This window comes from Haematobia irritans, chromosome 1 (genome assembly GCF_050003625.1).
Source record: "Haematobia irritans isolate KBUSLIRL chromosome 1, ASM5000362v1, whole genome shotgun sequence".
Classification (NCBI taxonomy): Eukaryota; Metazoa; Arthropoda; class Insecta; order Diptera; family Muscidae; genus Haematobia; species Haematobia irritans.
The window spans coordinates 201,765,907-201,837,995 of NC_134397.1; the positions used below are offsets into that span (position 1 = coordinate 201,765,907).

At 36.4% G+C, this 72,089-nt stretch overlaps 1 protein-coding gene across 1 annotated transcript; it reads right to left on the minus strand.

Annotated features, from left to right (window-relative positions):
• Window positions 1-31,548: 31,548 nt before the first annotated feature.
• LOC142234429 (neprilysin-1-like) lies at window positions 31,549-59,216 on the minus strand. The gene is made up of 2 exons (XM_075305564.1): window positions 59,087-59,216; window positions 31,549-33,260 (listed from the first exon to the last, which is right to left on the minus strand). The coding sequence occupies exons 1-2, from the start codon at window positions 59,214-59,216 to the stop codon at window positions 31,549-31,551; spliced, it is 1,842 nt and encodes a 613-aa protein (XP_075161679.1).
• Between the last annotated feature and the right edge of the window lie 12,873 nt (window positions 59,217-72,089).

Genomic DNA, 72,089 nt, shown 5'->3' on the forward strand with positions numbered 1-72,089 from the left:
TTTCTTTGCCTGGCTATAGCTGATGAAGATTGGATGTTGGTTGTGCAGTGGAGTGGGTTTACACTTACTTCTGGTTTACTCTGGAAAATGATTTAGTGCTTACCACTGAGCTATCCCCTCTCGATGATGATGATGAAGGCAGGCGGCATGAGCTTTAAAATTCACCAACGTCTCCATTCCTAATCAATGACGGCCATAGTTCATTTCACTGCAAGTTTGTTTCATACTTCATTTGAAATTTGGATTTGTTCACATGTCTTCGTTGATTTTGACAAATGTTTTTCCATTTGATTTAGCGCTTTTCTACACCCTCACAAAAAATCGCTTCTGTAACATATACTCCCAAACATATTTTGCTTCAAGCATATACATTTTTGGGTATTGCCCAAACATTTATATGTTTGATCTCTTCCAATATATAATATGTTTGAAAGCATATTGGTCTAAACAATATATGTTTGGGTAGTCTAAGTTCCAAACATTTTGTATTTTTGCAACCAAATTCAATAATGTTGTCTTCCAAAAAACAATATGTTATTATGTGAACATATAATATGTTTGGAAGCATTTTGCACCAAAAAATATTATATGCTTAAAAAAATTCTCCCAAACAATATTGTGCTCAAAATTTTATTTATTTATTTATATATTTACAATCATAATGGATTATGAAAATAAACAGGTAATATAGGTGCTAACAACATAGGTTTTCGACCTGAATGCTCAAAATTTTGTTTCTGCCTAATTGTATATTCCCTCACATCTTTCTCACTTCCACGAGATTTTTTAGTTCTTAGCACCTTTTTCTGTAATACAAACATTGTAGAAGAAATTATTCAATTTTATGATTTTTTTTTAATTTTACCTTTTGCCGGACGGGGATTCGAACAGCGGACCACACAGTTTGTAAGGATCAAAGAAGTAGCTGATCAATTGCCCAAGGGAAAATAAAATGTTAATTTTGTAATAACAAGCAACCACCACCAACTTAATTCAATATCGCTCCCTGTTAAATAGCGCTCCAAGCTACTAAACACATATATGTTTATAGGCTATTTCTAAATTAATATATGTTTGCATCCAAGCATATTATATTTACAAACATTTTATGTCCCAAACATAATATGTTCTAACATATTAACATATATGTCCCAAACATGTTATGCTAGTTTATGAACATTATATGCTTGCACTCAAAAATATTGTGTTTAAAAATTTGTGTTCCAAACATATAATGTTTATAGCCAAACATATGAAAAACAGTATTTTTCATCCGTGTATCTCTTCTAATTTTATTTATTGCTCTTGTACTATGAGCAAACATAGAACTGCTTCCCGTTTTTTAGGGAGGTCCTTATATCAATTGGCAATAGCTGAAGGACTTCAAAGCAGTTAATTGCTAAAGACTCATACTCGGAATTTTGGCAATTGAAATGCTGTTGCATGTTATCTGATGGCCCTCACAAAGGCAGAGTTTATTCTAAAGTGACATTTTTTTTCAATAAATCTTGGCTCGACTTTATTATTATTTATTGTCCACAGTAGTCTTGGCCTATAGCGATATAAAATAAATAGGTTCCTTATAATGGAAAATCATACATAAATTAAAAATCTTATTCGCGAACTTAGCCTACGCATTGATCACATGAATGGAGTGCCTTTATTCACATTGAGTTCACGCCAAAATATAATTGGCTTAATAGGCTTTGTCGATGGAGAAAATAAAATTCTTCATTTTTTCAATAAGGGGAAGAGCTTCCAAATGGCAACACGGATGAGGCAATCTCTATAATAATGTTTTTCTCCGAAAAACAAAATACTTTGAAACCGTGAATGGAATAAGCTCAGAAAATCAAATCTGGATATCGGTTTATGTGGGAGCTTTATATAATTATGGACTGATATGGATCATTTTTTGGATTCGATAAAATTTGCTCCTACAAGAGGATCCGCACGGTTTCCGCTCGAGTCACAAATAATCTACCTATTTGGAGAAAATTCTTTCTATAGAAAGTTTTGTTCAAAATTTTATTTCAATGTAAAATTTGGTCAAAATTTTATTTCTATAGAAAATTTTGTGAAAATTTTACTTCTATAGAAAATTTTATCAAATTTTATTTCTATAGACAATTTTGTCAAAATTTTATTTCGATAGAAAGTTTTCTCAAAAGTTCCATAGAACATTTTCTCAAAATTTCCATTGAACATTTTCTCAAAATTTTATTTCTATAGAAAATTTTGTCAAAATCTTAATTCTGTCAAAATTTTATTTCTATCGAAAATTTTTTCAAAATTTTATTTCTATAGACAATTTTGTCAAAATTTTATTTCTATCGAAAGTTTTCTCAAAAGTTCCATAGAACATTTTCTCAAAATTTTATTAGAAAATTTTGTCAACATTTTATTTTTATAGAAAGTTTTGTCAAAATTTTATTTCTATAGAAAAATTTTGTCAAAATTTTATTTCTATTGAAAATTTTGTCAAAATTTTATTTTTAAAGAAAATTTTGTCAAAATTTTATTCCCATAGAAAATTTGTCAATATTTTGTTTCTATAGAAAATTTTGTCAAAATTTTATTTCTATAGACAATTTTGTCAAAATTTTATTTCTATCGAAAGTTTTCTCAAAAGTTCCATAGAAGATTTTCTCAAAATTTTTGTTTCTATAGAAAATTTTGCCAAAATCATAATTGTATAGAAAATTTTGTCAAAATTGCATTTCAATAGAAAATGTTGTCAACATTTTATTTCTATAGAAAATTTTGTCAAAATTTTATTTCTATCAAAAGTTTTGTCAACATTTTTTTCTATAGAATATTTTGTCAAAATTTTATTTCTATCGAAAGTTTTCTCAAAAGTTCCATAGAATATTTTCTCAAAATTTTTGTTTCTATAGAAAATTTTATCAAAATCTTATTTCTATAGAAAATTTTGTCAAAATCTTAATTCTATAGAAATTTTTTTTCAAAATTGCATTTCAATAGAAAGTTTTGTCAAAATTTTATTTCTATAGAAAATTTTGTCAAAATTTTATTTTTAAAGAAAATTTTGTCAAAATTTTATTTCTTTAGAAAAATTTGTCAAAGTTGTATTTATATAGAAAATTTTGTCAAAATTTTATTTCTATAGAAAATGTTGTCAAAATTTCATTTCTATAGCAAATTTTGTCAAAATTTGACTTCTATAGCAAATTTTGTCAAAAATAATTTTTTTTTTATAGAAAATTTTGTCAAAATTTTATTTCTATCGAAAGTTTTCTCAAAAGTTCCATAGAACATTTTCTCAAAATTTTATTTCTATAGAAAATTTTGCCAAAATCTTAATTCTATAAAAATTTTGTCAAAATTGTATTTCAATAGAAAGTTTTGTCAAAATTTTATTTCTATAGAAAATTTTGTCAAAATTTTTTTTCTATAGAAAATTTTGTCAAAATTTTATTTTTAAAGAAAATTTTGTAATTTTTTTTTTTTTTGGAAAATTTTCTCAAAATTTTATTCCTATAGAAAACCTTGTCAAAATTTTTATTCTATAGAAAATTTTGTCAAAATTTTATTCCCATAGAAAGTTTTGTCAATATTTTATTTCTATTGAAAATTTTGTCAACATTTTATTTTTATAGAAAGTTTTGTCAAAATTTTATTTCTGTAGAAAAATTTTGTCAACATTTTATTTTTATAGAAAATTTTGTCACAATTTTATTTTTAAAGAAAATTTTGTCACAATTTTATTTTTAAAGAAAATTTTGTCAAAATTTTATTTTTAAAGAAAATTTTGCCAAAATTGTATTTTTTTAGAAAATTTTGTCAAAATTTTGTTCCCATAGAAAGTTTTGTCAATATTTTATTTCTATAGAAAATTTTGTCAAAATTTTATTTCTATAGAAAATTTTTTCAAAATTTTATTTCTATCGAAAGTTTTGTCAAAATTTTATTTCTATAGACAATTTTGTCAAAATTTTATTTCTATCGAAAGTTTTCTCAAAAGTTCCATACAACCTTTTCTCAAAATTTTTGTTTCTACAGAAAATTTTGTCAAAATTTTATTTCTTTAGAAAAATTTGTCAAAAATTTTATTCCTTTAGAAAACCTTGTCAATATTTTATTTCTATAGAAAATTTTGTAAAAATTTTAATTCTAAAGAAAATTTTGTCAAAATTTTATTTCATTCGTTTTGTTTTGTTATTGTTGGTTTTGTTCTTTAAGCATTGTTGTTTCTACAGAAAATTTTGTCAAAATCTTAATTGTATAGAAAATTTTGTCAAAATTGCATTTCAATAGAAAGTTTTGTCAACATTTTATTTTGTCAAAATTTTATTTCTATAGAAAATTTTGTCAAAATTTTATTTCTATAGGAAATTTTGTCAAAATTCTATGTCTATAGAAAATTTTGTCAACATTTTATTTTTAAAGAAAATGTTGTCAAAATTTTATTTCTTTAGAAAAATTTGTCAAAGTTGTATTTCTATAGAAAACCTTGTCAATATTTTATTTCTATAGAAAATTTTGTAAAAATTTTAATTCTAAAGAAAATTTTGTTAAAATTTTATTTCATTCGTTTTGTTTTGATATTGTTAGTTTTGTTCTTTAAGCATTGTTGTTGTTTTTTGATTTCAGCTTAAAACCATACATTGACTAAACTACAAGTGTAGCTTAACCAACCGAGGAAAAGTATGCTTGTCAAATTTATTTGGGCAAAGCCCTATAGACTGCAAGATGGTTGGATGGACGCACGTTTCGGAATTACCACATTCCTTATCAGCATCATCTACTTGCAGTAAAACTATCAACCAATTATCAGAATAAATTCGGGTAATTCACTCAACCCAAAGTAAACTACACTTGAACCTTCCGAAAAAAGGTTTGATAGTCGGCTACTGCCTAAACAAATTTGCATGCATATCTCTTATCCTTTGCCAAAGTCAAATCATCGATTTGAAATAAAATTTTGACAAATCATCGATTCGAATGTAGTTGGCTGGGTTTGTTTTTGAGCATGCTTCCTCTATCTTTATTCGTTTTGTTTGTTATTATTGGTTTCTCTTCATTGGTGCTATATTTTAAAATTGTCCGGTATCATTCATCTACAAATTTGACAAAATTTTAAGACTGTTTTTCACATCATTGGTAGAGAATGGATTTTTTAATTGACAATGAAAGACTAAAGGATTTTTTTACGGAAAAGGCAAAACGGTAATCTAAAGCACAGGTGAGTAGCATTTGAGATGTCACCCTAATGGATTAGGTATCACGGTTCATAATTCATAAATAGGAAACAATTTTGAACACATTTTCGATAGAAAAAATGTTGACAAAATTTTCTATTGAAATAAAATTTTGACAAAATTTTCGGAAAAATAAAATTTTGACAAAATTTTCGGAAAAATAAAATTTTTGACAAAATTTTCTATTGAAATAAAATTTTGACAAAATTTTCGGAAAAATAAAATTTTGACAAAATTTTCGGAAAAATAAAATTTTTGACAAAATTTTCTGAGAAATAAAATTTTGATAAAATTTTCAATAAAAATAAAATTTTAACAAAATTTTCTCTAAAAATAAAATTTTGACAAAATTTTCTGTAGAAATAAAACTTTTACAAAATTTTCTATAGAAATAAAAATTTGACCAAATTTTCTATAGAAATAAAATTGTGTCAAAATTTTCTATAGAATTAAAATTTTGCTAAAAATTTCTATAGAAATAAAATTTTGATAAAATTTTCTATAAAAATAAAATTTTGACAAAATTTTCTATAGAAATACAGTTTTGACATAATTTTCTATAGAAGTAAAATTTTGACAAAATAAGATTGTTTTCTTCGGTATCTTTTGGTAAAATTTTCTTCAAATTTTGGTAGATTATTTTTGCCTTGAGTGGCAACCGTGTAAGGTATGCTATGGCCATACACGTTTTTTTTTTTTTGTCAGGACAGTGTTGCCATTGAACCGCGCCCCGCAGACTGAGCCAAAAACCGGCCACTCTATTCAATAACCAGCGCACAGCAACTCGGTTCCTCACTCCAGATGGCAGTTGGTTAGGTTAGGTTAGGTGGCAGCCCAATGTATCAGGCTCCCCCGTTAGTAATGCTGGTGACATTTCTGAGTGTTTCAAAGCTTTTCTAAGTGGTTTCACTGCAAAGTGAAACGTAGTTCCGACTCGGCTAGGTTAGGTTAGGTTAGGTGGCAGCCCAATGTATCAGGCTCACTTAGACTATTCAGTCCATTGTGATACCACATTGGTGAATTTCTCTCTTATCACTGAGTGCTGCCCGATTCCTCCTTTTTATAGCCGAGTCCGAACGGCGTTCCACATTGCAGTGAAACCACTTAGAGAAGTTTTGAAACCCTCAGAAATGTCACCAGCATTACTGAGGTGGGATAATCTACCGCTGAAAAAATTTTTGGTGTTCGATTGAAGCAGGAATCGAACCCACGACCTTGTGTATGCAAGGCGGGCATGCTAACCATTGCACAACGATGGCAGTAGCCCCAGGGCTGTTGTTAGTTGCCCCATATAGAGAAAATCTATATATTAGATCCAATGTATTTTATACATGACAGATCTCATGAAAAACTATTGTATGGTAAATGAAACAGTGCGGTAAGTCGTTATTCTCCAGCATACAGTATTGCTAAGGTAAACTGAAACAAGTATATACGGCCGTAAGTTCGGTCAGACCGACGCTTATGTACCCTCCACCATGGATTGCGTAGAAACTAGAGGTCTGCATCGAATAACTTTTCAATACATGTATGCAATTCGCTGTCGAATATAGTACATACACTGTCTTTCTCTCAGAGCGCAAGTAGTGAAGTGAAGAGAACACTTGCTTGTCAAATGCCACCAAGTACTTATCCGAAACAATATGTGTTCCGAAAAAAAGGAACAATAAAAATGTAAGTACTTGAGAAAAAGTACAACATGGATTCTCTTCACTTCACGTGGTACCACAAGTATTGCTCAGTTATGTGCGAAGCAAAACTTTCCATTATTATTAATCATAGATATGTATGTATGTCACATATTTCATATATTTATGTATGTCACACACTTACCTTAACGTTTGCCGTTCTTTATATCAATCCGAAAACATATATTATGGAGAGTAAATGTTTTCTTGTATTTCTGAAACTGCACGTGGTACATGGAGTACTCTATGAAGTTTTGCTCTCGCAACATACTCGACGTGATCACTCTGAGTACACTTCAATAAGAGAGAAAGAGGAATATGTGTTTGTTGGTAGTGAAGACATCAGAGTAGCAACAAGAAGTTACTCGTGGCTTTTGGTGTTCATTAAAATGTGTACCAATTGCTTTGCGACTCTCTCAAATATATGTACTCATTTAGCAAGTACACGTGTACTCTGCATTAACAAATGGAATTGTGCAAACCTCTAGTAGAAACTTCTACTGAAGACCGTCATCCACAATCGAATTACTTGGATTGCGGTGAAACTTGCCGAAGGCAAGGTATCTTAAAACTTCCTGACACCGTCTTCTAAATTGAAAGGTAGTCCATACGTGGTATATATTAAACTCAAAAAGGCCGATTAAATACGTATGTAATTAAGTATGACAAAATTTTCTACAGAAATAAAATTTTGACAAAAGTTTCTATAGAAATAAAATTTTGACAACATTTTCTATAGAAGTAAAATTTGGACACAATTTTCTATAGAAATAAAATTTGGATAAAATTTGCTATAGAAATCAAATTTGGACAAAATTTTCTATAGAAATAAAATTTTGACAAAATTTTCTATAGAAAAAAAATTTTGGTAGATTATTTTTGGCTCGAGTGGCAACCATGATTATGAACCAATATGGACCAATTTTTGTGTGATTGGGGATCGGCTATATATAACTATAGACCGATATGGACCAGTTTTGGGATGGTTATTAACGGCCATATACTAACACCACGTTCCAAATTTCAACCGGATCGGATGAATTTTGCTCTTGGAAGAGGCTCCGAAGATCAAATCTGGGGAACGGTTTATATGGGGGCTATATGTAATTATGGACCGATATGGACCAATTGTTGCACGGTTTTAGATACCATATACTAACACCACGTACCAAATTTCAACCGAATCGGATGAATTTTGCTCCTCCAAGAGGTTCCGGAGGTCAAATCTGGGGATCGATTTATATGGGGGCTATATATAATTATGGACCGATATGGACTAATTCTTGCATGTTTGTTAGAGATCACATACTAGCACCAAGTTACAAATTTCAACCGGATCGGATGAATTTTACTCCTACAAGAGGCTCCGGAGGACAAATCTGGGGTGCTTTTTATATGGGGGCTATATTATTATGGACCGATATGGACCAATTTGCTTCCCTTAGAAGCTCCACAAGCCAAATCTGGGGGTCCGTTTATATGGGGGCTATACGTAAAAGTGGACTGATATGGTCCATTTGCAATATCATCTGACCTACATTAATAACAACTACTTGTGCCAAGTTTGAAGTTAGCGTGATTTCAACAGACAGACGGGCGGACGGACATGCTTAGATCGACTCAGAATTTCACCAAGACCCAGAATATATATACTTTATGGGGTCTTAGAGCAATATGTCGATGTGTTACAAACGGAATGACAAAGTTAATATACCCCGATTCGATTCCTGCTTCGACCGAACACCAAAAATTTTTCAGCGGTGGATTATCCCACCTCAGTAATGCTGGTGACATTTCTAAGGGTTTCAAAGCTTCTCTAAGTGGTTTTACTGCAATGTGGAACGCCGTTCGGATTCGGCTATAAAAAGGAGGTCCCTTGTCATTGAGCTTAACATGGAATCGGGCAGCACTCAGTGATAAGAGAGAAGTTCGCCAATGTGGTATCACAATGGACTGAATAGTCTAAGTGAGCCTGATACATCGGGTTGCCACCTAACCTAACCTAGTTAATTTTTGAAAAAATATATTAATTTTAGAAAATTTTAACGAAACTGTATTAGACAAATGCAAGAAAATTTATTCGACATAATTCATTTTTTTCATTTTCACTTGTTAGTGAAAATTGTCATGTTTGAAGGAAAAAATTGGAGTTTAAAATTGCAAAAATGTCTTTAGTACCATACGAAGTTCATGATGGGTTTGTTATTGGTAAAATTTACATTTATCTTTATGCTTCATTTGTGTATAATGTTTTCCTCAGTTTTAGTTAATTTCATTAAATTACGCACAAAATTATTAAAGTTATGAAAATTTTCTTAAAACTTAATAATTCTATGAACTAAAATATAATTAAATCGGCTTTAGTGAAATATAGGGTTCACTTGTTTTGAGTGTAATAGCACAAATTCTTTTTACAATTTATTTTTCATCTTAACTACTTTCATAGTTTTTGTTGGGCAGCTAAAAAAATATATATATATTTTTTTATAAATTATACACTTTATATTTTTGGATTGAATTTATTAGACTATTTAAATAAATACAAATAAAGATTTATCTTAATCTTAATAGACTTTACACTTATTTTCAGGATTCATTGGACTACCACGACGACAAAGAAACACTTTGGAAAATTCTTCAAGATTTGCTAATGATACAAGGACTCTTAAACGCTCCGGAGGATAATACTCTTTAGCCAATACAAAAGGATAAAAATCCCGATGGATATCAAAACACATGGATTGAGCATAAGAAATAAAAAATAATTTTCGATTTTTATATTTTAAATCAGGTAATTGTTCTTGTAACGTGGTTTTCTTCGTGGGCTGAGGTAGGCCAGTGGCCGTCCAGGGTAGTCTTTCAAGGATCCACAAACCTTAAATAATAACACACTACTTATATACTTTTATGAGGTTTTATTGATAATTCTTGTTTATGTACAATACAATCGTGGGTAAGGGCAATGATTGGCGACGACTGGCGGGGCTTTGACTAGGAATGTTGGGCTGGGTTGATCGGACGATGACGGAGACTCGTGCAGCGCGGGGTGGTGAGTGGACGATATTGCTTGACGGCGAGTTGACTGGATACGATGATGAACAGGGCCGATGAACTGGCTGGTGTGACGATATTGGGCAGACGGTGTTCGTGTACGTTGATGATGGTGGGGTCGGGCCAATGATGTTCGTGTGCGGTAGAGACGATGATTTTGGGCCGACGTTGATCGTGGACGGTGATGACGGTGCGGTCGGGCCGACAGTGTTCGTGTACTGGGATGACGATGGTGTCGGGCCGACGACGGTGACTGATTCGGGTTCGGTGACGACGGTGGAGTCGGGTTGACGGTGTTGTATACTGAGATGACGAGGATGTCGGGTCGATGATGTTCGGGTACGATGACGACGGTGGAGTCGGGTCGATGATGTTCGGGTACGATGACGACGGTGGAGTCGGGTCGACGATGTTCGTGTGGGTTGATGAGGTTGACGTCAGTTGCTGATGTTCGGGCGTGATGACGATGATGGAGTCGGGTCGACGATGGTCGGGGCGTTGATGTTAATGATGGTGTTCGTGCACGAAGGTGACAGTTGAGTCGGGCCGACGGTGCTCGTATACGAGGGTGATGATGGTGACGGCCGATGGAGCTCGCACTGGTTTCTGCAACGAAAAGAGGGGCAGGGGAATACAACTGGTTGAAGCGGACGAACCGCGTAAGCGAACGAATCGCGTAAGCGGACGAACCGCGTAAGCAGCCGAACTGCGTAAGCGAACGAATCGCGTAAGCGGACGAACCGCGTAAGCGGACGAACCGCGTAAGCGAACTAATCGCGTAAGCGAACGAATCGCGTAAGCGGACGAACCGCGTAAGCGGACGAACCGCGTAAGCGAACGAATCGCGTAAGCGGACGAACCGCGTAAGCGGACGAACCGCGTAAGCGAACTAATCGCGTAAGCGAACGAATCGCGTAAGCGGACGAACCGCGTAAGCAGACGAACTGCGTAAGCGAACGAATCGCGTAAGCGGACGAACCGCGTTAGGGGAGGGGTTAGTATAGAGAAGAGGGGAAAGGGAAAGGATAGGAGGAAAGTAGTCGGGGATTCTACTCTACTGTGTTCGGATGCGAACGAATCGCGTAAGCGGACGAACCGCGTTAAGATGAATCGGTTGTTGCTTTCGGAAGTTCGGCAGCGGTCGTTGCCACTCGCTTTACTGTTCGTCAAGCCTCGGTTGATTCATCCCATTGCCGACGAAAACCCACATTCTTAAGTAGGTTGAGTCATCAACCCAATGAGAATTATCAACATGTAACTTTAGTGATGTTGATGATGGAAAACATGTTTCCTTTGTACTACTTGTACTCCATGCCAGTCAATGACCACGGTTGCAATGGTCACCGTGGCCCGCAGCGACTAAATGGGTACAGTAGTACAAAGGGGAAAAATGTGGTATTTATATAAATTGATTAAATTCAAGATAAATAATTATTACGGCTGTAATGAATCAATTAAATAAAAAGTAGGAATAATATGTACGAGCAACTGGCTCGTTACATTCCCCCCCTACTTAATGAAAAGAAAACGTAAGTTTTCTTTTCCGAGTCATACCCGTGGGCGAGTTTTTGGTCCGAAGACCCGCACTACCTCGACGAGGTATATTTTACTCCCTGAAAGAGAGCTCAGCCCAGAAAATAAACCCTGCACCCGATGCCAAATATTGATAAGTGTTCTAAATTCTAATTCTTATGGTAAGCTTATCACTAAAAAAAAACGCAAATTCTTATGGTAAGCTAATAAATCTTACTGCTATATATCCATTTTTTTTTTTTTTTTTTTTTTTTTTTTTTTTTTTTTTTTTTTTTTTTTCAATTTATTCATAACAACAAACAAAAAAAATAATACAGGTTATTTATAACGTAATTGTGCTGTCCTACAGCTTGGCGTTGCATGAGCCTCCACCTAGGTGAGAGGCACCACTACCCGGACGTTGCAACACAGCAACCGTGCCTGCTCCCCGTTCAAGTAAGTTACCTTTATAGGGGGCTTTCCCTGAATTTTTAACAGGGTCTGGTGCATCTTCTTCGATTTAGGACGCCGGACCTTTACGGTCCTTAACCAAGCCTCGATTTCTTCTGCCGACCTTCTAGGCTTGCCGTTGTTGCTGGTCGCTTCCCCCGGCCGTTTGTTCACCAAAGTGGGGATAGGCCTCATGCCAGTAGTCGGTTTTGATACCGGTCTGCTGCTGCTGCTGGTCGGTTCCCCCGGCCGCTTGGTTTCCAAAGTGGGACTAGGCCTTATACCCGTAGTCGGTGTTGCCACCGGCATCTCCCCGCGTTTGCTCTCCCTTGATTTGTTGGTGCCACCGGCGGGCGCGATTGTAACTATTGAAGTAACTACCGGCTTCGGGGGCCTAACCTCGGATACAGCTGGCTCCTTGAAGCGGACCAACGGAGGCAAGGGTGGCATCGTCTTTGCTGTTGCCAGCGGGGTCGATCGGGATGATTTAGTTGTTGGTGAAAGTGAGGGCATGGAGTCTGAAGCCGGCAAGACAACCGTGTGACTTCCACAGTTAACGGGCAATGACTGCCGAAGTCGAGCCTCCATTGGTGGTTGGTAAGGTAGCGGGGCCTTAACTCCCTTTGGAGGTACCAATTTTCTTGGGTGCGTTGGTTTCCGATCCATATCCTTCGACTGCAAAAGATCAACTGAGGGTTAAGGTAGGTGAACGGTTCCTCTTATAATGATTGACCCGGATGGACACAAAACCCGTGCCTTTCCCTGGTGTATGGAAAACTGGAAAGGATGGCGCCGTTTGGGTTAGAGGTTAACTGCTTTCTGCTTTTTTTTTTTTTTTTTTTTTTTTTTTTTTTTTTTTATTTTTTTATTTTTTATTCTTTTATTCTTTTTTTTTTTTTTTTTTTTTTTTTTTTTTTTTTTTTTTTTTTTTTTTATTCTTTTATTCTTTTCTTTTATTATCAAACTGTTCGACGAAGGGCTTCAGGTCTTGCACATGCGCTCTCACGATCTTACCCCTAGGGCTCCTAATCTCGTAAATGTTGGGATGGACACGTGTCTCTACCTTGTATGGTCCCCCGAATTTTCCTGCCAGCTTCTGCGCGAAGTGGTCGGCCGCACTTGACAAAACCCGCTCCTTTCTCCACACTTGAGACCCAATCTCTGGAGACCAGTACCTTCGCCGAAGGTTGTAGTATTTTTGTTGTCGATTTGTCGCCTGTTCACTATTAGCGCTTGCCTGTTTCCACAACTCCCTTAGCGCGGGATGCCCCTCTGCCTGAATTGTCTCATCATCGGGTTTACTGCCCAAATTTCTCCCGAAGAGTATTTCGGCAGGCGAGAACTTTGAGGCTTCGCTCCTGGCAGTGTTTATGGCGAAAGCTATCTCTGCAAGACAGGCGTCCCACCGCTTATGGTTGTCTCCGGTGTACTGGGCTATCATAGTTTTTATTGTCCGGTTCATCCGTTCCGTCGGGTTCTCATGGGGTGCGTACAACGCGGTTGTTCGGTGTTCTATGCCCTTGCTCGATAGGAAATCTACCACCACTTTGCTAGTAAACTGGACCCCATTGTCGGTGAGGAAGATCTGTGGGCAGCCGAAACGATAAACGACTCTCTCTCTAAGAGCCTGTAACACGACCTGAGAGGTTGCTAGACGGCACGGAACGAGTTCCACCCATCTGCTAAATTTGTCCACGAAAACGAGCAAGTAAGCGTGCCCCCTGGTAGACCTGGGCAATGGTCCCACAAAGTCGGCGCAAACAACTTCCCAGGGACGTGAGCACTGCATCGTGGTCATCCTTCCGGCTGGACGCTGCTGCGACGGCTTATATTTCGCACAGACCTCGCAACCCCTTACATACTTCTTCACGTCCCTTGACAACCCTGGCCAGTAGTAACGCTCTTGAATCCTGCGGATGGTTTTCGCCACCCCGAAGTGTCCCGACGTAACACTATCGTGGTTGTCGCGCATAACGGCCCACCTTTCTTCTGCCGGTACGCATATCTTCCACTCAGGGCTCGGATCGAACGACGTCTGCCTTGGAATGTGTTTGTGCAATCTTCCGTTTATCATTTGGAAATCTGGGTGCTTCTCGTTGGGTTCCCCAAGCGAGCTGCAGACACGGTTGTACCAGCTCACATCGGTAATAGCGAAAATTTGGTGATCGGCTTCTGCTGGGAGTGGGGCCCTGGATAGGGCATCGGCCACAACGTTCTGGCACCCCTTCCGGTATTCAATATCGAAATCATATTGTTGGAGCTCGAGTGCCCAACGGGCGAGACGACCCGAAGGATTCTGAAGGGTGTGTAACCATCTTAACGAATGGTGGTCGGTAATCACTGTGAAATGGTAACCCTCCAAGTACGGCCGCATTTTTCGGATTCCCCAAAGGATTGCCAGGCATTCCTGCTCCGTTGTTGAGTACTTCTTTTCCAAGGGCGTTAATGACCTACTGGCATAGGCCACGACGGACTCTTGATTCGAATGTCGTTGGAACAGGACGATTCCCAGGCCTTCCCGGCTTGCGTCGGTTTGCAGGAAAAAGGGTTTCGTGAAATCTGGGCACGACAGTACTGGGCTTTGGGTGAGTTTTTGTTTTAACTCCTGAAAAGACCGCTCATGTTCCTCCTCCCATGACCATTTTGACCCCTTCTTCAGTAACGAGTTCAGTGGCGCCGATAACGTAGAAAAATTGGGGACGAAACGTCTGTACCAGGAGGCAATTCCTAAGAATCGGCGCAACTCCCTCAGATTTGACGGGGGTGGAATTCTCACGACAGCCTCTACCTTGTCTGGATCGGTTCGAATACCGTCAGGGGTAACCACATGACCCAGGTAGCGGATGGTAGTTCGGACGAACTCACATTTGTCGAGGTTGATGACCATCTGTGCGCTCTGCAGTCGACGAAAAACGATGTCCAAAGTGCGAAGATGTTCTTCGAACGTTCGGCCCAGAATTATTATGTCGTCGAGATACACGAAGACGAGTGGGTGTAGATCAGTCCCGATGATGCTATCAATGGTGCGCTGGAATGTGGCCGGGGCGGAGTGGAGGCCGAATGGCATCACCTTCCACTGAAACAATCCACGCCCGGGAACGGTAAACGCCGTATATCGTCGACTCCCCTTAGCGAGGGGTATTTGCCAATATCCGTTTTTTAGATCCAGTGATGAAATAAATTTCGCCTCCCTTAACTGATCTAGGATGGCATTGACCTGGGGAAGGGGGTAGGCGTCGGGTTCACTAATGGCATTTAGCTGGCGGTAATCGATACACATGCGCCAGCCTCCGTTCTTTTTCCTGGCCAAGACGACTGGTGAGCTGTAGGGGCTATTAGAGGGTTCGACGCGCCCCTCGTCTAAGAGCTTGTCGACTTCCTCGTTGATTATCTGCATCATCGCAGGATTCCGGGGCGTGTATTTTTGCTTAAATGGCTTATCGGAGAGGAGAGTTATATGATGTTCGGCCTTGTTACACACCCCCTTGACACCCTCAAAACGAGTTTGGTGTTCTTGCAGGAGTCGAGCCAGGGAGTTATTCTGTTCCTCTGAGAGAAAATCGCGTGAGGTAAGTGCCGAGAGGAACTGGGTTGATACTAAGGGTTCGCTGACGGGGCGGCGTACGGCTTTGTTGTCCAGATAGAGTGTAATGTTTCGGTGACAGAGGAAATCCATTCCCAGTATGAGAGTTTCCGCCAGAGTCGGGAGTACGGCCACCCGCAGAGGAGTGCTTCTCCCACTGTATTGGATGTCGATTGTGTATAAGTCGGTGCAAGTGGTTAGGCGCCTGTCGGCCATTTGGACCTTCCGTCGCATACCCTCTGGCTGGACGCCCCGCTGGATCAAAAAGTCCTTCAAGGTGTCCGAGATATAACTCGAGGAGGCCCCGGTGTCGATGAGCGCCTCGAAGGGGTGGCCATATATTACTACCTCGATGAAATATCGGGTGGTGGGCGGCTCATCGCCTTGTTCGTCGTAGTGCTGAGCCTGACAACTGCAGTCCTTCGTTAACGTCCCCTCCGTACCACAATACGAACAGAACAGGATGCGGGGGTTTTTGCACTGGGTACGGAAATGTCCCGGACGCTTGCAACGCCAACAGTGGTCGTTTCTGGTGTATGGAGATCCTACTACCATATGCGAGGTATGGGGCTGCGACTGGCGAGATTCGTCTTTCTTCAACAGCTCGTAGTCATCGGTTAGCCCGACCAATTCATCCAACGTGTGGAAATCGTTCCTCCGAATATAGTGACGATATTCGGGTCTTAAACCATCATATATTCGGTCGAGGTGGTTCATCTCGCGAAGTCTTGGGTGTTGTCGTGCTGTTGTCAGCATGCTCAGGATATAATCCTTTGCCCTCTCGCGCTGGTATTGCCGGCGGTTATAGAATGAATGTTCCAGCTGGGCGGTGTGTCTCTTTGATAAGAAAAATTTTCCCACCTCCGTTCGAAATTGGGACCAGTTCGTGATCTCAACCCTCTTTACCCTATACCACTTCAGGGCATTCCCTTGTAGTACGCTGAGGAGTGTGGGCAATAATCGGTCTTGGGAGAGATGATGGCATTCGGCGAGCTCCTCCATCCTCTCGAGGAACTCCATTAGGTCCCCCTCACCAGTATATTTCAAATCCCATCGTTGGACGATACCCATTACTTCGTGATCGGCCGGTTCGTGTCTGGGAGTCGTTGCTGGATGAGTTTTCATTCCGGCCATGTTTGGTACTATCAGGGATTCCACTACTTTGTTCTCTTCGGCCTTTAATTCGGCTTCTAGCTCTTTGAGAATATTTTCGGTCGAAGCCCTCAGTCGTTTGGCTCGGATGTATTTGGCTAACTCCTTCCTCAGGCCATCCACCGTATAGCCTTCGGTGGGGATGTTAGCAGTCTGACACTGCTCAATCAATTGCTCCTTCTTTAGTAGGTATATCCATCCCAGTGATTCGGTCGTCAACTGTGTGGAACCGCTGGGCTTGTTGTCGTAGTGTGGGGAACTCGATTCATCCTCGCTGGCGGTTGTTTTACGATTTTCCGCAGATCGATTCTGATCGGGTCCCTGCTCGGGCGCCATTTGTAACGTGGTTTTCTTCGTGGGCTGAGGTAGGCCAGTGGCCGTCCAGGGTAGTCTTTCAAGGATCCACAAACCTTAAATAATAACACACTACTTATATACTTTTATGAGGTTTTATTGATAATTCTTGTTTATGTACAATACAATCGTGGGTAAGGGCAATGATTGGCGACGACTGGCGGGGCTTTGACTAGGAATGTTGGGCTGGGTTGATCGGACGATGACGGAGACTCGTGCAGCGCGGGGTGGTGAGTGGACGATATTGCTTGACGGCGAGTTGACTGGATACGATGATGAACAGGGCCGATGAACTGGCTGGTGTGACGATATTGGGCAGACGGTGTTCGTGTACGTTGATGATGGTGGGGTCGGGCCAATGATGTTCGTGTGCGGTAGAGACGATGATTTTGGGCCGACGTTGATCGTGGACGGTGATGACGGTGCGGTCGGGCCGACAGTGTTCGTGTACTGGGATGACGATGGTGTCGGGCCGACGACGGTGACTGATTCGGGTTCGGTGACGACGGTGGAGTCGGGTTGACGGTGTTGTATACTGAGATGACGAGGATGTCGGGTCGATGATGTTCGGGTACGATGACGACGGTGGAGTCGGGTCGATGATGTTCGGGTACGATGACGACGGTGGAGTCGGGTCGACGATGTTCGTGTGGGTTGATGAGGTTGACGTCAGTTGCTGATGTTCGGGCGTGATGACGATGATGGAGTCGGGTCGACGATGGTCGGGGCGTTGATGTTAATGATGGTGTTCGTGCACGAAGGTGACAGTTGAGTCGGGCCGACGGTGCTCGTATACGAGGGTGATGATGGTGACGGCCGATGGAGCTCGCACTGGTTTCTGCAACGAAAAGAGGGGCAGGGGAATACAACTGGTTGAAGCGGACGAACCGCGTAAGCGAACGAATCGCGTAAGCGGACGAACCGCGTAAGCAGCCGAACTGCGTAAGCGAACGAATCGCGTAAGCGGACGAACCGCGTAAGCGGACGAACCGCGTAAGCGAACTAATCGCGTAAGCGAACGAATCGCGTAAGCGGACGAACCGCGTAAGCGGACGAACCGCGTAAGCGAACGAATCGCGTAAGCGGACGAACCGCGTAAGCGGACGAACCGCGTAAGCGAACTAATCGCGTAAGCGAACGAATCGCGTAAGCGGACGAACCGCGTAAGCAGACGAACTGCGTAAGCGAACGAATCGCGTAAGCGGACGAACCGCGTTAGGGGAGGGGTTAGTATAGAGAAGAGGGGAAAGGGAAAGGATAGGAGGAAAGTAGTCGGGGATTCTACTCTACTGTGTTCGGATGCGAACGAATCGCGTAAGCGGACGAACCGCGTTAAGATGAATCGGTTGTTGCTTTCGGAAGTTCGGCAGCGGTCGTTGCCACTCGCTTTACTGTTCGTCAAGCCTCGGTTGATTCATCCCATTGCCGACGAAAACCCACATTCTTAAGTAGGTTGAGTCATCAACCCAATGAGAATTATCAACATGTAACTTTAGTGATGTTGATGATGGAAAACATGTTTCCTTTGTACTACTTGTACTCCATGCCAGTCAATGACCACGGTTGCAATGGTCACCGTGGCCCGCAGCGACTAAATGGGTACAGTAGTACAAAGGGGAAAAATGTGGTATTTATATAAATTGATTAAATTCAAGATAAATAATTATTACGGCTGTAATGAATCAATTAAATAAAAAGTAGGAATAATATGTACGAGCAACTGGCTCGTTACATTCCCCCCCTACTTAATGAAAAGAAAACGTAAGTTTTCTTTTCCGAGTCATACCCGTGGGCGAGTTTTTGGTCCGAAGACCCGCACTACCTCGACGAGGTATATTTTACTCCCTGAAAGAGAGCTCAGCCCAGAAAATAAACCCTGCACCCGATGCCAAATATTGATAAGTGTTCTAAATTCTAATTCTTATGGTAAGCTTATCACTAAAAAAAAACGCAAATTCTTATGGTAAGCTAATAAATCTTACTGCTATATATCCATTTTTTTTTTTTTTTTTTTTTTTTTTTTTTTTTTTTTTTTTTTTTTTTCAATTTATTCATAACAACAAACAAAAAAAATAATACAGGTTATTTATAACGTAATTGTGCTGTCCTACAGCTTGGCGTTGCATGAGCCTCCACCTAGGTGAGAGGCACCACTACCCGGACGTTGCAACACAGCAACCGTGCCTGCTCCCCGTTCAAGTAAGTTACCTTTATAGGGGGCTTTCCCTGAATTTTTAACAGGGTCTGGTGCATCTTCTTCGATTTAGGACGCCGGACCTTTACGGTCCTTAACCAAGCCTCGATTTCTTCTGCCGACCTTCTAGGCTTGCCGTTGTTGCTGGTCGCTTCCCCCGGCCGTTTGTTCACCAAAGTGGGGATAGGCCTCATGCCAGTAGTCGGTTTTGATACCGGTCTGCTGCTGCTGCTGGTCGGTTCCCCCGGCCGCTTGGTTTCCAAAGTGGGACTAGGCCTTATACCCGTAGTCGGTGTTGCCACCGGCATCTCCCCGCGTTTGCTCTCCCTTGATTTGTTGGTGCCACCGGCGGGCGCGATTGTAACTATTGAAGTAACTACCGGCTTCGGGGGCCTAACCTCGGATACAGCTGGCTCCTTGAAGCGGACCAACGGAGGCAAGGGTGGCATCGTCTTTGCTGTTGCCAGCGGGGTCGATCGGGATGATTTAGTTGTTGGTGAAAGTGAGGGCATGGAGTCTGAAGCCGGCAAGACAACCGTGTGACTTCCACAGTTAACGGGCAATGACTGCCGAAGTCGAGCCTCCATTGGTGGTTGGTAAGGTAGCGGGGCCTTAACTCCCTTTGGAGGTACCAATTTTCTTGGGTGCGTTGGTTTCCGATCCATATCCTTCGACTGCAAAAGATCAACTGAGGGTTAAGGTAGGTGAACGGTTCCTCTTATAATGATTGACCCGGATGGACACAAAACCCGTGCCTTTCCCTGGTGTATGGAAAACTGGAAAGGATGGCGCCGTTTGGGTTAGAGGTTAACTGCTTTCTGCTTTTTTTTTTTTTTTTTTTTTTTTTTTTTTTTTTTTATTTTTTTATTTTTTATTCTTTTATTCTTTTTTTTTTTTTTTTTTTTTTTTTTTTTTTTTTTTTTTTTTTTTTTTTTATTCTTTTATTCTTTTCTTTTATTATCAAACTGTTCGACGAAGGGCTTCAGGTCTTGCACATGCGCTCTCACGATCTTACCCCTAGGGCTCCTAATCTCGTAAATGTTGGGATGGACACGTGTCTCTACCTTGTATGGTCCCCCGAATTTTCCTGCCAGCTTCTGCGCGAAGTGGTCGGCCGCACTTGACAAAACCCGCTCCTTTCTCCACACTTGAGACCCAATCTCTGGAGACCAGTACCTTCGCCGAAGGTTGTAGTATTTTTGTTGTCGATTTGTCGCCTGTTCACTATTAGCGCTTGCCTGTTTCCACAACTCCCTTAGCGCGGGATGCCCCTCTGCCTGAATTGTCTCATCATCGGGTTTACTGCCCAAATTTCTCCCGAAGAGTATTTCGGCAGGCGAGAACTTTGAGGCTTCGCTCCTGGCAGTGTTTATGGCGAAAGCTATCTCTGCAAGACAGGCGTCCCACCGCTTATGGTTGTCTCCGGTGTACTGGGCTATCATAGTTTTTATTGTCCGGTTCATCCGTTCCGTCGGGTTCTCATGGGGTGCGTACAACGCGGTTGTTCGGTGTTCTATGCCCTTGCTCGATAGGAAATCTACCACCACTTTGCTAGTAAACTGGACCCCATTGTCGGTGAGGAAGATCTGTGGGCAGCCGAAACGATAAACGACTCTCTCTCTAAGAGCCTGTAACACGACCTGAGAGGTTGCTAGACGGCACGGAACGAGTTCCACCCATCTGCTAAATTTGTCCACGAAAACGAGCAAGTAAGCGTGCCCCCTGGTAGACCTGGGCAATGGTCCCACAAAGTCGGCGCAAACAACTTCCCAGGGACGTGAGCACTGCATCGTGGTCATCCTTCCGGCTGGACGCTGCTGCGACGGCTTATATTTCGCACAGACCTCGCAACCCCTTACATACTTCTTCACGTCCCTTGACAACCCTGGCCAGTAGTAACGCTCTTGAATCCTGCGGATGGTTTTCGCCACCCCGAAGTGTCCCGACGTAACACTATCGTGGTTGTCGCGCATAACGGCCCACCTTTCTTCTGCCGGTACGCATATCTTCCACTCAGGGCTCGGATCGAACGACGTCTGCCTTGGAATGTGTTTGTGCAATCTTCCGTTTATCATTTGGAAATCTGGGTGCTTCTCGTTGGGTTCCCCAAGCGAGCTGCAGACACGGTTGTACCAGCTCACATCGGTAATAGCGAAAATTTGGTGATCGGCTTCTGCTGGGAGTGGGGCCCTGGATAGGGCATCGGCCACAACGTTCTGGCACCCCTTCCGGTATTCAATATCGAAATCATATTGTTGGAGCTCGAGTGCCCAACGGGCGAGACGACCCGAAGGATTCTGAAGGGTGTGTAACCATCTTAACGAATGGTGGTCGGTAATCACTGTGAAATGGTAACCCTCCAAGTACGGCCGCATTTTTCGGATTCCCCAAAGGATTGCCAGGCATTCCTGCTCCGTTGTTGAGTACTTCTTTTCCAAGGGCGTTAATGACCTACTGGCATAGGCCACGACGGACTCTTGATTCGAATGTCGTTGGAACAGGACGATTCCCAGGCCTTCCCGGCTTGCGTCGGTTTGCAGGAAAAAGGGTTTCGTGAAATCTGGGCACGACAGTACTGGGCTTTGGGTGAGTTTTTGTTTTAACTCCTGAAAAGACCGCTCATGTTCCTCCTCCCATGACCATTTTGACCCCTTCTTCAGTAACGAGTTCAGTGGCGCCGATAACGTAGAAAAATTGGGGACGAAACGTCTGTACCAGGAGGCAATTCCTAAGAATCGGCGCAACTCCCTCAGATTTGACGGGGGTGGAATTCTCACGACAGCCTCTACCTTGTCTGGATCGGTTCGAATACCGTCAGGGGTAACCACATGACCCAGGTAGCGGATGGTAGTTCGGACGAACTCACATTTGTCGAGGTTGATGACCATCTGTGCGCTCTGCAGTCGACGAAAAACGATGTCCAAAGTGCGAAGATGTTCTTCGAACGTTCGGCCCAGAATTATTATGTCGTCGAGATACACGAAGACGAGTGGGTGTAGATCAGTCCCGATGATGCTATCAATGGTGCGCTGGAATGTGGCCGGGGCGGAGTGGAGGCCGAATGGCATCACCTTCCACTGAAACAATCCACGCCCGGGAACGGTAAACGCCGTATATCGTCGACTCCCCTTAGCGAGGGGTATTTGCCAATATCCGTTTTTTAGATCCAGTGATGAAATAAATTTCGCCTCCCTTAACTGATCTAGGATGGCATTGACCTGGGGAAGGGGGTAGGCGTCGGGTTCACTAATGGCATTTAGCTGGCGGTAATCGATACACATGCGCCAGCCTCCGTTCTTTTTCCTGGCCAAGACGACTGGTGAGCTGTAGGGGCTATTAGAGGGTTCGACGCGCCCCTCGTCTAAGAGCTTGTCGACTTCCTCGTTGATTATCTGCATCATCGCAGGATTCCGGGGCGTGTATTTTTGCTTAAATGGCTTATCGGAGAGGAGAGTTATATGATGTTCGGCCTTGTTACACACCCCCTTGACACCCTCAAAACGAGTTTGGTGTTCTTGCAGGAGTCGAGCCAGGGAGTTATTCTGTTCCTCTGAGAGAAAATCGCGTGAGGTAAGTGCCGAGAGGAACTGGGTTGATACTAAGGGTTCGCTGACGGGGCGGCGTACGGCTTTGTTGTCCAGATAGAGTGTAATGTTTCGGTGACAGAGGAAATCCATTCCCAGTATGAGAGTTTCCGCCAGAGTCGGGAGTACGGCCACCCGCAGAGGAGTGCTTCTCCCACTGTATTGGATGTCGATTGTGTATAAGTCGGTGCAAGTGGTTAGGCGCCTGTCGGCCATTTGGACCTTCCGTCGCATACCCTCTGGCTGGACGCCCCGCTGGATCAAAAAGTCCTTCAAGGTGTCCGAGATATAACTCGAGGAGGCCCCGGTGTCGATGAGCGCCTCGAAGGGGTGGCCATATATTACTACCTCGATGAAATATCGGGTGGTGGGCGGCTCATCGCCTTGTTCGTCGTAGTGCTGAGCCTGACAACTGCAGTCCTTCGTTAACGTCCCCTCCGTACCACAATACGAACAGAACAGGATGCGGGGGTTTTTGCACTGGGTACGGAAATGTCCCGGACGCTTGCAACGCCAACAGTGGTCGTTTCTGGTGTATGGAGATCCTACTACCATATGCGAGGTATGGGGCTGCGACTGGCGAGATTCGTCTTTCTTCAACAGCTCGTAGTCATCGGTTAGCCCGACCAATTCATCCAACGTGTGGAAATCGTTCCTCCGAATATAGTGACGATATTCGGGTCTTAAACCATCATATATTCGGTCGAGGTGGTTCATCTCGCGAAGTCTTGGGTGTTGTCGTGCTGTTGTCAGCATGCTCAGGATATAATCCTTTGCCCTCTCGCGCTGGTATTGCCGGCGGTTATAGAATGAATGTTCCAGCTGGGCGGTGTGTCTCTTTGATAAGAAAAATTTTCCCACCTCCGTTCGAAATTGGGACCAGTTCGTGATCTCAACCCTCTTTACCCTATACCACTTCAGGGCATTCCCTTGTAGTACGCTGAGGAGTGTGGGCAATAATCGGTCTTGGGAGAGATGATGGCATTCGGCGAGCTCCTCCATCCTCTCGAGGAACTCCATTAGGTCCCCCTCACCAGTATATTTCAAATCCCATCGTTGGACGATACCCATTACTTCGTGATCGGCCGGTTCGTGTCTGGGAGTCGTTGCTGGATGAGTTTTCATTCCGGCCATGTTTGGTACTATCAGGGATTCCACTACTTTGTTCTCTTCGGCCTTTAATTCGGCTTCTAGCTCTTTGAGAATATTTTCGGTCGAAGCCCTCAGTCGTTTGGCTCGGATGTATTTGGCTAACTCCTTCCTCAGGCCATCCACCGTATAGCCTTCGGTGGGGATGTTAGCAGTCTGACACTGCTCAATCAATTGCTCCTTCTTTAGTAGGTATATCCATCCCAGTGATTCGGTCGTCAACTGTGTGGAACCGCTGGGCTTGTTGTCGTAGTGTGGGGAACTCGATTCATCCTCGCTGGCGGTTGTTTTACGATTTTCCGCAGATCGATTCTGATCGGGTCCCTGCTCGGGCGCCATTTGTAACGTGGTTTTCTTCGTGGGCTGAGGTAGGCCAGTGGCCGTCCAGGGTAGTCTTTCAAGGATCCACAAACCTTAAATAATAACACACTACTTATATACTTTTATGAGGTTTTATTGATAATTCTTGTTTATGTACAATACAATCGTGGGTAAGGGCAATGATTGGCGACGACTGGCGGGGCTTTGACTAGGAATGTTGGGCTGGGTTGATCGGACGATGACGGAGACTCGTGCAGCGCGGGGTGGTGAGTGGACGATATTGCTTGACGGCGAGTTGACTGGATACGATGATGAACAGGGCCGATGAACTGGCTGGTGTGACGATATTGGGCAGACGGTGTTCGTGTACGTTGATGATGGTGGGGTCGGGCCAATGATGTTCGTGTGCGGTAGAGACGATGATTTTGGGCCGACGTTGATCGTGGACGGTGATGACGGTGCGGTCGGGCCGACAGTGTTCGTGTACTGGGATGACGATGGTGTCGGGCCGACGACGGTGACTGATTCGGGTTCGGTGACGACGGTGGAGTCGGGTTGACGGTGTTGTATACTGAGATGACGAGGATGTCGGGTCGATGATGTTCGGGTACGATGACGACGGTGGAGTCGGGTCGATGATGTTCGGGTACGATGACGACGGTGGAGTCGGGTCGACGATGTTCGTGTGGGTTGATGAGGTTGACGTCAGTTGCTGATGTTCGGGCGTGATGACGATGATGGAGTCGGGTCGACGATGGTCGGGGCGTTGATGTTAATGATGGTGTTCGTGCACGAAGGTGACAGTTGAGTCGGGCCGACGGTGCTCGTATACGAGGGTGATGATGGTGACGGCCGATGGAGCTCGCACTGGTTTCTGCAACGAAAAGAGGGGCAGGGGAATACAACTGGTTGAAGCGGACGAACCGCGTAAGCGAACGAATCGCGTAAGCGGACGAACCGCGTAAGCAGCCGAACTGCGTAAGCGAACGAATCGCGTAAGCGGACGAACCGCGTAAGCGGACGAACCGCGTAAGCGAACTAATCGCGTAAGCGAACGAATCGCGTAAGCGGACGAACCGCGTAAGCGGACGAACCGCGTAAGCGAACGAATCGCGTAAGCGGACGAACCGCGTAAGCGGACGAACCGCGTAAGCGAACTAATCGCGTAAGCGAACGAATCGCGTAAGCGGACGAACCGCGTAAGCAGACGAACTGCGTAAGCGAACGAATCGCGTAAGCGGACGAACCGCGTTAGGGGAGGGGTTAGTATAGAGAAGAGGGGAAAGGGAAAGGATAGGAGGAAAGTAGTCGGGGATTCTACTCTACTGTGTTCGGATGCGAACGAATCGCGTAAGCGGACGAACCGCGTTAAGATGAATCGGTTGTTGCTTTCGGAAGTTCGGCAGCGGTCGTTGCCACTCGCTTTACTGTTCGTCAAGCCTCGGTTGATTCATCCCATTGCCGACGAAAACCCACATTCTTAAGTAGGTTGAGTCATCAACCCAATGAGAATTATCAACATGTAACTTTAGTGATGTTGATGATGGAAAACATGTTTCCTTTGTACTACTTGTACTCCATGCCAGTCAATGACCACGGTTGCAATGGTCACCGTGGCCCGCAGCGACTAAATGGGTACAGTAGTACAAAGGGGAAAAATGTGGTATTTATATAAATTGATTAAATTCAAGATAAATAATTATTACGGCTGTAATGAATCAATTAAATAAAAAGTAGGAATAATATGTACGAGCAACTGGCTCGTCAGTCGAATCAGTCACCGTCGTCGGCCCGACACCATCGCCATCCCAGTACACGAACACTGTCGGCCCGACCGCACCGTCATCACCGTCCACGATCAACGTCGGCCCAAAATCATCGTCACTACCGCACACGAACATCATTGGCCCGACCCCACCATCATCAACGTACACGAACACCGTCTGCCCAATATCGTCACACCAGCCAGTTCATCGGCCCTGTTCATCATCGTATCCAGTCAACTCGCCGTCAAGCAATATCGTCCACTCACCACCCCGCGCTGCACGAGTCTCCGTCATCGTCCGATCAACCCAGCCCAACATTCCTAGTCAAAGCCCCGCCAGTCGTCGCCAATCATTGCCCTTACCCACGATTGTATTGTACATAAACAAGAATTATCAATAAAACCTCATAAAAGTATATAAGTAGTGTGTTATTATTTAAGGTTTGTGGATCCTTGAAAGACTACCCTGGACGGCCACTGGCCTACCTCAGCCCACGAAGAAAACCACGTTACAAATGGCGCCCGAGCAGGGACCCGATCAGAATCGATCTGCGGAAAATCGTAAAACAACCGCCAGCGAGGATGAATCGAGTTCCCCACACTACGACAACAAGCCCAGCGGTTCCACACAGTTGACGACCGAATCACTGGGATGGATATACCTACTAAAGAGGGAGCAATTGATTGAGCAGTGTCAGACTGCTAACATCCCCACCGAAGGCTATACGGTGGATGGCCTGAGGAAGGAGTTAGCCAAATACATCCGAGCCAAACGACTGAGGGCTTCGACCGAAAATATTCTCAAAGAGCTAGAAGCCGAATTAAAGGCCGAAGAGAACAAAGTAGTGGAATCCCTGATAGTACCAAACATGGCCGGAATGAAAACTCATCCAGCAACGACTCCCAGACACGAACCGGCCGATCACGAAGTAATGGGTATCGTCCAACGATGGGATTTGAAATATACTGGTGAGGGAGACCTAATGGAGTTCCTCGAGAGGATGGAGGAGCTCGCCGAATGCCATCATCTCTCCCAAGACCGATTATTGCCCACACTCCTCAGCGTACTACAAGGGAATGCCCTGAAGTGGTATAGGGTAAAGAGGGTTGAGATCACGAACTGGTCCCAATTTCGAACGGAGGTGGGAAAATTTTTCTTATCAAAGAGACACACCGCCCAGCTGGAACATTCATTCTATAACCGCCGGCAATACCAGCGCGAGAGGGCAAAGGATTATATCCTGAGCATGCTGACAACAGCACGACAACACCCAAGACTTCGCGAGATGAACCACCTCGACCGAATATATGATGGTTTAAGACCCGAATATCGTCACTATATTCGGAGGAACGATTTCCACACGTTGGATGAATTGATCGGGCTAACCGATGACTACGAGCTGTTGAAGAAAGACGAATCTCGCCAGTCGCAGCCCCATACGTCACACATGTTGGTAGAAACCCCATACTCCAGAAACGACCACTGTTGGCGTTGCAAGCGTCCGGGTCACATCCGTACTCAGTGTAGAAACCCCCGCATTTTGTTCTGCTCTTATTGTGGTACGGAAGGAAAATTCACTAAGGACTGCAGTTGCAGAGCTCAGCACTACGACGGACAAAACGATGAGCCACCCACAACCCGATACTTCATTGAGGTAATGATATATGACCACCCTTTCGAGGCGCTTATCGACACCGGGGCCTCCTCGAGCTATATCTCTGATACCGTAAAGAACTTCTTGGCCCATCGAGGCATTCAGCAGGAAGTAGTGCAACGTAACGTCCAAATGTCAGACGGACGCTTAACCACATGCACGAATTTGTATGACATCGACGTACTATATAATGAGAAGAGTACCCCCCTGAAGGTAGCAGTACTGCCGACGCTTGCCGAGAACATCATACTTGGAATGGATTTTCTCTGCCAGCGAAACATCACTCTTTATCTAGATGACAAGCCCATGTGCCGCCCGACTACTGAACCCTCCGAGTCCGCCCATCTCCTTAGTGCGCTGACGTCATATAATTTCATTCCAGAAGGGCGAAACGCTACAGTGGGTTGTCCTCTACGGGAGCATGAAACTCATGCTATAACCACCATTTCTCGAAAACCAGACAAACGAAGATACTTTTCCAGTGATTACCATTCATTCATAAAAGTGCATTCGAGGAGAACAGAGCAAAAGGCGAAACGCCCAAGGAAGCTTGCTCTGCCAAAAGTACTAAATCCACCACTTCTATACTTACCGTCGATAGAAGTCAGGCCAAGAGCAATTTCAGCGCAAGAAACTCGTCGTAAACGGGCAAGGGTGCCCACAGCAAAGAGGTTCATACCGTCGCTACCGCCAACAAGACACTTCAGAGCCACAACACCCAGACGAACAAAACCAGCAACAGAGCCAACGCCCGAAACAAAAACGGCCAACACCACTACAGGGAAACCGAAATGGAAGGGATGCGTCGACAGAAGAGGTATTGTTCTCGGGGAACCGCCATCAGACACACGTCGTAACAGAACACAACCACGCAACGCTATTGCCAGCAAGCCCAATACACACGTCAAGACGGAGTAGAAGTACAATGGAGACAGATCTTTGTCTTTACTACTAATAGTTTAGAATAGTTAAAGTTTTAACAGTCTTAATGTAAAAAAAAAAAAAAAAAAACAATAATAATAAAAATTATAAAAAAAAATTATTATATAAAAAAAAAAAAAAAAAATAAAAAAAAAAAAAAAAAAAAAAAAAAAAAAAAAAAAATGGATATATAGCAGTAAGATTTATTAGCTTACCATAAGAATTTGCGTTTTTTATAGTGATAAGCTTACCATAAGAATTAAGAATTTAGAACACTTATCAATATTTGGCATCGAGTGCAGGGTTTATTTTCTGGGCTGAGCTCTCTTTCAGGGAGTAAAATATACCTCGTCGAGGTAGTGCGGGTCTTCGGACCAAAAACTCGCCCACGGGTATGACTCGGAAAAGAAAACTTACGTTTTCTTTTCATTAAGTAGGGGGGGAATGTAACGAGCCAGTTGCTCGTACATATTATTCCTACTTTTTATTTAATTGATTCATTACAGCCGTAGTAATTATTTATCTTGAATTTAATCAATTTATATAAATACCACATTTTTCCCCTTTGTACTACTGTACCCATTTAGTCGCTGCGGGCCACGGTGACCGTTGCAACCGTAGTCATTGACTGGCATGGAGTACAAGTAGTACAAAGGAAACATGTTTTCCATCATCAACATCACTAAAGTTACATGTTGATAATTCTCATTGGGTTGATAACTCAACCTACTTAAGAATGTGGGTTTTCGTCGGCAATGGCATGAATCAACCGAGGCTTGACGAACAGTAAAGCGAGTGGCAACGACCGCTGCCGAACTTCCGAAAGCAACAACCGATTCATCTTAACGCGGTTCGTCCGCTTACGCGATTCGTTCGCATCCGAACACAGTAGAGTAGAATTCCCGACTACTTTCCTCCTATCCTTTCCCTTTCCCCCCTTCTCTATACTAACCCCTCCCCTAACGCGGTTCGTCCGCTTACGCGATTCGTTCGCTTACGCAGTTCGTCTGCTTACGCGGTTCGTCCGCTTACGCGATTCGTTCGCTTACGCGATTAGTTCGCTTACGCGGTTCGTCCGCTTACGCGGTTCGTCCGCTTACGCGATTCGTTCGCTTACGCGATTAGTTCGCTTACGCGGTTCGTCCGCTTACGCGGTTCGTCCGCTTACGCGATTCGTTCGCTTACGCAGTTCGGCTGCTTACGCGGTTCGTCCGCTTACGCGATTCGTTCGCTTACGCGGTTCGTCCGCTTCAACCAGTTGTATTCCCCTGCCCCTCTTTTCGTTGCAGAAACCAGTGCGAGCTCCATCGGCCGTCACCATCATCACCCTCGTATACGAGCACCGTCGGCCCGACTCAACTGTCACCTTCGTGCACGAACACCATCATTAACATCAACGCCCCCGACCATCGTCGACCCGACTCCATCATCGTCATCACGCCCGAGCATCAGCAACTGACGTCAACATCATCAACCCACACGAACATCGTCGACCCGACTCCACCGTCGTCATCGTACCCGAACATCATCGACCCGACATCCTCGTCATCTCAGTATACAACACCGTCAACCCGACTCCACCGTCGTCACCGAACCCGAATCAGTCACCGTCGTCGGCCCGACACCATCGCCATCCCAGTACACGAACACTGTCGGCCCGACCGCACCGTCATCACCGTCCACGATCAACGTCGGCCCAAAATCATCGTCACTACCGCACACGAACATCATTGGCCCGACCCCACCATCATCAACGTACACGAACACCGTCTGCCCAATATCGTCACACCAGCCGTCCCTGCTCGGGCGCCATTTGTAACGTGGTTTTCTTCGTGGGCTGAGGTAGGCCAGTGGCCGTCCAGGGTAGTCTTTCAAGGATCCACAAACCTTAAATAATAACACACTACTTATATACTTTTATGAGGTTTTATTGATAATTCTTGTTTATGTACAATACAATCGTGGGTAAGGGCAATGATTGGCGACGACTGGCGGGGCTTTGACTAGGAATGTTGGGCTGGGTTGATCGGACGATGACGGAGACTCGTGCAGCGCGGGGTGGTGAGGGGACGATATTGCTTGACGGCGAGTTGACTGGATACGATGATGAACAGGGCCGATGAACTGGCTGGTGTGACGATATTGGGCAGACGGTGTTCGTGTACGTTGATGATGGTGGGGTCGGGCCAATGATGTTCGTGTGCGGTAGTGACGATGATTTTGGGCCGACGTTGATCGTGGACGGTGATGACGGTGCGGTCGGGCCGACAGTGTTCGTGTACTGGGATGACGATGGTGTCGGGCCGACGACGGTGACTGGTTCGGGTTCGGTGACGACGGTGGAGTCGGGTTGACGGTGTTGTATACTGAGATGACGAGGATGTCGGGTCGATGATGTTCGGGTACGATGACGACGGTGGAGTCGGGTCGACGATGTTCGTGTGGGTTGATGATGTTGACGTCAGTTGCTGATGCTCGGGCGTGATGACGATGATGGAGTCGGGTCGACGATGTTCGTGTGGGTTGATGATGTTGACGTCAGTTGCTGATGCTCGGGCGTGATGACGATGATGGAGTCGGGTCGACGATGGTCGGGGGCGTTGATGTTAATGATGGTGTTCGTGCACGAAGGTGACAGTTGAGTCGGGCCGACGGTGCTCGTATACGAGGGTGATGATGGTGACGGCCGATGGAGCTCGCACTGGTTTCTGCAACGAAAAGAGGGGCAGGGGAATACAACTGGTTGAAGCGGACGAACCGCGTAAGCGAACGAATCGCGTAAGCGGACGAACCGCGTAAGCAGCCGAACTGCGTAAGCGAACGAATCGCGTAAGCGGACGAACCGCGTAAGCGGACGAACCGCGTAAGCGAACTAATCGCGTAACCCCTCCCCTAACGCGGTTCGTCCGCTTACGCGATTCGTGATGACGATGATGGAGTCGTGTTCTCATACCAAATGTGTTCTCAATGTGTTCTCATACCAGGCCATATAAGTTGCATAGGCTAAACGTATACCACCATTATCGGCAATATTTTCCGATTGTACCACACTATCTGGCCAAGCGGAATCACTAAAGTGAAAGTGTTGATATTGATCACGGAAGCAATCATAATGATCTTTAAAGAAAACCGAAGATCTATGATCCCACCAATCCACTTCATTGCCATATTTATCAAAGAAACGAGCTTCATCATCAAACGCATGGATTATGGCATGGGCTAATTGACTACCCAATTGACCATAATTTACAGCCAAAGGATATAGGGAAGAACGAAATTGATGTGGCTGTAGTAGAGCTAAAGGAATTACAATACGATTCTCTTGACGAATATATTTAATAGACTGAGGCATATTTTCTGGATCATAATAATTTTGGGTTAATTCATAAAATTTCTTCCGTTTCTTTAAGGCTTGCAGGGAGTAGATTTCCTGTAGGTTTCTCAGATAATCGGAGTTATTGAGTTCTAGCGGCCCATATTCTTCATCAAAATTGGTTTCATTATAGCTGTATATATGCAAAGAGAGAGCATTTAATTTTTCCAATGAATATCTGAGAACTCTTGAACTCATCCATTTATATTTTTTAGTTCTCATCCATATGAATAAGACCGACTTTAAATCTTCGAAAATATTCTTTACAGCTGTTTCCATTTCTTCCACGGAATTTCTTCGGTACCACATATTTTCCACTAGATCATTAAAATGAAATTTAGTTTCCTCTAGGCAATTTCGATCTTTAGCAGCAAAATGATGCACTAGACTATAGAAAACATAATTGGCTATAATCCTTTTGGGAGTCCTTGCCACAACCTCTATAAGATTATAATGGTATCCTTCATTCTCCTCCAAAACGAAATCTTGAGGTATAGAACCAAAAGCAATTTTCACATATTTTTCAATATCCATATGGGGAAAATATTTCCCCTGCATTCGATCAACACTAATTTCATTGCGATATTCATAAGGACCATAACGATCTTGTGTGGCTCCTTTGGCTAGATTCTTCTCAAAGAGGACCAGATCATGGGCAGTTTCTTTTGCCAAAGTTGAGTTCACATCAAAATACTCCATGAGATTTTCCTCCATCTTCTTCTCATACCGAGACCAATAATTCCCCTCACTATTATTGGGATACAAGGGCAAGGGAAATGCAAATTTCTGATGACCTATTACCAAGCCATGAATGGAGACATTTTTGGGATAAGGCACCACATAAAACCCCATCATTATATTATGGCTATATTTGTAGGCTATATGGGCCACCGTTGTAAGCCAATCGAAATCTTGCTCCTGCCATTCTTCATCATTCTTCAATAAAGGCATTTTTCCAAACTCCTCTATGATAGCCCTTAAGTGCTCTCGATAACTCTCTGAATCCGCTGCCTTATTTAAACAGGATCTATAAAATTTGACCACCTTTTCCTCATTTGTATCCAGAGCTTTGAATTCAATATCCTCCATCATTGCTTTCAACTTAAAATCAAAAATTGTATTCATTTCCATGAGGACATTTTTCTGCATTTGCCCTTCATCAGCTTCATGAAAATGTTTCCAATTGCCGCAGGCAAATTCATAGAAATCTTCACAAGGATCTATGGATTCATTGAGATATTTTTGAATTTCTTCAGATTTCGACAAACGTATTTCTTTCTCGGAATCTTTAAATTGTGTTGCCAAACATATAAAAGGCACAAAACACCCAATTATTAAAATGTTTAATGAAATCGTAAACATTTTTCATTATTATTATTATTTTGGTCGAAATTTTTAAATACCGACGGCTTTGATTCAATATTGAAACTAAACGAAATCGTTAGGGAAAAACAAACATTTGTTTTTTTTTTTTTTTATTTCCAAAAAAATATCAAACCAGGTCACAAAAGGTTATCACATAACAACGAATAACTCATCAAATGGCAACATAATTTCTGAAAACTATTTATTTTGGCAAATGGTTCTCTCAAACAGAGAAAAATATTTCCTATTAAAAAAATGGTTTTAAATTAAAAAAGTAACCAAATTAAAACATAAACTAATGTAATTAACTTTTTAATCAAATTAAATTAAATTATCCCAATTAAAATTGTAATTTAATAACAAAAATATTTCCAATTAAAAATATAATGGAATATTTTGTTTGGAGATATTTTATTTCTAGGTGTACACAGAAAATATATCACCAAAATATTTAAAATGATTAAAGTTGAAGGAGTAATAAAATAACAAGTATATGCAGCAGTAAGTTCGGCCAATCTTAAATGGCCACCACCATGAATCAAATATTATAGTTTCCTTTGAAATTTCAGTGGGGTTTGATGACAGATATTCTCCTAAGCAGAGCAGTACACTTCCCGAAGATAAATTTAAAGATTTTACCTATGAAACATTTTTGTTTGAGTTTTAGAGGAATTATTAACATTCTTACAATGATTACAATAGACATCCAGACAGACGGACATGGTTATATCGTCTTAGAATTTCTCCCTGATCAAGAATATATATACTGTATATAGTCGGAAATCGATATTTCGATGTGGAATGAAAAACGGAATGACAAACTTCCCACCAAAAAAAATTTGGAAGTTCTTCTCAAGGCACAACTTTAAAAGAACTTCCCAAAATGCTCTCCCAAAGATGTTCTTTATTTTAACTGCACAGGAAGTTCATTTGAGTCAATTTTTTTTATAACCCGCTTTTCTCATATTTTCAAAAGGAAATTTATTTTTATTTGTTTCAAATAGGTTAAAAACATATTAAGAATTAATAAAATGGTACAAATTATTTAAACTTAGCCGAAAAAATATTAAATCGATTGTAGAAAAATTGCAAATTTTTTTAAAATATTTGATGACAAACGCTGCAGACAAGCGTTATAATGCATTACAAATCATAAAAAAATTTTAAAAATTATTTATTTGTCAAAATATCACAAAAATTCTTAATTTACATTCAAAACACTGAATTCACCTCACACCTTAGAAGTGATGCAAATTCAGTGCAGCGGCTGTTGAAATGTTGGACATCCATCCTAAGACAAGCCCATGTTAAATTCATCGTTTCTGTGTCAGAGATCGTAGGGGGCGTTCATGTGGTGAAAATAGGGTACCTCATTTTTGGACACCTGGTCGCGGAGGGGGACCTCCCCTTTGTCGGACTTTTTGAAAATTGAACCAAAGTTGACCGATTTGCTTGAAATTTTCATTGAAGGTTGGGGTTGGGGTTAAAATTCTCTAAATTATTTGAGATTTACAGAGAACATGCGGTGAGGTTATGGAATTAATATGGGGTACCTGATGATTTCATATGTGGAGGGGGACCTCCCCCTTGCCCTACTTTTTGAAACTTGGAACAAAATTATGCGATTTGCTTGACATTTTCATTGAATGTTGCGGTTGCCATCTAGACAAAAATTCGCTACATTATTTTTCGATATTTGGTCGGGGAGGGGGACCACCCTTTTGCCCGACTTTTTTTAAAGTACAGTGAAAACAAAACTAAACTCCCCCGACTGAAATTTTACGGAAAAATTAGTGAGGTTATGATATTTATATCAGGTTCCTGATTTTTTAATCAAAATAAAAGGGCATAGGGAGACATCCGCTTCTCTTAAGTACATGCAGAGAAACAATTAAACTTTACCGAGTTACTTGAAATTTACAGAGGACTGGGGAGAGGTTACGATATTAATAGTTGATACCTGATTTTGTGATATTTGGACGGAAGAGAAGCCGCCCCTTTAGGCTTATATTTTGCTTGACATTTTCTGAGACGTTTACAAAAGGTACGCTACATCACTTTTCGATATTTGGTCGGGGAGTAGGTCCTCCTCTAAAACTGCAAAAAAAAAAAATCTTAAGTTTTCTTGAAATTTACAAAGGCAGTGGAGGAAGGTTATGAACGAAGGAAAGTTTCAAGAATTTTCAGGGAAGGTTAGGGGTGCTATTGACTACGGTGTTTGTCGATATTGTATCGGGGAAAGTGACGTCCCTTTAAAACAATAAGCAAAATTTACACATCTCCGATCTACTTGAAATTTACAGGGAACGTGGGAGGAGGTGATTAAATTTATAAATGATTTTTAAATTAGTATATGATTTTTCGATATCTGGTTGGAGAAGGGGAAAATTGTAATAAAATTTTTCGATTTACTCCGATTGAATTTATAGGGACCATTGAGTAGTTATGAAATTATGTTAATATATATATATATATATATATATATATATATATATATATATATATATATATATATATATATATATATATATATATATATATATATATATATATATATATATATATATATATCCCGTGGGGGATTGCTAGATCCTCTATCGGGACCCTCCCATTGGCGAATTGGGGAAGCTCACTTTGCCTAACAGCAAAGCGGGTACCGAGGAAATAAAATACTCGGGGGTGACCAAAAACTAGCCTAAGGGACGGCAGCTGGTCCCTTAGTACCACTGGTGGGCAGAAGCTGAGGCAGCTGGTATGGCAACCAATGGAAATCGGTCGGCGCTCCGATGGCCACCAATGGAAACGGCTTCCGAACAGCGGAAAGCGGACGTCGGTGTTGGAGCAAGCGGTTCGCTATATAAATGTGTACTTTGGTTAGATGGGATGGCGTCTACAAGCTGGCAGCCCCAGCACCATCATAGGTTACAGTAGGCCAATCACCCACTTAGCCGAAATTAAACCTGATTAAACCTGAAAAAAAAAAAAAAAAAAAAAATATATATATATATATATATATATATATATATATATATATATATATATATATATATATATATATATATATATATATATATATATATATATATATATATATATATATATATATATATATATATATATATATATATATATATATATATATATATATATATATATATATATATATATATATATATATATATATATATATATATATATATATATATATATATATATATATATATATATTATATATATATATATATATATATATATATATATATATATATATATATATATATTGTAGAGGGTTGTCCGTAAATGGTAATTTTATGATTTTTGCACAGGCTTCTGCCAGACTTCTTTTTAGTAAAGAACTTAAATTTACATGAAATTGGCAGAGGGTACATCATTTTCCAACATTTTAGCAAATGTTAATGTGGTAAAATTGTTTTCTACTTTTACTTTTTCCGATTTATTAGATGGGAAACAATTATTCTTTATATGTTATTATAATATAGTGCTTAATTTTCAGATATGTTGAGGAGAAGGATACCTTTCATTGACAAACCACACTTAAAATTCACAGGAAATGTTGAAGTTTGTCCAACTACTTGAATACAGAACATTTTTTAAGACGAACCATTTCTCATATGCATATCCGCCGTATTTGTACCTATAAACGAAAGAGCAAGTAGTCCAATTTGTTTGAAAGAATTCAAATCATTTCGAATTTGTTTTCAGCACGAAGAATATGGTTGACTAAGTTAACGCAAAATGTTCCTACAAATACGCTTCGGAAGGCGCAGCGAAGCGCCTCCCCCCATATAAGCCGTTCTCCAGATTTGACCTCCGGAGCCTCTTGGAGGAGCAACATTCATCCGATCCGGTTCAAATTTGAAACGTGGTGTTAGTATATGGCCGCTAACAACCATACCAAAATTGGTCCATATCGGTCTATAGTTAGGTTAGGTTAAAGTGACAGCCCTATTAAGTTTCAGACTCACTTAGACTATTCAGTCCATTGTTATATACAGCCCATCCCCAATCACACAAAAATTGGTCCATATCGGTTCATAATCGTGGTGGCCACTCAAGCCAAAAATACTCTACCAAAATTTTATTTCTATAGGAAATTTTTTTAAAATTTTATTTCTATAGGAAATTTCGTTAAAATTTCATTTCTATAGAAAATTTTGTCAAAATTTCATTTCTATAGAAAATTTAGTCAAAAATTTTATTTCTATAGAGAATTTTGTCAAAATTTTATTTCTATAGAAAATTTTGTCAAAATTTTATTTTTATAGAAAATTTTGTCAAAATTTTATTTCTATAGAAAATTTTCTTAAGATTTTATTTCTATAGAAAATTTTGTCAAACTGAATTATATACGTATTTAATTGGTCTTTTTAATTTAATACGTATGGACTTACTTACAATTTAGAAGACGGAGGTTTTAAGATACCTTGCCATCGGCAAGCGTTACCGCAACCCAAGTAATTCGATTGTGGATGGCAGTGTTTAGAAGAAGTTTCTACGCAATCCATGGTGGAGGGTACATAAGCTTCGGCCTGGCCGAACTTACGGCCGTATATACTTGTTTGAGTATATGTCTTAAATCTGATACATTCTTAACCTGACAACAAGCTCATGGGAATTTGTTTTTGTGAATATTCTAAATCTACCCTACACCCAATTGGTATCATTGAGACATTTTTCACATTTCGTAAACCTGTCTACCACATGTTAGCAGACTATTTGGTTTATTGTTTATTTTATATAAAACAGCAACAAAATTTCCTTATTTATTTACTCGCTCATCGTACAACACAATGACAGTCTTAAATCATTCGTCAGGCAAAGAGGAAACTTAAGTATCCCATCATTACTACTAGAGTGATTGTGGAATGATATTGAACAAAAACCCCAACACCATAATATTGGGAAAATTGTTCATGAGCACAAAAATCGTTCATATGTTCAAATTCTAAAATCACTTAAGATGGGAGGATGATGTCACCTCCATCGTACGAAAAATGTTGCGTATTTAAAATCCATTAACATCTGGTAAGATTAACTCTTCAATCCACCAAACATAATAATGACTATGAGATGAATTTAAAGCAAATTCATTTAATATTCACAGTGGGGGAAATTTCTCGATTAAGTACCCAGTAAAAAAAGCGTCGCCAAAAAAATAGTGAAACTGCTCTTTTTGGATCCGGAAGTTGTGAAAAATTGGCGCAGAAGCGATGAATTTAACATGGGCTTGCCATAGGACGGATGTCCACCATTTCAACAGCCGTTGCACTGTTGATCCGAATTCAGTGTTTTGGATGTGAATTAAAATTCTTTGTGTTATTTTGGTAAATAAATAATTTTTAAAATTTTTATGGTTTTTATGCATTTTAACGCTTATCTGAAACGCCTGACCTCAAATATTTTCCAAAATTCGTAAATTTTCTAGAATGGATTTAGCAACTTTTTTTTTGAAAAAAATTTTATTATGTTATTAATCCTATTTAAACAAAAATGTAAAAATTACCCTTTAAAAATATGAAAAAGGCGAGATATAAAAAATTGAACCAAAAGAACTTCGTGAGTAGTTAAAATAAAGAACATCATTGGGAGGATATTTTTGGAACTGTTTTTAAAGTTGTTCCTTTAGAAGTAACTCCAACTTGTTTTGTTGGGTAAAGTCACTGTACAAAATGAATCAGTGAGAAAGGCAAAAAAAAAAATTTTCGAGAAGACTTCCATTTGTTGTTCATAGTGAGATTTCAGTCATTCTGGAGGCTGAAAGCATTCGAAGGTTGTGCAGGAACACCAGGCTCGAATGATGAAATCCAATTATGAAAAAAACCAAAAGGATTTTCAGCGGTGGATTATCTCTGGTGACATTTCCGATCGGAAATAACATCAAATTTTGGAATCAGTTTGACTTCAAATCACAATGAATAAGTCTAAGTGAACCTGAAATAAATCGGGCTGCCACTTTAACCCTTTTAACCCATATTTCAAATTGGCCTTTGGCACGAACTATGGTCTTCAAGTCATCATACCCAGCACAAAAGTTGTTAGATATTTCCGCTCATTGCGAGAGAGAGCCTATCCAGCTATCCGTCCGTCTGTGGAAATCTATTATAATTGTATACGACCCCCTTATAAACTGTTCCCCGAAATTGAGCTATATATAAAGGTTAATGTTCCCATATGTTTACATTTAAATCTGAACCGACAATATATTTTAGGCTTCTTAGAGGACAATATATTTAAGCCTTCTTAGAAAATCTATTGACTTAAAATTTAAGTCGGTTAATGCCCTGGGGTAGAATACAATGTTAGTAAAAAAACAAGTATATACAGACGTAAGTTCGGACAGGCCGAATCCGAATTATATACTAACATCACGTACCAAATTTCAACCGAATCGGTTGAATTTTGCTCTTCCAAGGGGCTCCGGAGTTCAAATTTGGGGATCGGTTTATATGGAGGCTATATAGAATTATGGACCCATTTCGACCAATTTTTGCATTGGTGTTTATATATTAACACCACGTACCAACTTTCAACTGAATCAGATAAATTTTAGTCTTCCAAGAGGCTCCGGAGGTCAAATCTGGTGATCGGTTTATATGGGGGCTATATATAATTATGGACCGATGTGGACCAATTTTTGCATGGTCATTAGAGACCATATACTAACACCATGTACCAAATTTCAGCCGGATCGGATGTAATTTGCTTCTCTTGGAGGCTCCGCAAGCCAAATCGGGGGATAGGTTTATATGGGGGCTATATATAATTATGGACCGATGTGGACCAATTTTTGCATGGTCATTAGAGACCATATACTAACACCATGTACCAAATTTCAGCCGGATCAGATGAAATTTGCTTCTCTTAGAGGCTCCGGAGGTCAAATCTGGGGATCGGTTTATATGGGGGTATATATAATTATGGGCCAATGTGGACCAATTTTTGCATGGTCATTAGAGAACATATACCAACACCATGTACAAAATTTTAGCCGGATAGGATGGAATTTGCTTCTGTGGATTGCCGATTCTCTAGGCTATACGTTAAAGTGGACCGATATGGCCCATTTGCAATACCATCCGACCTACATCAATAACAACTACTTGTGCCAAGTTTCAAGTCGATAGCTTATTTCGTTCGGAAGTTAGCGTGATTTCAACAGACGGACGGACATGCTCAGATCGACTCAGAATTTCACTACGACCCAGAATATATATATACTTTATGGGGTCTTAGAGCAATATTTCGATGTGTTACAAACGGAATGACTAAGTTAATATACCCCCATCCTATGGTGGTGGGTATAAAATATGGGAAACATTTAAATCGGAACCAATTTTGAGGCAACTTCGCAAAAGTTTATTTATGATTTATCGATCGATAGATATGTATTAGAAGTATAGGAAAATTGGAATCATTTTTACAATTTTTCGACTAAGCAGTGGCGATTTTACAAGGAAAATGTTGTTATCGACTCAGGAGCCCACCCTAAGCATTTTTGCCAAAGACACCATGTGTCTATCTCTTCTCCTTCTGGGTGTTGCAAACATATGCACTAACTTCTAATACCCTGTTCCACAGTGTTGCGCAGGGTAATCTTGAAATAAATCGGGCTGCCACTCAACCTTTTTAACCCATATATCAAATTAGCTACCTTTGACTCGAACTATGATCTGCAAATGACCGACAAAGCCATCACATGCAAAATGAAAGTTGCTAGATATTTTGGCTCATTCCCAGCGAGATGACTGACACTATGATATTTTCCGAAACTTGCTCTGCGAAATGCCCCAGCCGCAAAAATCGAATGTATTGACATCCGGAGGTTTTGGTGGCCATTCTACGGTAAAAATGAGGTGGAGAACCTCCTCTTAAGCCAACTCTTGAGTCTAAATACAAAACTAGATAGCTTCCTTAAAAATTTCTTTACTGTACAGAATCGCATCTTTGGCTCGATATCAACTCCCAAAATTCCAAAAAGAGAAGTTCAAAATCCTTGGATCCAAGGAAACATATGCAATAAAATTTATTGGACATAATTAATTTGTATACCCTCCACCCTAAGAATGACAAAGTTAATATACCCCCATATTAACTTTGTCATTACATTTGTGACACATAGAAATATTGATCCCAGACCCCATCAAGTATATATATTCTGGGTCGTGGTGAAATTCTGAGTCGATCTAGCGATGTACTTTCGTCCCACAGCCTCTCCGGCTGTCCGTCCGTCTGTGGAAATCTATTATAATTATACATACAGCCCCCATATAAACTGTTCCCCGAAATTGAGTATATCACCTATTAAAAATCCACGATTCAAGTTTTTCTAATAAAAAAATCTCCCATTGTCTTACACTGTCAAAATAACCACCCATACTTTGGTTTATCTAAATAATCACATCTCACATATGGAGAATGTATTGCTCTCCATGAATGTTGTGAGGGAGATCCCCTTCACCCTAGAGGGGAAATTGTACTTGATGAAACACCAGCTCAAAAGAAATCACACAAGCATAGAGAAATCAAGTGCTTTCTTCTGTGATGTTCTCACGAAGACCACTTTTCATAGCCATTCCAAAATCACCAAAAAGCCCATGAATCAGTCATGGCAGAGCAGAGCAATCCACCCATTCATTCGTGTACCTCATTTTGAGATTGATAACACATATATGACTCCAATATCATTGCCTATCTAACCACTACCTCTAAGATAAAATGTTTCTATGTATCTCATTCTGAAAGGGGATACATGAAAATTATATTTACACATGTTCCATGGGTAATGGCAATGTCTCCAGCAACCGTTTGTCTTCTTTAACGAATGGGGACCCATTTTGATTGGTTCGACTTCTTCCTCTTTCCTAACAACATCAGACCAAGGGTGAGTGAGTTTAGTGTGGAGTTTCATTGATGTTGTCTCCCAAAACAGCCACAAGATACTTGCAGATAATACTGATGTTGATACTGTAGATAAAATTTTATAGAGATTGTGCTGCATAGAAAAACTTGAGTTTTAATTGTAAGAATTCTATTCTAATGCAATGCATTGGACCACCCTCTTTCATACTATTATGCTGCAAGTATCACCATTGCCAGCATCACCACCAGTGTCTTTCATAAATATTTCAGATATGTGAAAAAAATAAATTATAGTTCATTTTAGTTTTAGAGCATATATGTTGCAGCTAGACGTAGTGTTTCACACTAAGAAATTAGTTAGTGATGCCTATAAAGTGTTTAACACTTTCCGAGTTAATTGCCTAACCCACTCGTAACAAAATTATGATACACCCTCAATTGTGTGTATAACCCAGCGATCAAAATGATTTTAAATTTGAAAATTTTGGTAGAAAAATTTTTATAAAACAAATAAAAATGGATAAAGTTAGGCGAAGATGATTGTATTCATGTCATGGTACATTTGTGCCACTAATTGAAACAGTTGTTCACTATTACTCTAATTTTCAAACCTGAGCTGAGTCCGCTGATCCTATTGGACACGTATGTGCGCGGTCATTCAACCCACGGACCTCCGTGCTGCAGTCCTACTCTCTTCCCGTAGATCCCTAATAATTTGGTTATTTAAGTCAATGTAAAGTATTTTCTCCGATCTTTGGACTGCTCCTCTCTTCCACATCGCTCTGTGAATCTCTAGTTTCCATTCACCTAATTCAGCTTGCGTCGCAACTTTGGATCTCCTATTCTTTAAATTTTAAACTGCAGATTGTCTCATTAAAGGAAAGGTCTATTCAGGGATTAAAGGTATAATCCAAATCTATTATATCGAAAAGGATAAAAACTATACTGTGGTTGATATGTATTCTAACAAACTTCAGGTTGCTATAATTTTTAACTCCTCTTCTGTAAGATTCCAGTGGAAATTCACTTTATTGCTACAAGCTTACAAAATCATTTTGATCTATTGCAATCAGAAATAAAGTTATGCGTAATGGAACCCAATCGTGAGATTGCTTCATATTTAGTAGGAAAACCCCAAGTGGCTATCATTTGATCGTAATCATACTTTCCGAAAAACTCAATTTTCCGAAAACTTCCATTTTAGATTAGTCTAATTCTTGATGTTTTGGTAGATTTTGTCAACATATTCCTCTCGCAATAAAAGTTATTTCAATTTGATATAGAAATAAAAGAAAATTGACTACATTTTCTATAAGATAAAAATATGTTGACACAATTTTCTATAGAAGTAAAAGTTTGACAGAATTTTCCATAAACATAAAATGTTGACAAAATTTTCTATAGAGATACAATTAAAAAAAAATCCATAGAAATAAAATATTGACTTTAAAAAAAAATGCCATAGAAATAAAATTTTTACTCAATTTTCTTTAGAAATAAAATTTTGACAAAATTCTCCATAGAAATCAGATTTTTACAGAATTTTCTATAGAAATGAAATTTTGACAGAAGTTTCTATATATATAAAATTTTGACAAAGTTTTCTACCAAAAAAATTGAGAAACTTTTCTCCAAAAATAAAATCTTGACCAAATTTTCTACAGACATATAATTTTGACAAAATTTTCTACAGAACTACAATTTTTACCAAATTTTCTATAGACATACATCTTTTTATAGAAGTAAAATGTTTACAAAATTTTCCATAGAAATAAAATTTTGATAGAATTTTCTATACACATAAAATTTCCTATAGAAATAAATTTTTCACAAAAATTTCTATAGACATAAAATTTGGACAAAATTTTATATAAAAATAAAATTTGGACAAAATTTTATATAAAAATAAAATTTTGACAAAATTTTCTATAGAAATATATTTTTGAAAAAATTTTATATAGAAATAAAATTTTGACAAAAATTTCTATAGAAATAAAGTTTTGAGGAATTTTTTCGGCAAAAATAAAATTTTGACAAAATTTTCTATAGAAATAAAATTTTGACAAAATTTTCTGTAGAAATAAAATCTTCACAAAATATTCTATAGAAAAAAAATTTTTGACAAAATTTTCTGTAAAAATAAAATTTTGACAAAATTTTCTATAGAAATGAAATTTTGACAAAATGTTTTATAGAAATAAAATAAAATAAAATTTTGACAAAATTTTCTATAGAAAAAAAATTTTGACAAAATTTTCTATAGAAATAAAATTTTGACAAAATTTTCTATAGAAATAAAGTGTTGAGGATTTTTTTTCTGTAAAAATAAAATTTTGACAAACTTTTCTGTAGAAATAAAATTTTGACAAAGTTTTCTGTAGAATTAAAATCTTGACAAAATATTCTATAGAAATAAAATTCTCTATACAAATAAAAATTTTCTTTAGAACAAAAATTTTGACCAAATTTTCGTTAGAAATAAAATTTTGACAAAATTTTCTACAGGAATAAAATTTTGACAAAATATATATAAAAATAAAATTATGACAAAATTTTCTTAGTAATAAAATTTTGATAAAATTTTCTATAGAAATGAAATTTTGACAAAATTTTTTATAAAAATAAAATTTTAACAAAATTTTCTATAGAAATAAAGTTTTGAGGAATTTTTTCTGTAAAAATAAAATTTTGACAAAATTTTTTATAGAAATAAAATTTTGACAAAATTTTCTGTAGAAATAAAATCTTGACAAAATATTCTATAGAAATAAAATTTTGAGGATTTTTTCTGAAAAAATAAAATTTTGAAAAAAATTTCTATGGAAATAACATTTTTACAAAATTTTCCATAGAAATAAAAGTTGACAAAATTTTATATAGAAATGAAATTTTGAGAAAGTTTTTTATAGAAATAAAATAAAATACAATTTTGACAAAATTTTCTATAGAAATAAAATTTTGACAAAATTTTCTATAGAAATAAAATTTTGACAAAATTTTCTATAGAAATAAAATTTTGACAAAATTTTCTATAGAAATAAATTTTTGAGGATTTTTTCTGTAAAATTAAAATTTTAAGAAAAATTTCTATAGAAATAAAATTTTTACAAAATTTTCCATAGAAATAAAATTTGACAAAATTTTATATAGAAATGAAATTTTGAGAAAGTTTTTTATAGAAGTAAAATTAAATAAAATTTTGACAAAGTTTTCTGTAGAATTAAAATCTTGACAAAATATTCTATAGAAATAAAGTTTTTACAAAATTTTCTATAGAAATGAATTTTTTACAAAAATTTTTATAGAAATAAAATTTTGACAACATTTTCTATAGAAATAAAATTTTGACAAAATTTTCTATAGAAATAAAGTTTTGAGGAATTTTTTCTGTAAAAATAATATTTTGACAAAATTTTCTATAGAAATAAAATTTTTACAAAATTTTCTATAGAAATGAAATTTTGACAAAATTTTTTATAGAAATAAAATTTTGACAAAATTTTCTATAGGAATAAAATTTTGACTAAATATATACAGAAATAAAATTATGACAAAATTTTCTATAGTAATAAAATTTTGATAAAATTTTCTATAGAAATGAAATTTTGACAAAGTTTTTTATAGAAATAAAATTTTAACAAAATTTTCTATAGAAATAAAATTTCGACAAATTTTTTTAGAAATAAAGTTTTGAGGAATTTTTTTTGTAAAAATAAAATTTTGACAAAATTTTTTTATAGAAATAAAATTTTTTTCTGTAAAAATAAAATTTTGACAAAATTTTCTTTAGAAATAAAATTTTGACAAAATTTTCTGTAGAAACAAAATCTTGACAAAATATTCTATAGAAATAAAATTTTGACAAAATTTTCTGTAAAAATAAAATTTTTACAAAATTTTGTATAGAAATGAAATGTTGAGAAAATTTTTTATAGAAATAAAATAAAATAAAATTTTGACAAAATTTTCTATAGTTTTGAGGATTTTTTCTGTAAAAATAAAATTTTCTATGGAAATAAAATTTTTACAAAATTTTCCATAGAAATAAAAGTTGACAAAATTTTATATAGAAATGAAATTTTGAGAAAGTTTTTTATAGAAATAAAATAAAATACAATTTTGACAAAATTTTCTATAGAAATAAAATTTTGACAAAATTTTCTATAGAAATAAAATTTTGACAAAATTTTCTATAGAAGTAAATTTTTGAGGATTTTTTCTGTAAAAATAAAATTTAAAAAAAAAAAATTTCTATAGAAATAAATTTTTTACAAAATTTTCCATAGAAATAAAATTTGACAAAATTTTATATAGAAATGAAATTTTGAGAAAGTTTTTTATAGAAGTAAAATAAAATAAAATTTTGACAAAGTTTTCTGTAGAATTAAAATCTTGACAAAATATTCTATAGAAATAAAGTTTTTACAAAATTTACTATAGAAATGAATTTTTTACAAAAATTTTTATAGAAATAAAATTTTGACAAAATTTTCTATAGAAATAAAATTTTGACAAAATTTTCTATAGAAATAAAGTTTTAAGGAATTTTTTCTGTAAAAATAAAATTTTGACAAAATTTTCTATAGAAATAAAATTTTGACAAAATTTTCTGTAGAAATAAAATCTTGACAAAATATTCTATAGAAATAAAATTTTGACAAAATTTTCTATAGTTTTGAGGATTTTTTCTGTAAAAATAAAATTTTGAAAAAATTTTCTATAGAAATAACATTTTTACAAAATTCTCCATAGAAATAAAATTTGACAAAATTTTATATAGAAATTAAATTTTGAGAAAGTTTTCAAAAAAATTGACAATTTTTCCTACAAAAATTAAATTTTGACCAAATTTTCTATAGCCACATAATTTTGACAAACTTTTCTATGGACACATAATTTTGACAAAATTTTCTGTAGATATAATTTTGACAAAATTTTTTATAGAAATAAAATTTTTAGAACATTTTCCATACAAATAAAATTTTGAAATTTTCTATAGAAATACAATTTTTGCAAAATTTTCGATAGAAATAAAATTTTGACAAAAATTTATACAAAAATAAAATTTTGACAAAAATTTCTATAGACATACAATTTTGACAGACATAAAATTCTATCAAATTTATCTTCAAAAACAATTTGACCAATTTTACTACAAAACTAAAATTTTGACAAAATTTTCTATAGACGTAAAATTTTGAAATAAAATTTTTGCAAAATTTTCCATAGAAAAAAAGTTTTTACAAAATTTTCCATAGAAATAAATTGTGTATATATTCTACAGAAAAAAGAAAAATGCTAAAATTTTCTATAGAAATACGATTGTGACTAATTTTTTTTTATAGAAATCAGATTTTTACAAATTTTTTTTTATAGAATTTCAATTTTGACAAAGTTTTCTATGGAAATAACATTTTGACAAGTATTCTATAGAAATAAAATGTTGACAAAGCTTTTTTATAGAAATTAATTTTTGACAAAGTTTTCTATTGAAATAAAATTTTGGCAAAATGTTCTATAGAAATAAAATTTTGACTAATCTTTCTAAATTTTCTATTGAAATAAAATTATGAGAAAATTTTCTATGGAAATAAAATTATGGGAAAATTTTCTATACAAATAAAATTATGTGAAAATTTTTTATAATTTCAATATTAAAAAATTCATTGACCAAAGTCAAAAACTTAAAAAAATGATTTTTTTAATTTGGTAGATTTTTGGTAAAATTTTCTTAAAATTTCGCGTATATAAAATGGAAGAAGAAATGGTCAGAAGGCCAGATTTACTCGTAATACATGTGCAAATGCCAATAATCGCCACTCCGATATCCTCAATTGTCTGCAAAATTACTCGTATGAGACTAACTCTTGGCATTGTCCAACAGTTAGTGATTTAAGGTAATATAAATGGATCAAAATACCACAGAACTAACATGCAGACTGTGATGGCTTGTCGGACGTTTGAAGTCTAGAATTTATGCCAAAGGTAGTCAATCCGAATAAATCTAAACTGATTCTAAAATTTGATTTATTTGAACGATAAAAATAAATAAATTTAGCGCTTTACCATGTAAGTATTTATCTCTTATTAGATGCTGGTCTAATTTTGTCCAATACATCAAACTTATTTCGATATACCATATGAGGCTATCGTAATGTTCCTGGGGTAAAGGCATAGTTCTGGCTTCGATCGGTTTATATTTAGGTCTTTCTTGCCAAACCAAATGGCTTCCTTAAGGCTCATTCTGCCCTCCTCCAGATTTTGGACGGATCAGACGTCTGCATAGGTATTATAAGATTGTGTATGTAATAGATTACAGATAAGCAATTTCGACAAAAATAAGACTGCAAAAAAATTACCAATATCGCATCAAAATATTTTTGTTGGGTTATCATGGTATATGTTAGTGCATTTGAAGTCATTAATGCAACATCAAACTACAAACTATTCATTACCCAACCATAAATGATCTCCATATACATGGTCATTGCTTATGTATGAATTCGTACGAATATATGGGACTATAGTATATGTGTATGTTTAAAATATTTTCATTTTTTTATGATTCGTATCATAAAGAACTGTATACAGAACATTATTTTCATAGCAAATGATGTGTCATATTTTTTTTTCTGTGTTACAAATTTACCAGATGCACTTCTTCGATTGCAATGCTCCTCCAAGCATTGTCGTCGCATGCTTACCCATAATGAAGGCCTGATGGTGAATGAGGAGGATGGACCATCAATGATATTTCTATGTAAAGTTATTACTTGGTTGGTGTGTAATCATTTGTTTGCGTAACTTTATTAAGTACTCCAGAGATATTTCTATTCGAGTTTATGTTGTTTCGGTTTCATGAATACTCCCTTCATTGTGGGCAAAGGGATAGATTTTAGTGTCAGCAAAGTTGTTACCGATCTAGAGTAACACGGAGAATATGTGCTGCGTAACTGCAATTATGGTTCAATGAATACCAGGTTTTTTTCTTGCAAAGGACAATGTGATGACACTTTTTTTTTTGTTAAATTGTAAATTATCAACAATGTGAGAAAGTTTATAATATGAAGGAATTTTATGATATGTTACTTGCCATTCAGGCGCCAAGTGCGGTGTCTTGTGAAAATTCGTTCGCATTGGTATATACACGCAAAAAAAATAAAACGTTTGGAGAATTAAGAATTTGAAACATCAAATGACATGACAACGTCAAATATAAAAGGTCTTGATATTTCTTGGTAAAAGAATAAGGTTGTATTTTATTTTATTTTATTTTATTTTTATTTCGGGATTGGCCATCCCAGATATTGCAATCTGCCTACTGACAACTTTATCGTAAAGCTTGACATTTTTGAGATTATACGTCCTCAGAACCAGGGCTGTGGAGTCGAGCCAATTTTGCTCGACTCCGACTCCAGCATTTTTCATCAGCTCGACTCCGACTCCGGAGTCGACTCCGGGTAATATAACTAAATCTCATTTTAATACCACTAATTTGTAGTTCTATTGTGGGAGTACCGTAAGTGGATCGATATAAAGTATCGTATTTATTTATGTGTGCAAAAAAGGGTCTTAATTTCACATTAGATGCCAATTGAACTCTATATTTCAAATTTAGGACAATGTTTAATAAATAAAATAACGATATAAATACCCATCATAATATGAGAAGATACAAACAGTATATGTATTTGTGGACCAAAATTATTGATGCTATCTCAAATCCTTTAAATTTGTTGCGAGCTATATAAAGGTTTATATTCCCCTATGCATGAATTTGAATCTGAATCGATTTAGGCAAAATTGTATATAATTCTACAAAATCTATGTACTTAAAATTTAAAACTAACGTTATAGGACGTAACACAATTTTAAGAAAAAATAAAAATGCAAGGAAAGTCTAAAGTCAGGCGGGCCGATTATAATATACTCTGCACAACTTTGTAGTTAGATCTACATTTTGATAAAATCTCAAATCAGACTTCTACAAAATCTCGGGCAATATTTGGAAAATATTTATAATTGTTTAGACAATTTCGCAAAAATGCATTAATTCATTGAAAAATTTGAAAATTTGACTCATTTCTACAAATTTTCGACTTAGCAGTGAGTATCAGTGAGCATACAATTTTGGAAAAATTTTTGTCTAGTAAATAAAATTTTGCAAAATTTTAAATATAAATAAAATTTTGCTAAATTTTCCACAGAAACAAAATTTTGACTAAATTTTCTATAGAAATAAAATTTTGGCAAAATTGTCTATAGAAATCAAATTTTAACCAAATATATAGAAATAAAATTTTGAATAAAAAATAGAAAAAATAGAAATAAAATTTGGCAAATTTTTTTATAGAAATAAAAGTTTAAAAAAATTATCAATAGAAATACAATTTAAAAGAAATTGTGTAGCAAACAAAATTTTGCAAAATTTTCTATAGAAATAAAATTTTTCAAAATATTCTATAGAAACAAAATTTTGACTAAATTTTCTATAGAAATAAAATTCTGACTAAATTTTATATAGAAAAAAATATTTTTATAGTAATAAAATTTTGAATACATTTTTGTAGCAGTGAGTATCAGTCAGCATCAGTAAGAAAAAAAATTGAGAAAATTTGCTATAGAAATAAAATTTGACAATTTTTTCTTATAGAAATCAAAATTTAAAAAAAAAATTATCAATAAAAATACAATTTTAGAAACATTTTAGTGTAGTAAATAAAATTCTTCAAAATATTCTACAGAAACAAAATTTTGACTAAATTTTCTATAGAAATAAAATGTTGACCAAATTTTCTAATAAAAAAATCTATTACTATAAAATTTTGGCAAAATTTTCTATAGAAATAAAATTTTTACCAAATTTTCTAATAAAACAAGTAAGAAAAGTCTAAAGTCGGGCGGGGCCGACTATATTATACCCTGCACCACTTTGTAGATCTAAATTTTCTATACCATATCACATCCGTCAAATGTGTTGGGTGCTATATATAAAGGTTTGTCCCAAATACATACATTTAAATATCACTCGATCTGGACAGAATTTGATAGACTTCTACAAAATCTATAGACTCAAAATTTAAGTCGGCTAATGCACTAGGGTGGAACACAATGTTAGTAAAAAATAAATATGGGAAACATTTAAATCTGGAGCAATTTTAAGAAAACTTCGCAAAAGTTTATTTATGATTTATCGCTCGATATATATGCATTAGAAGTTTAGGAAAATTAGAGTAATTTATACAACTTTTCGACTAAGCAGTGGCGATTTTACAAGGAAAATGTTGGTATTTTGACCCTGTGTAAAATTTCAACTAAATCGGAGTTAAAAATTGGCCTCTACGGTCATATGAGTGTAAATCGGGCGAAAGCTATATCTAAATCTGAACCGATTTCAACCAAATTTGGCACGCATAGCTACAATGCTAATTCTACTCCCTGTGCAAAATTTCAACTAAATCGGAGCAAAAAATTGGCCTCTGTGGTCATATGAGTGTAAATCGGGCGAAAGCTATGTATGGGAGCTATATCTAAATCTGAACCGATTTCAACCAAATTTGCCACGCATAGCTACAATGCTATTTATCCTCCCTGTGCAAAATTTCAACTAAATCGGAGCAAAAAATTGGCCTCTGTGGTCATTTGAGTGTAAATCGGGCGAAAGCTATATATGGGAGCTATATCTAAATCTGAACCGATTTCAACCAAATTTGACATGCATAGCTACAATGCTAATTCTACTCCCTGTGCAAAATTTCAACTAAATCGGAGCAAAAAATTGGCCTCTGTGGGCAAATGAGTGTAAATCGGGCGAAAGCTATATATGGGAGCTATATCTAAATCTGAACCGATTTGGCTGATATTTTGCAAGTTTTTCGAGACTCATAAAATATTCGGATGTACGGAATTTGAGGAAGATCGGTTGATATGCACGCCAATTATGACCAGATCGGTGAAAAATATATATGGCAGCTATATCTAAATCTGAACCGATTTTTTCCAAAATCAATAGGGATCGTCTTTGAGCCGAAACAGGACCCTATACCAAATTTTAGGACAATCGGACTAAAACTGCGAGCTGTACTTTGCACACAAAAATACATCAACAGACAGACAGACAGACGGACAGACAGACAGACAGACAGACAGACGGACATCGCTAAATCGACTCAGAATTTAATTCTAAGACGATCGGTATACTAAACGATGGGTCTCAGACTTTTCCTTCTTGGCGTTACATACAAATGCACAAACTTATTATACCCTGTACCACAGTAGTGGTGAAGGGTATAAAAATCTATTACTATAAAATTTTGGAAAAATTTTCTATAGAAATAAAATTTTGACTAAATTTTCTATAGAAAAAAATATTTCTATAGTAATAAAATTTTGAATACATTTTTTATAGAAATAAAATTTTGACAAAATTTGATATAGAAATAAAATTTTGATAAAACTTTTTATAGAAATAACATTTTGACAAAATTTTCTATAAAAGACAACTTTGAAAAAATTTTCTATCAATATTCCACATATGTATATGGCCTTAAAATAAAATTAAAAAAAAAATAATTTCGATTGTTCCAAATATTTCAAATAAATTGATATGGGCATTAAAATGGATCGATTCAGCCCATCTGCTAGTCTAACATTCTAGGAAACATAAAAAGATAGCCGTAATTGGAAGACGATTTTCATTTACAATCATGCTGTACATTGATTGAATGAATAACGCAATGGAAACTAATTTGCGTAAAAACTTGCTTAGTTACAAAAAATGTGAAGTGAAAAATTTGGTTAAGCCGGAGTCGGAGCCGAGCAAAATTTTTACGACTCCGACTCCGACTCCAGCAAAATCTTCAGACTCCGACTCCAAGACTCCGACTCCGGCTCCGGCTCCACAGCCCTGCTCAGAACGTTATAACATACGAGGGCTATTTGTATTCTTTGCAACAAAAAATGGAATTAGGGTTAGGTTAGGTGGCAGCCCGATGTATCAGGCTCATTTAGACTATTCAGTCCATTGTGATATCACATTGGTGAACTTCTCTCTTATCACTGAGTGCTGCCCGATTCCACGTTAAGCTCAATGACAAGGGACCTCCTTTTTATAGCCGAGTCCGAACGGCGTTCCACATTGCAGTGAAACCACTTGGAGAAGCTTTGAAACCCTCAGAAATGTCACCAGCATTACTGAGGTGGGATAATCCACCGCATTGGTATATACACGCAAAAAAATAAAATGTTTGGAAAACGGGTATCAAACGACATGACAACCGCAAATATGAAAGGTCTTGATATTTCGTGGTAAAAGAATAAGATTGTATTTTATTTTATTTTTTTTTTTATTTTATTTCGGGATTGGCCATTCCTGGTATTGCAATCTGCCAACTGACAACTTTATCGTAAAGCTTAACATTTTTGAGATTATACGTCCTCAGAACATTATGAAATACGAGGGCTATTTGTATTCTTTGCAAAAAAAATGGAGTTAGGGTTAGGTTAGGTGGCAGCCCGATGTATCAGGCTCACTTAGACTATTCAGTCCATTGTGATACCACATTGGTGAACTTCTTTCTTATCATTGAGTGCTGCCCGATTCCATGTTTAAGCTCAATGACAAAGAACCTCCTTTTTACAGCCGAGTCCGAACGCAGTGAAACCACTTAAAAAGCTTTGAAACCCTCAGAAAATTCACCAGCATTACTGAGGTGAGATAATCCACCGCTGAAAAACTTTTTGGTGTTAGGTCGAAGCAGGAATCGAACCCACGGCCTTGCGTATGTAAGGCGGACATGCGAACTATTGCACCACCATGGCTCCCAAAAAAATGGAATTAAATAGTGAACATTTTCGTGCGATTATTTTTACAACTTAAGACGTGGATTAACTCAACAACAGTGCATCGAAGAATTGAAATTAACTTTTTGGTGAGAAAGCTCCGTCAAGGAACAATGTTTATCGATGGTATACGGAATGCAACCGAGGTCGTAGGTCAACCAACATCAGTTATTGTTCTGGAAACGATGTATTCTGTGCGCCAACTGATATTGCAAGATTGTCAGTGACCTATCGTGAGATTGAGACAACCTTGGGCATTAGGGGAACCAGCATATATTCATTATAGCATGAACATTTGACCATCAAAAACTGTTTTCGCATTGTTCAGCGGTTGCTACTCGAGCCAAAATAATCTACCAAAATTTGGAGAACATTTTTCCTATAAAACAACCAAAAAAAGAACCAGTTAATTTTTTTTTGTTATTTTTTTATATACATATGTCAAATTGTTTTTGTAACGTAGTCTACATATTGTAAACGCTGTTTAACCTAAGATATATACTTAGTATTAAGGTGCAACTATATGTCAAGTTTATGCAGTCCTAGTTAGTTTTTATAAAATAAAAAACAAAAATTTGAAATCAAATATAAAATAACTCAAATATATAAGTTCGAGGATTAAAAATTGTTAACATAAAAATAAATATTATTTAAATATTAAATTTTTAGTTGCAAATAATTTAACTTATTGGTTAGTAACCTGCGTTAGTAGGCATTTGAGAGTAGTAATTCCTAAATTTTTATATTTATATATCAAATGGTTTTTGTAACGTAGTCTACATATAGTAGTAAGATATATACTTAGTAATAAGGTGTAATAATGTCAAGTTTTTGCAGTCCTTAATTGTAGTCCTAATTATTTTTATAAATTTTTTAAAAGTAAATTTAATGTAATGTATTTAATTGTCTAGTTTTAATTTCTATAGAAAATATTGTCAAAATTTTATTTCTATAAAAAATTTTGTCAAAATTTTATTTCCGTAGAAAATTGTGTCAAAATTTTATTTCTATAGAAAATTTTGTCAAAATTTTATTTCTATAGAAAATTTTATTAAAATTTTATATCTATAGAACACTTTGTCAAAATTATATGGTATATCTGTAGAAAATTTTATTTCTATAGAAAATTGTATCAAAATTTTATTTTTATAGAAAATTGTGTCAAAATTTTATTTTTATAGAAATTTTTGTCAAAATTTTTAGATATGCAGAAAATTTTATCGAAATTTTATCTTTATTGAACATTTTTTCAAAATTTTATTTTTATAGAAAATTTTGTCAAATTTAAATTTCTATAGAAAATTTTGTCTAATTTGTCATAGTTTGATTTCTATAGAAAATTTTATTTCTATAGAAAATTTTATTAAAATTTTATATCTATAGAAAATTTTGTCAAAATTTTATTATTTTTATAGAAAATTGTGTCAAAATTTTATTTCTATATAAATTTTTGTCAAAAATTTTATATCTATATATAATTTTGTCAAAATTTTATATATGCAGAAAATTTTGTCGAAATTTTGTTTTTATTGAATATTTTCAAAACTGTATTTCTATAGAAAAATTTTGTCTAGTTTTAATTTCTATAGAAAATATTGTCAAAATTTTATTTCTATAGTAAATTTTGTCAAAATTTTATTTCCGTAGAAAATTTTGTCATAATTTTATTTCTATAGAAAATTTTGTCAAAATTTTATTTCTATAGAAAATTTTGTCAAAATTTTATTTCTATAGAAAATTTTATATCTATAGAACACTTTGTCAAAATTATATGGTATATCTGTAGAAAATTTTATTTCTATAGAAAATTGTATCAACATTTTATTTTTATAGAAAATTGTGTCAAAATTTTATTTTTATAGAAATTTTTGTCAAAATTTTTAGATATGCAGAAAATTTTATCGAAATTTTATTTTTATTGAACATTTTTTCAAAATTTTATTTTTATAGAAAATTTTGTCAAATTTTAATTTCTATAGAAAATTTTGTCTAATTTGTCATAGTTTGATTTCTATAGAAAATTTTATTTCTATAGAAAATTTTATTAAAATTTTATATCTATAGAAAATTTTGTCAAAATTTTATTATTTTTATAGAAAATTGTGTCAACATATTATATCTATAGAAAAATTTATTAAAATTTTATATCTATAGAACACTTTGTCAAAATTATATGGTATATCTGTAGAAAATTTTATTTCTATATAAAATTGTGTCAAAATTTTATCTCTATCGAAATTTTTGTCAAAATTTTATATCTATATAAAATTTTGTCAAAATTTTATATATGCAGAAAATTTTATCGAAATTTTACTTTTATTGAATATTTTTTCAAAATTTTATTTCTATAGAAAATTTTAATTTCTATAGAAAATTTTGTCTAATTTTAATTTCTATAGAAAATATTGTCAAAATTTTATATCCATAGAAAATTTTATTTCATATTTGTTGTTTTGATCTCAGCTTTAAAACCATTGTGTTGACCAAACTACAAGAGTAGCTTAACCAACAGAGGACAAGAATGTTTGCCAAATTTATTTGGGCAAAGCTCTATAGACTGCAAGATGGTTGCAGTCTATAGAGCTATCAGAATAAATTCAGGCAGTTCACTAAACCCATGGTGAACCACACTTGAACCTTCCGAAAAAAGGTTTATGATAGCCGGCTTATGCCGAAATAAATTCATGCATACATTTCTCTTTTCCTTTGCCACCATCAAATCATCGATAGAAAATTTTATTAAAATTGTATATCTATAGAAAACTTTGTCAAAATTACATGGTTGTATCAAAATTTTAGATATGCAGAAAATTTTGTCGAACTTTTATTTTATTGAATATTTTTTCAAAATTTTATTCTTATAGAAAATTTTGTCAAATTTTAATTATTATAGAAAATTTTGTAAAATTCTATTTTTTATAGAAAATTTTGTCTAATTTTAATTTCTAAAAAAAAATGTCAAATTTTTTTTCCGTAGAAAATTTTGTCAAAATTTTATTTCTATAGAAAATTTTGTCAAAATTTTATTTCTATAGAAAATTTTATAAAAATTTTATATCTATAGAAAATTTTGTCAAAATTATATGGTATATCTGTAGAAAATTTTATTTCTATAGAAAATTGTATCGAAATTTTATTTTTATAGTAAATTGTGTCAAAACTTTATTTCTATAGAAATTTTTATCAAAATTTTATATCTATATAAAATTTTGTCAAATTTTATATTTGCAGAAAATTTTGTCGGAATATTATTTTTATTGAATATTTTTTCAAAATTTTATTTCTATAGAAAATTTTGTCAAATTTTAATTTCTATAGAAAATTTTATCTAATTTTAATTTTTATAGCAAATATTGTCAAATATTTTGTCAAAATTTTATTTCCGTACAAAATTTTGTCATAATTTTATTTCTATAAAAAATTTTGTCAAAATTTTATTTTTATAGAAAATTTTGTCATAATTTGATTTCTATAGAAAATTTTATTAAAATTTTATATCTGTAGAAATTTTTGTCAAAATTATTGGGTATATCTGTAAAAAATTTTATTTCTATAGAAAATTGTATCAAAATTTTATTTTTATAGAAAATTGTGTCAAAATTTTATTTCTATAGAAATTTTTGTCAAAATTTTATATCTATATAAAATTTGTCAAATTTTGTTTTATTGAATATTTTTTCAAAATTTTATTTTTATAGAAAATTTTGTCAAATTTTAATTTTTATAGAAAATTTTGTCAAATTTTAATTTTTATAGAAAATTTTGTCAAATTTTAATTTTTATAGAAAATTTTGTTTAATTTTAATTTCTAAAGAAAATTTTGCCACATTTTTTTTTCGTAGAAAATTTTGTCAAAATTTTAGTTCTATAGAAAATTTTGTCAAAATTTTATTTCTGTAGAAAATTTTGTCAAAATTTTATTTCTATAGAAAATTTTATTAAAACTTTATATCTATAGAAACTTTTGTCAAAATTATATGGTATATCTGTAGAAAATTTTATTTCTATAGAAAATTGTATCAAAATTTTATTTTTATAGAAAATTGTGTCAAAATTTTATTTCTATAGAAATTTTTGTCCAAATTTTATATCTATATAAAATTTTGTCAAATTTTATATTTGCAGAAAATTTTGTCGAAATTTTATTTTGATTGAATGTTTTTTCAAAATTTTTTTTCTATAGAAAATTTTGTCAAATTTTAATTTCTATAGAAAATTTTGTCAAAATTTTATATCTATATAAAATTTTGTCAAATTTTATATTTGCAGAAAATTTTGTCGAAATTTTATTTTTTATTGAATATTTTTTCAAAATTTTATTTCTATAGAAAATGTTGTCAAATTTTAATTTCTATAGAAAATTTTGTCTAATTTTAATTTCTATAGAAAATATTGTCAAAATTTTATTTTTATAGAAAATTTATTTCTATCGAAAATTTTGTCAAAATTTTATTTCCGTGGAAAATTTTGTCAAAATTTTATTTCTATAGAAAATGTTGTAAAAATTTTATTTCTATCGAAAATCTTGTCAAACTTTAATTTCTATAGAAAAATTTATCAAAAATTGATTTTTATAGAAAATTTTGTCAAAATTTAATTTCCGTAGAAAATTTTATTAAAATTTTATATCTATAGAAAATTTTGCCAAAATTTTATTTCTATAAAACCCTTTGTCACAATAACATATGAAAGTTTGATTTCCTTTCCGGGCAAAAACTTTGCCTAATCTACCTATTTACGGTATGGGGCCATTCTTCATTAGCCCCTTGATATATTGAATATTTGAATTCCAGTCAAGGCCATACACGATAAAAAAACATTACACTCAATTTGTGGTTGAGTTACAATAAATCCCAACAATAATTAAATGGAAAACAAACCAATAAAAATAAACGCTCTGATTTATCCATTTGTGCAACACACCAGAGAAATTTCTATAATAACAAAAAAAAAACCTTATCATTCATATGGCTCATAGTTCAAAATCATAACCACAAACATCAGAAATGGCATCAACAACAATGACAGTAGTCATCATTGCCATCATCATCATCACCATCGGCATCACCGCCATCGTCCTTACTGCCGTAATAATAATAATGATGATGAGGTGGAGGACAATTCTCAATAAATACACTTTCGCTGCATTCACTCATACATAAAAGGACAATGAACAGTCATTGTCACCATTTCATTCGATCCTTAATTTTTTATGCCTCAGTTCAGATGCCAATAACACCAACCGAATGATTCGAAGGAGTTTCCAACATGTCGATATGAGACCAACAAACCCTAGTGCATTGGTTTGTTGGCTGTCTCCCCAAACATGGAACCCAGCCACACATCATCTGTCATCACTTCCAACTCACTTTCAATTTTTCTCTTTAGAACAATGTTTGGAAAAAAAATCCATAAAGAATTCATACAAAAAACTCTCCATTACTCGGGTATAAACAAAAAAAACGAGCAACACAAGCAATCATCAGACAACTGAACAAAAGAAATGGAGCATATCCTGGATATGAGTGTTAAACAAGGACTTTTTCACACCTACTGAAAAAAAGAGCTACGAAACCTACAGGGAAAACAACTTCTAACAATCACCTATACCAACAACATGTGTCCTGTGAATGTTTGGTGGTATGATGTGTATCCTTGCTATGGTTTGCATCTGTATTTGTGTGTGTGTGTTTGTTTGGGTGAATGTTTGTACTAATAAACACTTGTTCAACCGTCAATTATTCACCAATTGAAAAATTACTCAACTAAGCGTGGATTGTAATTTTTATCGCATGTTTTTATACCCTCCACCATAGGATGGGGGTATATTAACTTTGTCATTCCGTTTGTAACACATCGAAATATTGCTCTAAGACCCCATAAAGTATATATATTCTGGGTCGTGGTGAAATTCTGAGTCGATCTAAGCATGTCCGTCCGTCTGTCCGTCTGTCCGTCCGTCCGTCTGTCCGTCTGTCCGTCTGTCCGGCTGTCCGTCCGTCTGTGGAAATCACGCTAACTTCCGAACGAAACAAGCTATCGACTTGAAACTTGGCACAAGTAGTTGTTATTGATGTAGGTCGGATGGTATTGAAAATGGGCCATATCGGACCACGTTTACGTATAGCCCCCATATAAACCGATCCCCAAATTTGGCTTGGGGAGCCTCCCGGAGCAGCAAAATTCATCCGATCCGGTTGAAATTTGGTACGTAGTCTTAGTATACGGTTTTTAACAACCATGCAAAAATTGGTCCATATCGGTCCATAATTATATATAGCCCCCATATAAACCGATCCCCAGATTTGACCTCCGGAGCCTCTTGGAGGGGCAAAATTCATCCGATCCGATTGATATTTGGTACCTGATGTTAGTATATGGTCTCTAACAACCATGCAAAAATTGGTTCATATCGGTCCATAATTATATATAGCCCCCATATAAACCGATCCCCAGATTTGACCTCCGGAGACTTTTGGAGGGGCAAAATTCATCCGATCCGGTTGAAATTTGGTACCTGATGTTAGTATACGGCCTCTAACAACCATGCAAAAATTGGCCCATATCGGTCCATAATTATATATAGCTCCCATATAAACCGATCCCCAGATTTGACCACCGGAGCCTCTTGGAGGAGCAAAATTCATCCGATCCGGTTGAAATTTAGTACGTGGTCTTAGTATACGGTTTTTAACAACCATGCAAAAATTGATCCATATCGGTCCATAATTATATATAGCCCCCATATAAACCGATCCCCAGATTTGACCTCCGGAGCCTCTTGGAGGGGCAAAAATCATCCGATCGGGTTGAAATTTGGTACCTGATGTTAGTTTACGGCCTCTCATAACCATGCAAAAATTGGTCCATATCGGTCCATAATTATATATAGCCCCCATATAAACCGATCCCCAGATTTGAACTCCGGAGCCACTTGGAAGAGCAAAATTCATCCGATCCAGTTGAAATTTGGTACATGGTGTTAGTATATGGTCCTTAACAACCATGCAAAAATTGGTCCATATCGGTCCATAATTATATATAGTTCCCATATAAACCGTCCCCAGATTTGACGTCCGGAACCTCTTGGAGGAGCAAAAGTCATCCGATACGGTTGAAATTTGGTACATTTTGTCAATATATGGCCTCTAACAGCCATGTAAAAAATGGTCCATATCGCCAAAAATAATCTACCAAAACTTTATTTCCATAGAAAATTTTGTGAAATTTTATTACTATAGAAAGTTTTGTCAAAATTTCATTTCTATAGAAAGTTTTGTCAAAAGTTTATTTCTATACAAATGTTTGTCAAAATTTTATTTCCATAGAAAATTTTGTAATCTACCTAAACTTTATTTCCATAGAAAATTTTGTCAAATTTTATTACTATAGAAAGTTTTGTTAAAATTTCATTTCTATAGAAAGTTTTGTCAAAAGCTTATTTCTATAGAAATGTTTGTCAAAATTTTATTTCTATAGAAAATTTTGTAAAAAATTTATTTCTGTAGAAAATTTTGTCAACATTTTATTTCTATACAAAATTTTGTCAAAATTTTATTTCTATACAATATTTTTTTTTTCTATAGAAAATTTTTATTTCTATAGAAAATTTTGTCAAATTTTTATTTCTATAGAAAATTTTGTCAAAATTTTATTTCTATAGAAAATTTTGTCAAGGTTTCATTTCTATAGAAAATTTTGTCAAAATTTTATTTCTATAGAAAATTTTGTCAAACTAGATTATATACGTATTTAATCGGCCTTTTTTTGTTTAATATATACCCCGTATGGGCTAACTTACAATTTAGAAGACAGTGTTAAAAAGTTTTACGATACCTTGCCATCGGCAAGTGTTATCGCAACCCAAGTAATTCGATTGTGGATGACAGCCTTTAGTAGAAGATCCTACGCAATCCATGGTGGAGGGTACATAAGATTCGGCCTGGCCGAACTTACGGCCGTATATACTTGTTTTCTCATGTTTCCTGCAGTTTTTTCTCATCTAGCAGTGTGTGTGTGTGTTGGAGAGAGTACACTGTGTATGTGTTGTATAAGCTATACTATTTTGTTTTGGTTATATGCTTTGGAAAAACTTCGAACAGATATGACTCAGAAACAGAGTTACCGGTGGGAATTTTCAAAAAGTGACAAACGTCGAAAAAAGTGGCACAATTATTTTTGAAAAGTGGCACATTCTTTTACTAAAAAACAACTTATGCTATGTACCTCAAGTTAAAATATATTTTCGGAATTCATACAAATTGGAAAACAAATGCTCTTTAAAATTATTTTTTTGAGTGTTTTTTAAATCAAAGGGCCTCTTATTTATATCATTAAATTCATTTACGATACCAAAATAATTTATGTCATTATAGGTTTTTAAGTAATGCGGATCTAAGAATTTTTTATTATTCAGTTTTTCGTTATTTATGTTAATTCATAATAAAATTTCGACCACAATTTTAGGGTAAAACTTTAGAATATAAGTTAAAATAAGCTTTAACTGTAGTAATACCAATTTCAGGGATGCTTTCTGAAATACTTTGTGATTTTGCTTCGTGGTCTATGTATATTTTAGTAACTACTTTAATATACGAAGGCAGTTCGAAAACTTCTTAGCCTAGCACAAAAAGCGCGGTATAAACAGCACAAGTACACGCAGAGAAGGAATATGATCACCTCAAACATGTTTCAAGAGCAAAATGTTATTTTTGTATGGTGACCATGTAACATGTTTGTCACTAAAATGTTATTTTCTCGTCAAATATAACCTGGTTGCAGAAATCAGATACATGATTTCCGAGAAAATAACATGGTTGCGAAAACCATGTTACATGGTCACCACCCAAAAATAACATTTTGCTCTTAAAACATGTTTGAGCTGATCATATTCCTTCTCTGGGTGTATATACGGCCGTAAGTTCGGCCGAATCTTATATACCCTCCACCATGGATTGCGTAGAAACTTCTACGAAAGACTGTCATCCACAATCGAATTACTTGGGTTGTGGTATCTTAAAACTTTTTAACATCGTTTTCTAAATTGTGAGTTAGTCCATACGTGGTATACATTAGACAAAAAAGTTATGTATAGGTAAGTCTACAAATAATTACGAATCGATATGGACTTTTTGCACGATACGTAGAGAGCCAGAATTGAAATATGGAGGTCGCTTTTATGGGGGCTATATACACTTATGAACTTGATATGGACCAATTTTTGTGTGATTGGGGATCGATTTATCTGAGGGTTATATATAACTACACACAAAAAAAAATTTTTCTGATTCAATCACGAAATTAATTGATCCAATTAATTTTTTAATTGAAATGTCTTCAATCACAAAATGATAGTATCAATCACAGTTTTAATTGGGCATAAAAAAAATTCTTGATTAAAATATTAATTGATGTCATTAGCAATTTTCAATTAATTTTTTAATTGATTCAATTAAAAATTTAATTGATTTTGAATGCAAACCCAATTAATTTTTTATTTAAAAAGGTAAATATTTTCAATTACTTTCTGAATTGGCTTAGAGTTTTTATTTGGATTAAGAAATGTTCATCACTTTTTTTAACTGACTTAGTCTTCCGAATTTGATTAAAAAGTTAATTGTATCAATTAATTTTTTAATTAAAAATTTTTAAATTTTCAATCATTGACTTAATTAACTTTATGTTCTATCTTGATTAAAAAGTTAATTGTATCAATTAATTTATTAATTGAAAAAACATTCAACTTCAATTAACTTTTTAATTGGAAATATTTTGGTGATATTTTTTTCTGTGTATAGACCGATATGGACCTAGTTAGACATGGTTGTTAACGGCCATATACTAGCACAATGTACAATGGCAGCCCGATGTATCAGGCTCACTTAGACTATTCAGTCCATTGTGATACCAAATTGCTGAACTTCTCTCTTATCACTGAGTGTTGCCGAACCGCGTTCCACATTCCAGTGAAATCACTTAGAGAAGTTTTGAAACCCTCAGAAATATCACCAGCATTACGGAGGTGCGATAATCCACCGCTGAAAAACTTTTTGGTGTTCGGTCGAAGCACGAATCGATCCCACGACCTTGTGTATGCAAAGCGGGCATGCAGTCTTAATTAAATAAAACCCCCTTTTAAACCGATCCCCAGATTTGACCTCCGGAGCTCTTGGAGGAGCAAAATTCATCTGATTCGGTGGAAATTTGGTACGTGGTGAAATTTGGTACATTGCTCTAGTTTATGGCCGCTAACTACCATGCCAAAATTGGTCCATATCGGTCTTTAATTATATTAGCAGATCCCCAAAAATAATTTACCAAACTGTTATTTCTATAGAAAATTATGTCAAAATTTTATTACTATAGAAAATTTTTTCAACACTTTATTACTATAGAAATTGTTGTCAAAATTTTAGTACTATACAAAATTTTGTCAAAATTGTATTACTATACAAAATGTTGTCAAGATTTTATTTCTATAGAAAATTTAGTCAAGATTTTACTTCTATAGAAAATTTAGTCAAGATTTTATTTCTATTGAAATTTAAACTACAAATAATTACGAATCGAGATGGACTTTTGCACGGTACGTAGAGAGCCAGAATTTAAATATGGGGGCTATATATGATTATGGACTTATATGGACCACTTTTGGCATGGTTGTTAAATATCATATACTACCACCACGTACCAAATTTCAACCAGATCGGATGAATTTTTCTTCTCCAAAAGGTACCAGAGGTAAAATCTGGGGATCGGTTTATATGGGGGCTATATATAATTATGCATTGATATGAACCAATTCCTGAATGGTTGTCACGTACCGCATTTCAACCGAATCGGATAAATTTTGCTCTTCCAAGGGGCTCCGGAGGTCAAATCTGGGGATCGGTTTATATGGGGCCTATATATAATTATGGACCGATTTCGACCAAGTTTTGCATGGTTGTTTGAGACAATATATTAACACCACGTATCATATTTCAACTGAATCAGATGAAGTTTGGTCTTCCAAGAGACTCCGGAGGACAAATCTGGTGATCGGTTTATATGGGGGCTATATATAATTATGGACCGATGTGGACTAATTTTTGCATGGTCATTAGAGACCATATACTAACACCATGTACCACATTTCACCCCAATCGGATGAAATTTGCTTCTCTGAGAGGCTCCGAAAACCAAATCGGGTGATCGGTTTATATGGGGGCTATATATAATTATGGACCGATGCTGACCAATTTGTGCATGGTTGTTAGAGACCATATACTAACACCATGTACCAAATTTCAGCCGGATCGGATGAAATTTGCTTCTCTTAGAGGCTCCGAAAACCAAATCGGGTGATCGGTTTATATGGGGGCTATATATAACTATGGACCGATGTGAACCAATTTTTGCATGGTTGTTAGAGACGATATACTAACACCATGAACGAAATTTCAGCCGGATCGGATGAAATTTGCTTCTCTTAGAGGGTCTGCAAGCCAAATTTGGGGGTCCGTTTATATGGGGGCTATATGTAAAAGTGGACCGATATGGCCCATTTGCAATACCATCCGACCTACATCAATAAAAACTACTTGTGCCAAGTTTCAAGTCGATAGCTTGTTTCGTTCGGAAGTTAGCGTGATTTCAACAGACGGACGGACGGACATGTTTAGATCGACTCAGAACTTCACCACGACCCAGAATATATATACTTTATGGGGTCTTAGAGCAATATTTCGATGTGTTACAAACGGAATGACAAAGTTAGGTTAGGTTAGGTTAGGTTATGTGGCAGCCCGATGTACCAGGCTCACTTAGACTATTCAGTCCATTGTGATACCACAGTGGTGAACTTCTCTCTTATCACTGAGTGCTGCCCGATTCCATGTTAAGTTCAATGACAAGGGACCTCCTTTTTATAGCCGAGTCCGAACGGCGTTCCACATTCCAGAGAAACCACTTAGAGAAGCTTTGAAACCCTCAGAAATGTCACCAGCATTACTGAGGTGGGATAATCCACCGCTGAAAAACTTTTTGGTGTTCGGTCGTAGCAGGAATCGAACCCACGACCTTGTGTATGCAAGGCGGGCATGCTAACCACGGAAGCCACCGTGGTGCAATGGTTAATATACCCCCACCCTATGGTGGAGGGTATAAAAATTGTGAATTTTTGAAAATATTTGAGGTCAACATTTCCGAAAAGCGTTAGAATCCATTAAAAATTATAAAAAGTTATAAAAATTATTTATTTGACAAAATATCACAGAATTTTTTAATTTACATCAAAAACATTGAATTCGGATCACACCTAAAGAAGTGATGCAAATTCAGTTCAACGGCGGTTGAAACGGAGGACTTCCGTCCTATAACAATCCCATGTTCAATTCATCGCTTCTGCGTCAATTTTTCACCACCACCAAAAAGAACATTTCCATTACTTTTTTGTCGACGCTTTTTTTGCTGGGTAGTGAAAAATAGATGCAAGAAAAGGTCAGACTCTTCTTGTCGATCCAATAAAAATAACTGAACTTTTTTAATGATAATTTTATTAAACAAACATGTTCCAAGTAATTGCATATTTCCACTCATAATCGTTAAATGATTATCGTGACCACATTTCATTTCCCTTTCTGTTCTTGGAAATAAATTTAAGTTTCTCTGGATTTTGAAATATTTCAAAATTAATGAAATCAGAGACACGTCTGTTAACCAGCCTTCTCTGGCATAAATATGCATCTGCTTCATTGAGCAAAATAAAAACAATCACAGGAGTATTGTGACGTTAATAAAATTTTCCATCCTGGTTTCATGGTAATTTTTTTCCATACTTTTTCACATTTCATTGAATTCCCTGTTGCGGTATGGCATAGGAGCAACATACACAAAGGATATTCAATATTCTTGTTGTTTTTTTTTTTCTCCAATTCAATTGCATGACGTCTGTCTGATTCGGAGAACAAAAAATTGACTTTGGTTAGTTGGTTATTACTAACGGATAGCTACGACTTGAAAGTTTAATACGAATTTTCTTTTTTGGAGGAATGTTGGCTAACATATAAAGTTAGTGAATATTGTCTCTCTCTCTCTCTCCTCTGGTGGTTGGTTAGGTCTGTCTATGCTTCTTTTAGGTTTTGTTGTTTTTTTTTATTTTTTTTATTTTATTTTAGTGTTCAATTATGTTTGGTCGGTTTATCTTTGTGTTGCAACATTCGTAATTTCTATGGAACATGAATGGTTTCCATTCAATGGGAATAGTAAGAGCAGCAGCAGCATTGTTGGATAATCCGTTTATTGAAATTATTGATTCGAAATGAACATTTGCGGTTTTTAAAAACCACATAGATCGAAAACATACGAGAATTATAATGAATGAGATAGTGAGTGGTAATAAAACATTTAGGAATGAATTAAGCATTAGGGGTTTATGTTTTCATATCCTCCAAGGTTGAATATGAACTAGGAGAGAATAGTTAATGAAATAATAACGCTGAGGGGAATAGTGGGAAAAATCACGAATTTCTCTAAGGGAACTTGTTTGTTTGTATGTTCCGGGTAATATTTACTTGAATTTTTCAAAAATCGTAAAGGGTGATAATGTGGTAAAAATTGAGTATCGTGATTTATGGTCGGGGTGGGTCTGACCGACTTTTGAAAATTGAACTTAAGTTCTCCAATTTGCTTGAAATTTTGCCTCTAGGCAAATATCTGCAACTAAATTTTTCAATATTTTGAAAATTGGGTTTAAAGTCTCCGATTTGCTTGAGCTACAAGCAATGAAAAAATCAATTATTCGCATAATTGAATAAAAACAAGTATATACGGCCGTAAGTTCGGCCAGGCCGAAGCTTATGTACCCTCCACCATGGATTGCGTAGAAACTTCTACTGAAGACTGTCATCCACAATCGAACTACTTGACAACATTTTTTATAGAAATAAAATTTGGACAAAATTTCCATAGAAAAAAGATTTAAAAAAAATTTCCTATAGAAATAAAATCTTGACAACATTTTCTATAGAAATAAAATTTTACCAAATTTTCTATAGAAATAAAATTTTTATAAAATTTTCTATAGAAATAATATTTTGACAAAATTTTCTATAGAAATAACATTTTGACAAAATTTTCACTAGAATTAAATTTTTACAACATTCTCTACAGAATTCAAATTTTGACAACAATTTCTATATGAATAAAATTTTGGAAGATTATTTTTGGCTCGAGTGGCAACCATGATTATGAACCGATCTGGACAAATTTTTTGTGTGATTGGGGATCGGCTATATATATATCTATAGACCGATGTGGGCCAATTTTGGCATGGTTATTAGTGGCCATATAACAGGTTGGCTGATTAGTCCCCGGTCTGACACATAGATGGCGTCGCTAGTATTAAATGCATATATAGTACCAACCTTCAAATGATTCGTGTCGAAATTTGACGTCTGTAAGTCAATTAGTTTGTGAGATAGAGCGTCTTTTGGGAAGCAACTTTTGTTATTGTGAAAAAAAATGGAAAAAAAAGGAATTTCGTGTTTTGATAAAATACTGTTTTCTGAAGGGAAAAAATACGGTGAAAGCAAAAACTTGGCTTGATAATAAGTTTCCGGACTCTGCCACAGGGAAATCAACAATAATTGATTGGTGTGCAAAATTCAAGCGTGGTGAAATGAGCACGGAGGACGGTGAATGCAGTGGACGCCCGAAAGAGGTGGTTACCGACGAAAACAACAAAAAAATCCACAAAATGATTTCGGATGACCGTAAAATGAAGATGATCGAGATAGCAGAGACCTTAAAAATATCGAAGGAACGTGTTGGTCATATCATTCATCAATATTTGGATATGCGGAAGCTCTGTGCAAAATGGGTGCCGCGCGAGCTCAAGTTTGACCAAAAACAACAACGTGTTGATGATTCTGAGCGGTGTTTGCAGCTGTTAACTCGTAATACACCCGAGTTTTTCCGTCGATATATGACAATGGATGAAACATGGCTCCATCACTACACTCCTGAGTCCAATCGACAGTCGGCTGAGTGGACAGCGACCGGTGAACCGTCTCCGAAGCGTGGAAAGACTCAAAAGTCTGCTGGCAAAGTAATGGCCTATGTTTTTTGGGATGCGCATGGAATGATTTTTATCGATTATCTGGAGAAGGGAAAAACCATCAACAGTGACTATTATATGGCGTTATTGGAGCGTTTGAAGTTCGAAATCGCGGCAAAACGGCCCCATATGAAGAAGAAAAAAGTGTTGTTCGACCAAGACAACGCACCATGCCACAAGTCATTGAGAACGATGGCAAAAATTCATGAATTGGGCTTCGAATTGCTTCCCCACCCACCGTATTCTCCAGATCTGGCCCCCAGTGACTTTTCATTTTCTTAGACCTCAAAGAGGTGATCGCTGAAACTGAAGCCTATTTTGAAGCAAAACCGAAGGAGTACTACCAAAATGGTATCAAAAAATTGGAAGGTCGTTATAATCGTTGTATCGCTCTTGAAGGGAACTATGTTGAATAATAAAAACGAATTTTGACAAAAAATGTGTTTTTCTTTGTTAGACCGGGGACTTATCAGCCAACCTGTTAGTAACACCAAGTTTCAAATTTCAACCGGATCGGATGAATTTTGTTCCTCCAAGAGGCTCCGGAGATCAAACCTGGGGAACGGTTTATATGGGGCTATATAATTATGGACCGATATGGACCAATTTTTGCATGGCTGTTAGAGACCATATAACACGACATACCAAATTTCAACCGGATCGGATGAATTTTGCTCCTGCAAGAGGTTCCGGAGGTCAAATCTGGGGATCGATTTATATGGGGGCTATATAATATGGACCGATATGGACCAATTTTGGCATGATTGTTAGAGACAATATACTAACACCACGTACCAAATTTCAATCGGATCGGATGACTTTTGCTCCTCTAAGAGGCTCCGGAGATCAAATCTTGGGATCGGTTTATATGGGGGCTATATATAATTATGGACCGATATCGACCAATTTTTGCATGGGTGTTTGAGGCCATATATTACCACCACGCACCAAATTTCAACTGAATCAGATGATTTTTGGTCTTCCAAGAGGCTCCGGAGGTCAAATCTGGTGATCGGTTTATATGGGGGCTATATATAATTATGGACCGATGTGGACCACTTTTTGCATGGTTGTTAGAGACTATATACTAACACCACATACCAAATTTCAACCGGATCGAATGAATATTTCTCCTGCTAGAGGCTCCGGAGATCAAATCTGGGGAACGGTTTATATGGGGGCTATATAATTATGGGCCGATATGGACCAACCGGATCGGATGAATTTTGCTTCTCCAAAAGGCTCCGGAGGTCAAATCTGGGGATCGGTTTATATGGGGGCTATATATAATTATGGACCGATGTGGACCAATTTTTGCATGGTCATTAGAGACCATATACTAACACAATGTACCAAATTTCACCCCAATCGGATTAAATTTGCTTCTCTTAGAGGCTCCGTAAGCCAAATCGGGGGATAGGTTTATATGGGGGCTATATATAATTATTGACCGATGTGGACTAATTTTTGCATGGTTGTTAGAGACACTATGTACCAAATTTCAGCCGGATCGGATGAAATTTGCTTCTCTTAGAGGATCGGCAAGCCAAATTTGGGGATCCGTTTATATGGCCCATTTGCAATACCATCCAACCTACATCAATAACAACTATTTACTTGTGCCAAGTTTCAAGTCGTTAGCTTGTTTCGTTCGGAAGTTAGCGTGATTTGAGCAGACGAACGGAGATGCTCAGATCGACTCAGAATTTCACCACGACCCAGAATATATATACTTTATGGGGTCTTAGAGCAATATTTCGATGAGTTACAAACGGAATGACAAAGTTAATATACCCATGGTGGAGGGTATAAAAATACCGATATACGTTTATTTACATTGTCGAATAATTATTTTAATTTTCGTTATATACTAACTAGAGGTGTGCACGTGACACGAACATTTTCGTGATTCGTGCGTGAGTCGTGAGTCACGCTCATGACAACAGCGTGAGTGTGCGTGATTAACAAACCAAAATGTCGTGCGTGAGTCACGAAAATAATATCTTCGTGAGTGTGCGTGAGTAAAGAATTACACTCACGAAAATATTCCTGCTCTCCAACATAAAACGCTTAAGAGTTAAATTCAATTACAATTTTAGTGACACCTGGGACGTTAAGAGTTTAATAACACTCTCGATTTTAATAATGCTCATGTTTTCAGACACTTCGGTAAGGTAAATTAATCACACTGAAAAAAAAGCATACTCGGTTTCAAAGATTTTGTCTTTACTTTAAAAAATTTGGTATTGATTCCGAGCCAAAGAAGCGGAGAATACAAGTAAGGAAACTTTTAATACACAATTCTCTTTTAAATTTAGGTTTTGTGTACTTGCTTCTAGGAAGCAAATTTTAATTTTTCGCTTTCTTAGCTTTTTTTCTTCATATGCTATCAAAGTCCTTTAAAAAGGAGTTAACGGCAACTTTATTTTCCAAATTAGGACCCGACTTACAGTAGAAATTATGCTATGTTTGAAGTAAAAAACTTCTTTAAGATGCAAAGAGACAACAAATTTAAAGACAATTTCATTAAATTTAAAGAATTTTTCTGAATTATTAAAGTCAAGTTGACCTTAGCCTATAAATTTTTTCTTTCATGTTAAGATACCCATTTTTAAGTCAAATCACTTAATTATAAGGACAATACGACTTCATTGAAAAGTTTATCGACTTTTGGACAAGGAAAATAACTTTATTTTAGAAAAATGCGTCTTCTATGCCAAGCAAAATTTGTATTCGTATTTTAAAGACATGAAATCTTTGACCTCACGACAATATTTTTTTCAGTGCATAAAATAATTCGTGAGTCACGATATTTTTCGTGAGTCAAGGTATTTTTCGTGAGTCACGACATTTTCGTGCGTGAGTGTGCGTGAGTACAAATTTTCTTTTCGTGAGTGTGCGTGAGCGTGAGTCCTACCAAAAATATCGTGCG

Coding starts and splice junctions, on each gene's coding strand:
- LOC142234429 (XM_075305564.1), bottom strand. CDS start 59,216: ATGAGTGAATGCAGCGAAAGTGTATTTATTGAGAATTGTCCTCCACCT. Junction 33,261..59,086: donor TGATGGCAATGATGACTACT/GTCATTGTTGTT, acceptor CACAATTTAAAG/ATTCCGAGAAAGAAATACGT.